Raw genomic sequence first — 72089 nt, 5'->3', positions numbered from 1 at the left:
TACACTTACATTTTTAGTCCAATAATTACTTCAGCCTCTATCCACTTGATGAAGTAATCCATGCCTATAATTAGGAATTTCATTTTGGAGCCTGGGGGAAGGGTCTCATAATTTCCAAACCCCTTTTATTGACTTTTCAACTAACTAAAGCATCATAAGAGCGGTACTTGTTTGTTACCTTGTTCATGTAGGTGATCATGCCTCCCTTCAAGATAAAACAAATGGTCATTTTGGTCAAGAAAGATGCAAGTGTGGTTCATTGATTTCAAGGATGGTTCATGTATTTATGCCACAACATCCAATCATCAAGTCATCCTCAAGATAATTCAAGCTTTAATCAATTTTTCCTCAAGGGATGCTTATTCCATCATTATTTTGACTTGGGATGCAAGAGAACTTCAAGTTGGCACAAGTTTGGTTGACCTAATTTGCAAGTATGACTCACTTTTGGTCCAAACTCCATAACTCCTTCAATTTTCAATCAATTGACAAGATTCTTTGAGACAAATTCTCCTAAGGAGTTCCTCTACAAATTTTCTTCAAGGCTCAAGCATCAGTCCAACCCCTAAGGACCTCACTTTTTGAAGGGTCTAAGTTGTCAAAATGGGCCAAAACCATGTCATGATCCCCACTTGGCAGCCATGCCATTTTCAGCTCAAGTATCCTTTTGATCCCATTCCTTTTGTTAAGATTATGTCAAAGATCATTTGTCCCAAATTTGGCTCAAAATGAACTAGGAGATCAAAAGTTATGGTGTCATGAACTTGGGCCCTAAAGATGTCCAAAATGTGCCAAGACTGCTTGACCAAATGCCTGACCTATAAGGCATGTCATGACCTCAACTTTCAACACTTTCCATTTACACCTCAGGCCTCCTTTTTATTGGTTTTTTTTGCATTGAATTCATGGCATTGAAGTGAACAAAAGGTACAAAGAAAATCACAAAACCCACGAGTGGATTCCATTTGGCCTAGCTTCAAACATGGCATGTTGAACTCTGTTTTGCCTGATGCCCAAAATTTACAATTACAGGTCATTTCTCATCTTGGGACCACTTGCACATATGCAACTTATTTCTGATGCTAAAACGCGTGCAACCCAACACAAAATGACCAGGTTTCATCGTCAAATCACACGTTTCATGCCTCACTTCACACGAGTATAATTTGCAAAAATGTCAACCCTAATTCACACGAATTCAGATCTGTTTGTCATGTGTGAGCTTCCCTTTTCATTTCCTATAAATAGAGGATCATTTTTCCTTGATTTTCAAGCTTGAATAGCCAGAAAAACCATGCCTCGCTTGAACCCCATATCACTCCAAAACCAGTTTGTGGTTTCTTGAATTCAAGCTCTTTCAACCTCAAATATTTGCCCACAAAGCTTCATCGGCATCCTCTGAAGCAAACTACATCATCACCTTGCCTTGAAACCTCTTGCATCATGCTTCCCATTTTCTTTCATTGTTGATCTTTGAAGCTTCAGCTGGAAAGGCAGCTACGAGTTAAATCCTTGAGCAAACAAGTTACCACTCTCTTCGCATTGTTCCACTTATCAAAAGCCCCCAATTACCATTCACTTATCTTTTGTATTAGTCATTTAATTTTACTTTGAACACTTAGGGTTCTTCGTGTTCTTGAGCAAAATTCTTCCTATTTAGAGCCAATCAATGGCTCTGATGCAAGGAGACATGAACGATGAAGTGTTGCGAAGCTAACTCCATGCTTGGGTGTTGCTAAAAAAACACGAGTTCATGATTGCCAAATCAAGCTGAAGGTTGAAGATGAAGTCTGGTTCACATGCCTTGGTGCCAAACATTTGAATCTAGCCAATCAGATCCTTCCACGCGCCTTTTTTGATATTTACTAGTTGTTTGCGCCCTAATTTCTTTTTCTTTTATTTTATCTTATTTCTCTTATTTCCAAATTAATTTCTTACTCATTTTTAATTAAATTTGATCCAATCTTTTTTCACAAAGTCTCTAAAAATATTTTGCATCACATACATTTTTCTGCCATTTTTTAAAATCATTTTTTCATTTATTAATATATTTTTTTTAATTTTAATTCCCTTTTCTAATTTATTTTTTCAATCAGTTTATAACTTTTTTGCATCCAACTTTTGAGATCCATTCATGTGTAATATTTAGGACTTTGTATAATTTTCTTGGCCATTTATTCATTATTTTGCTTAAGCTTTGGAATTTTCTCTTTAATTTCTCATTTTTAATCATTTTAAAACGTTTTTATTTCATTTTTAATTCAACTCTTGCCTTCCTTTTGACTTTGGTTACTTGGTTGATCAAATCTTCAACATTTAAAATCATTCATAGATGGTCACTTGGTTGATTCAATCTTCTTTAATTCAATATGTTGATAGATGGTCATTTGACCATATTTTGAACACTTAGAGTTAGTTATAGATCATCGTTTGGTGTAACATATGTTTGAGTCCTTTAACTTGTTGATAGATGATCATAATGTGATGACTTGAATTTGCTTTCTAACATCTAACACATAACATCTAACTGATAAACCTATAAAACTTTACAATTCTTGCAACTTCTATTATTGCAATTTATTCTTATGCCTCATTCATCATCTCACTTCATACATTGTTCATCTTGCCTTATTCATATTATGCTTCTTATCTTGTGTTTGATTTGTTTGACAATCTCAATGAATTAAAACATGATAAAATAGATAGACTTGATCCTTAAGAACTTTGCTTGACTTGGAGTGATTTGTGATACTTTGGATTTTGGACTTTAGACTTAGGACCCTAGACCTTTGCTTGATCTTGGACTCGTTGGCCTTTTGATCCCTTGTACCTTGCTCACTTGTTGAACTTTTTAACTTATGATCTTGTCATCTTGTTTATTATGCATTGCCTTATGCCTCTTCTTATCACATTCATCTGTTTATCTTAGCACACATTAGCATACACATGACTTTATCTTGGGCTACCAAACAATGATATTTAGGCTTAGTACACATTTGCACCCACATGGATTTATCTTGGGCTACATAACAATGAGACCATAGTCTAGTCTTTGTATGATCATGCATTGTTTTTTATCCATATCCTTCCCTTTAATGTAGCTTGATCAAATTCCATTTGATCAACTAGATCCTTTGTCTTTACACATTCCATTTGTGTTTGTCAAGTGACCATGAGTCCCTTGGTCACTTAATGGGACTTATCTATGTTACCTTGGATCTCAAGCTTCCCAACAAGTACAAGACCACAAGCACCAGTCAACGTATCAACCATTTGCCTCATCCCCACATAGCATCCACGAGGACCTGTTTCAACAACTTGTCAGACATTGGCAAGGATTGCATGCCATGAGCCTTAAGTAATAGAGAAAGGGTGAGAGGGAGCATTCATATCCTAATTTTGAATATTTTAGGTATGGGACGAATGACCCAATTGCTCAGATTATTCACCTTTATTCATAGACTTTAGTACAATTCAAGTTAATTCACTATCAAGTCTGCAACTAGCCTTATGGCTCCCCTTTCAAACTTTTCTTGGTTTAAACATCATCATGTCCTTACTTTTGGGTTAATCATCTATATAGTTAATATACCATGCTCTTGGTTAATCATTGATTCTCAGTTAAAAGACCATTTGCTTTTAGGTTGACACCTTCATGGTTATATACCTTTGTCTTTTTTTTAGGTTGACACATTCATGGTTATATACCTTTGTCTTTTTTTCTTGGGTTGACACCTTCATGGTTATACACCTCTTTCCTTGGTTAATCATTGTTTCTCAGTTAAAAGGCCATTTGTTTTTGGGTTGACACCTTTATGGTTATACACCCCTTTCTTCGTTTTGATACCACTTTCTTTTTCTCTTTAGTTTAAACACCATAATTTGAGTTAATCACCTATATGGTTAATACATATTTCCTTGGTTAATCATTGCTTCTCAGTTAAAAAACCATTTGTTTTTGGGTTGACACCATCGGGATTATACACCCCTTTGTTGGTTTTGACATCACCTTTTATCTTTCTGTTTTTGGTTATGACACCACAATTCAGGTTGACACCTTCATGGTTATTTACCTTTTGTATTTATTTTTGGGATGATACCTTCAGTGGTTACATACCTCTTTTCCTAGTTTTGACACCATTCCTGTTTTTTTCATTACCATGTTAGTCTTAGTGCTTTGATAAGATCCTTGTCATGTTAGTCCCAGTGCCTTGATAAGTTCATGTTTTCTTTCCCTTGCCTTATTTGTCCCAGTTGCTTAGGCAAGCCTTCTTTCCGGTTTAAACACCACTAATATTTCTCTCTTTCAGTCTTATTCCTCCGAACTACGAAGCTTTGACTTCCTTATTGCATTATAAGGATACGTAGGCACGAGGATGGGGATCCTTGGCGAGCATTTTTCTTTATTTTCCCACTTTTCTCTCTCTGGTTCCATGAACTACGAGACTCTGACTTTCTCATTGCATTATGATAATACGTAGGCACGGGGCCACAATCCTCCTCGAGCACTCTTTTTCTAACCCATTTTCTGTTTTGCAGGTAAATGAAGATAGCAACATCCATCCAAGCAAGAGCAATCAAAATGGTTCCCATAGAGTACCATGGATGTGAGGGGTGCTAATATCTTCCCCTTGCATAACTGACTTCCTTACCAATTTATCTTTTCCCTTGGGTTTTATCGATATTTCTCTTCCCTTTTTTGGGATAAATAAAGTTTGGGGACTTTGATGTATGTTTGATCGCACGACGCATTCAAGTATATTCTAGCTAGCTTCAATCATCTTAATTTAACTGCATCATCATTTTACCTTGGAACCTCTTGCGTCGTGCTCCCCATTTCTGCCATTGTTGACCTTCAAAGCTTCAACCGGAAAGGTAGCTACGAGTTAAATCCTAGAGCAAACAGGTTATAACTCTCTTCGCATTGTTCCATTGATCAAAAGTCATTTATTACCATTCATTTATCTTTTGTATTAGTCCTTTAATGTTACTTTGAACACTTAGGATTCTTTGCGTTCTTGAGCAAAATTCTCCCTACTTAGAGCCAATCAACGACTCTGATGCAAGGAGACATGAACAATGATATGTTGCGAAGCTAACTCCATGTCTGGGTGTTGCTAAAAACACGAGTTCATGGATCTGCAAAATCAAGCTGAAGGTTGAAGATGAAGCTTCCTTCGCACGCCTTGGTGCCAAATATTTGAATTTTTCCAATCAGAAGCTTCCACACACTTTTTTTGAATTATGTAGTAGTTGGCGCCCTAATTCTATTTTTATTTTATTTTCCTTTATGTCATTTAGTTTCCAATTAATTTATCACTCAATTTAAATTCAATTTGATCCAAAAAATTTACACAAGGTCTCTAAAATTATTTTGTATCACATACACTTTTCTCACTTTTTTTAATCACTTTTGCCTTTTTGATTATCTTGATTTCATTTCTCTTTTTAATTCCATTTTTGCATCCAACTTTTGAAATCCATTCATGAGTAATATTTGGGACTTTGTGTATTTTTCTTGGCCATTTATTCATTGGTTTGCTTATGGTTTAAAATTTTGTCTTTAATTTCTGATTTTAAATCATTTTAAACCCTTTTTACTTCATTTTTAATTCAAATTTTGTCATTCTTTTGACTTTGCTTGAGTGATTGTTTGGTTGATGAGTTCTTCAACATTTCAAATTATTGATATATGGTCCCTTGGTTGACTCAATCTTCTCTATTTCAATATGTTGATTGATGATCATTTGATTATATTTTCGACACTTTGAGTTAGTGATAATTTATCTCTTGGTGTAGCATATTTTTGATTCATTTGACTTGTTGATAGATAATCCTAATGTGATGACTTGAATTTTCCTTCTAACATTTAACACCTAACATCTAACTTTAAACCTCTAACACTTTACATTCTTGCAACTTCTATTTTGGAAATTTACTTTTATGTCTCATTCATCATCATAGCTCATACATTATTCATATTGTCCTATTCATCTTATGCTTCTTATCTTGTGTTTGGTTTGCTTGACAATCTCAATGAATGAAAACATGATAAAATTGATAGGATTGATCCTTAAGATCCATGCTTGACTTGGAGTGATGTTGAAGACTTTAAACTTAGGACTTAGACCTATGCTTGATTTGGAGTGACCTTGGACTCATTGACCTCTTGATCACTTACACTTTGTTCACCTTTTGAACTTTTGAACTTGTGATCTTGTCATCTTATTTTATTGTTCATTGCCTTATGCCTCTACTTATCACTTTAATTTATTTAGGTTAGCACACATATGGATTACTCTTGGGCTACCTAACAATGATACCTAAGTTTAGTACACTTTTTACACACGCATGACTTACTCTTGGGCTACCTAACAATGAGACCCTAGACTAGTCTTTGTATGATCATGCATTGTGTATTTTATCCATCTCCTTCCCTTTGATTTAGCTTGGTCAAATTCCATTTGATCAACTAGATCCTTTGACTTTGCATACATTCCTTTTGTATTTGTCAAGTGACCATAAGTCTCTTGGTCACTTGATGGGACTTGTCTTTGTTAGTTTGGAGCTCAAGCTTCCTAACAAGTACAATACCTTAAGCTCAAGCCAATGCATCAACCATATGCTCATCCCCACATAACATCTCTGAGAACCTATTTCAACAACTTGTTAGACAATTGACAAGGATTGCATGTCATGAGCCTTAAGAAATAGAGAATGGGTGAGTGGGAGCATTCCTATCCTCATTCTGGATATTTTGGGTATGAGACAAATGACCCTATTGCTCAGAGTATTCACCTTTATTCATAGACTTTAGTGCAATTCAAGTCAGTTCACTATCAAACCTCCAACTAGCCATGTGGCTCCCATCTCAATACTCTTTGGTTTAAACACCATTTCCTTTTTCTTTTTGGTTTAAACACCACTCTTATTCCATAATTTAGGTTAATCACTTCCATGTTTAACACCCTTTTCTTGGTTTTGACACCACTTTTATCTTTCTGTTCTTGGTTATGACACCATAATTTGGGTTAATCACCTTCATGGTTAACACCCTTTTCTTGGTTTTGACATCATTTTTATCTTTTTGTTCTTGGTTATGACACCATAATTTCGGTTAATCACATTCATGGTTAACACCCCTTTTGATTTTGACACCACTTTTATCTTTTTGTTCTTGGTTATGATAACACAATTTGGGTTAATCACCTTCATAGTTCACACCCTTTTCTTGGTTTTGACACCACTTTTATCTTTCTATTCTTGGTTATGACACCACAATTTAGGTTAATCACCTTCATGGTTAACATCCCTTTTTCTTGGTTTTGACACCATTTATCTACTTCTTTTTTGCCTTAGTTTAAAAACCGCTTCAGTCAGTTTCTAACATTTTCCGGTTTAAACATCACCCCCGATCATATCTTTCTTCCAGTCTTAGTCTTCCAAACTATGGAGCTCTGACTTCCTTAAGGCACTATGAGGATACGTAGGCACGAGGATGTTAATCCTTGGCGAGCAATTTTCTTTCTTTCCCCCTTTTTCTTTCTCTGGTTCCATGAACTACGAGACTCTGACTTTCTCATTCCACTATGAGAATACGTAGGCATGAAGACCTCAATCCTCCTCGAGCACTCCTTTCCTAACCCATTTTCTGTTTTGCAGGTACATGAAGATAACAACACTCATCCAAACAAGAGCAATTAAAATGGTTCCCATGGAGTACCAATGTTAATACCTTTCCCTTGCATAACTGGCTTCCTTATCCGTTTCTCTTTTCCCTTGCGTTTTATTGATATCTTCCCTTCCCTTTTTTGGGATAAATAAAGTTCGGTGACGACTCTGTTGTATGTTCGATCGTCCGACACGTTTAGGTATATTCTGGCTAGCTTCACGTTGTTGCATGACTTTTTGGTTCATAATCATTAACATCTACATGATTTGCATTTGATCTACTTCCTCCATTTCCACGCTCGAAGTTGGGTGGAAAATAATTCTTCTTATAACAAGTTTCTACAGTATGTCTCATCCGTCCACAATAGGTACATACTTTTCCACTTCCTCAACCTCTACCTAGAAATCCTTTACCTCTACACAAACAAGCAAGTCGGCAATGATTTGAAAAACATACTACTTTCTTACTTTCTTATGGTTTCACACAAGGACAGGCTAATCATACATTGTTCATCAAAAGCAATGAATTACCAAGTTATACTAACTATTGTTATTTAGTGAGTTACTTAGTTTATCACAAGTTTAGTTATTTAAAAATTTGCTTCGAGACTTGTTACAAATTTTAGCTAAAAGACCGAGCACTTGTTTGCGTCATTCATGAACTACAGTGGATCTCATTCTTGCTTTGAGACTTATTACAAACTCCAGCTAAACCGACAACTCACTACTGTGATAACCAAAGTGCTATATATATAGTTGCAAATCCTATTTTCCATGATCGCACAAAGCACCTTAACTTCAATTGTAATTTATTTCGTGAAAAAGTGAAGGCTAGTAGAGTGTGGTTGTTTCCTGTAGCATCTCAAAACCAAATTATTGATGTTTTAACCAAAACTTCTCATCCAGAGATATTCTATGATTTTGTACTCAAGTTTGGAATGGTTAACGTTTACCATCCTCCATCTTGCAAGGGAATCAAGTTATACTAACTATTGTTATTTAATGAGTTAGTTAATGTGTTACTAGACATTTTTAATTACTTTAAATTTTGTTTCAAATTATAACCGATCTCGAACTAAGTCTTTAACCTATATAAGTTAGTTTTGTAGTGATAACCTGAATCAATCAATGAAAATACATAATTTGTGGCTCATCAATATCCTTTCTCTAATACTTTTTACGTACAAAAGTGATCATCTAACCTAATCCTTCATGCAATATTTTCGACCATGACTCATAGAATCCCGCTCCACTTGGGAGCATGATGGATGACTCTTCACCGTTGATATAGCCAAACATAGCAAGATCTCTCTAGTGTCAAACATGTGTCCAATATGGTCGAACCCCATTTAAGTCATTTCCATGCATCTCGCATTGTCATAAGTGAATGAGTCGAGATTGTTGATGTCACGTGAACTTGAGCTACAATATTTCTATAGATTCGGTCCAATGACACTTTCTTATAACAATTTAATATATTTTTGTTTTATTATTATGTTAAAATTTTAAAGTAATAATACAAGTTGATTCTATCTCACCAAAACAAGTACAGGTTGATTTAAATGGCTAGTTGGCTGGACTTGGGATTTCTTTGCCTCCTGTCTGTATTATTCCCATTATCCATAAAGACACTGAATGCCTAGTTGTTTCCCAATATCATGTCTGTTTCTTAAAAAAAGATAAAGAATACTTCAAATATTGTATCAAAATCTATTTTTATCCTTGAAATACACGAGTTTTTCGAGTAGCTAAGAGACACATACTTGTAGATGCATTTACCTTATTCAATAGGTGCATGACATGTATTATATTACCATATATTTCATATGCTTCACCAATATAAAAATGACCCCACATAACCATTTAGAAACCACCAGCATCACATAGATTCTGCAACACAAAAACACACAAAACAACAAAAGATAATCGAAGAAAAAAACCAGACATCACTGTGTTACAGGATCAAACTTCACCACTTCACCATTTTAGTTAACTGTGATGAAAGCCTTCACAAGTTTTAGTTCAAAACCAATAAACCTTAAGCTACGGTCTTTGTCTCCCAGAGTTGATTTTCATGTTTCTGATAGACCCTTTTCCTGCTTCACTATTCCCTTCAGAAATGAACAAAAAGGGTCCATTTTTTGTGTTTTGAAAGTTGTTCAAAACAGGGGTTTTTACCCTCTTCATGCTGTGCCATCAGAACATCAGGTTTATTTTTGCCTTTTCTTCTGATTTGATTGCATTTGAATAATGGGTCTTTGTTTGTTCTGGCCTCTATGGAGTTATTTGTTTGTTTGGTTTAGTTTTGTTTCAACTTTTGGGATCTTTTTTATTTTCTTGAAATTTTGAATGGTTTATTAAATGCTTGAACTTGTTTGTACCTTTTGGTTTCATTCTATGATGCAAAACTATTCATACTTGTCTATTAGTATGCATAGATCTTGAAATTGATGCTGGCAATTTCATGTCAATGTTATACTTCTTTGTTTAGGGTTATCTGTTTGTTGTATATACATTAAGAGTCTATTTAGATTGAATTATTTGAGATTATTTACCGATGTAAACACTTGTGAAGAGTGATGGTGAGAGCTTATGGAAACAACTTTTGATATGTTTATAATTTGTTTTCGGCTTATTTCTATAAGCTCTCCGTGATAGTTTATGAAAACAACTTATAGAAATAGCTTATACATAAGCACTTATATGATAATTGCTTATGCTATAAGCACTTAACTAAGTTGTTCATTCAACCAGAGTCTAAATAAACTAAGTTGTTCTGCATAAATGTAGCAGGAGGTAGAGTTGGAAGCTGTTGAGCCTCAAGTTCAACAAAGTGAACAAACAAGTAGGTTATAACTTATAACGATCCATTAGTATTCTTTTTCTTTTGCATGTTTTCCTTTAGAAGTTAAATCCTTAAAATCGTAATTTGCGTGTAATGCAGACGAATCAAAGCTTGTACGCATCGAATTTCGACTGCTAAAAGATTGTGACTTCGGGGAACAGTTTCTAATAGTTGGAGATGATCCTATGCTTGGTTCATGGAATCCTTTAGATGCATTACTAATGACATGGTCAGATGGCCATATATGGACTCTCGAGCTGGATATGCCAGCCGGAAAATCGATCCAGTACAAGTTCATACTAAAAGGAATAGAAGATGATATTATATGGCAGCCGGGTTCAGATCGGATTATTCAAACATGGGAAACTATGAACAGAATAATTGTTTATGAGGATTGGGAGAATGCAGAACTTCAGAAAGTAATAGAGGAAGATAAGTTTTCTCAATCAAATGAAGAACCTCAAGTTCTATCAGAATTGTCAACTTTCACTGAAACACTAGATGATTCTCGAGATAAAATGGAATTCGTTGTATCCAGTGTATCTGGTATTGAAGATACGCGAATTCATGACAAGCAGAAACTGATTGATGAACAAGTACTTCAACAAATCACTGGTGATATTATATCTTCATCAATTGAGAAGCCAATGGCTATTATTGCAGAAAATATCGGTTCGTCAGATGATCGCTTGAAAAGTACAAGTCACATGACAAATAAAAGTAATGTGATTCGAAAAAGTGAAGGATCAGAAGATGGTTCTCAAAAGGATGATAAAATACGTTATAGCGGATACAATGGAAATGCTGCAGCACTAAACAATCAAGAAGGGACGATTGTGGAGGGCAGCTTAATCGATTTGAAAGGAGGTCCCGTTCTTGTACCTGGCTTAATGCAACCAACTGAAAAAGAAGCTGATCGAGGTGAAGTTGTTGAAGAAGAAAAGACCGCGATAAAGTCTTTGACTGAAACTTTTGAAACACATGATCAGATTATACCAGAGGTAACCGCTTGATGAGTGTAATGTTGTTCCCTTTTGAATTTCTTGATTCCGTTTAATTAAGAGCTCATTCGAGTTTGCAATCAACCGAGAGAATAACCGATTAGATAGTTATCCAAAGCATCGTGTTTCATTTGTATCATCATCATCATCTATGTTTTTCATCAATGAAGTTAGTTTTGTTCTTACCGTGGCTCATTTGCTTGTTTCTTACATTTATAACCAATGCATCCCAAGGCAATAAAAGGAGGAGAAAAAAGTGCTTCCAATCGGATTTTTATCATTGATTAAACATATCTTAGTCATTATAATCAAGTTGTCTAACAATTATAGTAAACAAATGGCTGAACTATATTATTGTGAAAGATGTTACCATGACATTTTGGCTATTGAATAACACAGTCCATAGTAACAAAATTTATTGTAGTCTGACAAAGGCTGGCAAGGTTCTAAGTCAAGGTCGCGGTCGCGATCTTTGATATTACGGAAAATTGCATTCAAATGTGGTTGATTAATGCAGCCTTAATTGATGTTGCGGCTCAAACCTTGGTCACAGGCCTATTTTTTGAAACCCTGCCGGCCTGTTACAATTACTTAACAAGCATTCCATCGCATTGCTAAGATTAGGTTCAAATTTGACAATACGATTGTGTTTCTGTGTGTCGAATATGATCACACATGCTGAATATTTATATGCAAATATGGTTAAACACAATAGGTAATAATCTAATTATACTTATGACTAATTGAATATCAATTATTACTAATTGATTTCTAACGGATTGTTAACACTCCCCCTCAAGCCGGATCGTATATATGGTATGATCTGAGCTTGTTACAACTATAATGCACTCGAGAACCCTTGAGGGACTTGGTGTTTATAATGCAAAAACTCTTCATCATTGACTTATATATATCTGATGTGTTTTCTTGTTATAAGTGTGTGATGATAAAATAATGAGGCTTCACTTCACCAGTTTTGTAGGATTGAATTAGGCCGGATAGTTTTTGTATTACCGTTAAATATTTAAAGCAACATGTAAACTTGTACATTTTTTAGTGTATGATATAGCTGTTAAATAGTTGATGTTAGTGTTAGTGTTAGTGTTAATGTCTTTTTAATGTTGTTTTTTCATGTGCTTCATTTGTAAATGTTCGGTTGAGTAAGGATCAAGAATCAGATGATGACACAGCAGAGGAGATAAATACAACAATCAACGATGAGCTGAGTTTCCACGAGGAGCAGTTTCATTTAGCACCAACGATGGAAGAAACGTCGAATGCAGAGCCAATTCATGGTAATGCCTTGCGAAATGATGTCGAGTGGGGCCGAGAAACTGTAAAGAAGTTTTTAACGAAATTCGGGTTACTTTGATGTCAACTTTTACAGAACCACTAGGAGGAAGTGCGTCGTTGAAAAGGGTTATGAGTTCTGTGATTGTTCTTATCTTTTTGCCTAAATTTTTATTGGCCTGGAAAAGATGGTTAAGAGCTCAAGGTGTTTCATGGTGATGATGACTTATTAGTTGTTGGATTCATGTTTTTTTTCTTGAAGATAATAATGTTGTTGTATATTATGCTGTCTTGTTACTTGGATTGTACTATTCTTTCAGTTTTGGCCACTTTTGTATAGTGATATTGAATTACATAGATTCTGCATGGATCCACTTATGGACAATTTGAGTTTACTCTTTAGTATCAAAAAGTGCTTATTTTGATAATGAAAGTTGCATAGTTATCAAAAAAGTGCTTTGGACAGTTAAAAAGACAGGAGGAGTTGTGATTTGTTGTGAAGTAAACAGCGTACAGCAATGGGAGTCGTAACGTAATTAACATCACATCTCCGCGCTAACATTGGAACTTGGATGATAAATGAATAAAATTATCACTGCATTTTCTTGGTCTAATTGTTTAATGGTTATAATTTCAATAGTATAAAATTATCACTGCATTTTCTTGGTCTAATTATCACTGCATTTTCTTGGTCTAATTGTTTAACGTTTATCTTAAAAGTTGGAGAAAATTTAAAGATCATTACTTCTTGATTACTCCCCGTACTCGAGAAGCTCATTCCGTTTTCTACATTATTCCAGAAAGGTGATACATTGATACCCGATCCTTTGTAGAAGCAAGTGTCCAAGAGAGAAATGATCTTTTTCGCGAGAGGATGGAACTATCTTTTAGTTTGTCTTCATTTTTCTCTTTGTGTTTTTCCTGACATGGAGTTGATTCGTGATATATTAAAGAGAAATAAAGCTTAGATGGAAAAGAATGTCTCCTCGTTTGAATTTCAATTCAATCTTGACAGAGACAATAGAGAGGACATTCCAGGGAGAGGGGGATATCCCACTTGTAGAGCAGGCACTGACACAGGCCCCTAACTTATACCGGCAACACCACCAAAAGGAACCACTACAAAGGTTAGGCTCTAGCGGGAACCCCAACTAAGAAGTCTGAGTTGACAATGGGTGTATCGTCCTCCAACTCAGTTCCTCTATCTCGACCAAGATGACATCTTTAGTCTCATAAATGAGTCGGAATGGTGTCTCACTGGTTGTTGAATCAGGTGTGGTTCTATAGGCCCAAAGGACATGTGGAAATTCCTCTTCCCAACTTCCCTTTATTTCTTCGAGACTTCTCTTCAATCCCTTTAGCAAAACCTCGTTCATTGTTTCTCATTTCATGTTCGTCTGGGGATTCTCAAGTGACGTAAAGTGTTTCTTGAATTTTAGATCCTACAGTAACTTCTTCAAATTCTTATCTTTAAATTGCATCCCATTATCTGTTATGATAGACCAAAACATTTCTTTTAAAGAATTTTAGTATGGTGGTTGCGTGCAATCTTGGCTAAGGATTCTGCGTCAACCCACTTTGTAAAATAATCAACTGCTAGAATCAAGAATTTTATTGTCCTAGAGCCATAGGGAAGGGACCAGGGATGTCCATGCCCCATTGTGAAAAAGACCATGGTGATGTCAATACATGTAGTCTGGATGGGGGAGCGTTGTGGATATCTTTGTGCTTCTGGAATTGCTTAAATTTCTTCATGTACTCCTTGGCGTCTTGGATCATGGATGTCCAATAATATTAAGTCATAAGTATCTTCTTGGCTAGAACCCGAACTCCTAGGCGTTTCCTATCGATCCTTTCATTCACTTTAGAAATAGTGTGCACAAATTCATCTATTTTGAGTCATTTTAGTAGAAAAGTTAACAAGTTAGCTTTTAAAGTTGTGAAAGCTTATTTGTACTTTGTGGTTCACTCGAAGTGGGTTTATTTCTTTAATAACTTATCAAATAGCAATGCGTTTGAGTCATGCCTTGATATAATGTTGTTAAATGCAGTTAGAAACCCCTTTAGTTTCGTCACCTCTTTCTTCATTGTTGATCTTGATAACTACCTCACACTTATCTTAGTTTCCTCTATGCCTCTCTCTTTCAGGTAGAATCTTGGGAATTTTAAGGCACTGACTCTGAACATACACTTCTTCTAGTTAAGTCTCATATTATACTGTTGGATCCTCTAAAACACACTGGTTAGGTATTCGTTATGCATATCCTCATGTTGGACTAAACGATCATGTCGTCCATGTAGACTTTTAATGTTTTTGCTTATCTCTTCATTCTCTCATATGTTGCTATGTATTCTTCAAGCCGAAAGGCATGACTTTGCATCAATATGTGCTCCTCCAGTCATTAATGTTGTCTTATCTCTTTCTTCCTTGTACATAAGTATTTGTTTGTAACTGAAGCATGCACCCATGAATGATAAAAACTTGTAGTCGGTCGAACTATCCACCAACTTGTCATTGATCGAGAGCGGGTAGGAATCTTTAAGGCAGACTCGATCGAGATTGGTGTAATCGATACAGATTCTCCATTTCTCTTAAGGTTTCTTGACCAACACGACATTGGATAGCCATTCAGTACCTTACTTCATATATGAAATATACCTTAAATAGGCCATGAATCGTCTTCTAGATTGCTTCGGCTTTCTCGAGAAATTGCCTCCTTCTTTGATGCACCACATAACTGATAGATGGGTTAATATTTAACTAGTGGCAAGCCACTATAGGATCAATGTAAGGCATCTCGTATGGGGAAATTACAGGGAGGTCGGCATTAGTTTTGAGGAATTCAATGAGCCATTTCTTTACCATGGTCAGTAGCTTAACTTCTTTGCGGGCTGTCCGTTCTAAATTATCATCAAGTTGGACGTCCTTAATGTTTCCATTTGGAATCGACCTTGAGGTTCTAATTTTGACTTCTATTGTTAAGCGGAGTTCATTGTATCGCGATGTTTCTTACTCTTGCACGTCAAGTTCGACCAAACAAACAATTTTATAGGTCTTCCTTTTCCTTCTCTAAAATGAGTTCAATCGTCGCGCGGCGGGGGGGGGGGGGTTCTTTAGTATGGATTTGTGACTGAGTTGGTCCCCATGCAGATCATCCGAAAAACAAATCGGTTTACCTGCGTTATTATGATATTTCATCTTCAAATGGACGGGGGAGGCCACTGCTTCGAATTTTGTGAGAAATGATATCCTAAATATTTCTTTGTAGACGCTTTCATATGGAATCACGAGGAAACGTACCTTTTTCCTAAAAGAAATTGTCAGTTCGATCATTCCACATGGAAGGGTGAATAACTCATTGAATGGTAATAGACTACTTTCTTCGTAGAAGACTTCAAATATCAATCATGTAACCTTAATCTATTGAAGATTCTAAAGTATAGAACATCACATGAGCTCCCGTCGTCAATGAGGATTCTCGATAATAAATGATTCTCCATGGTGGCGGTCACTATAACATCCCAAACTGCTTTTAACGATTATCAACTGGCCCCACAAACCAACACGGGTCTTTTTAGCATGATTTTTCCTCACTCACATGTTTTTCGGGAAACTTCTCAGAAGGTCACCCATCCAAATACTACTCCAAGCCAAGCACGCTTAACTATGGAGTTCTTATCTGATGGGCTACCGAAAAGAAGATGCATCTTATTGGTATAGGTAGTACCAACTAATCCTTATAAGTCTTCCTTCAACCATGTAATCTCATACTTGCACAGCCTCAGGATCCCTCTCATTCTGATGTGAATTCGATTTTTTCCTAGAAGCTACTAAGAGTATCTCATTGTCATGCCTCGTACACCGACAACCACTCCCTCTCCCTCGGGTGTAACATGTAACTACTCTTTGTCCTCTCCGACCTCGGGTGTTACATGCCCACCAGCTTCCGCTTGGTTCATCCCTGAACCACATCGTACTAGGAGAGGTATGACTTTGATACCATTTGTAATGCCTCATGCGGCTTTTCATGATTATCAACTGACCCCGCAAACCAACACGGGTCTTTTCAGCATGCTTTTTCCTCACTCCCTCTCCCTCGGGTGTAACATGTAACCACTCTTTGTCCTCTCCGGCCCCGGGTGTCACATGCCCACCATCTTCCGCTTGGTTTGTCCTTGAACCACATCGTACTGGGAGAGGTATGACTCTGATACCATTTGTAATGCCCCATACGGCTTTTCATGATTATCAACTGACCCCGCAAACCAACACGAGTCTTTTCAGCATGCTTTTTCCTCACTCATATGCTTTTCGGGAAACTTCCCAGAAGGCCACCCATCCAAATACTACTTCAAGCCAAGCACGCTTAACTATGGAGTTCTTATATGCTGGACTACCGAAAAGAAGATGCATCTTATTGGTATAGGTAGTACCAATTAATCCTTATAAGTCGTCCTTCAACCATGTAGTCTCATACTTGCAAAGCCTCAGGATCCCTCTCATTCTGATGTGAATTTGGTTTTTCCCTAGAAGCTATTATGAGTGTCTCACTATCATGTCTCGTACACCAACAACCACTCCCTCGCCCTCGGGTGTAACATGTAACCACTCTTTGTCCTCTCCGGCCTCGGGTGTTACAATTACTACCTGGTGGAAGTATCACATTATGAGTTCCATCTATTTTCTCCTTATCTTAAAACAATAATATATGTCTACCACCTTTCCGCCTCTCATTTTACCCTGGAGACTTTCACATTGCAGGTTCTTTCTCAAAGGATGAATCGTTATCTATTAAATCAACATAGAAGAAATGGAAAGATATTAAGGATGGGAAATTTGTTGTATTTTTAAAAATTGAATCAATCGTTATCTTCTTAAAGTGAGTTTGCTGCAATAGTTCATGATTTTTAAATCAGAGAAATCTAATCATGGATTTCGTAGGAATAAAAATTCAATTCTCACATACAAATCTAGTGTTCCATAGTGGAACTAGAAATGTGTAATAAAGTCATGGTGTGATGGAGCAAGCATTTGATATGGTGAAGAGGGGGCTTACCTGCAAGGTTAGCACTTCAATGCCCAAGTTAGTTACTAAGGTGAAAAGTGGCGTGAAAGTAAATTATAGTTAGAACATACATCAAATATTGCATGAGGCCTCTTATATATGAGAAGCGATTAGATATCCCTTTTCTTTCCTTAGTGGTATGGGGGGACCATTGGATGTCATCCAACAATGAATAATAATGTTTGGTATGGATCGAATACAAACCTAGAGGTTGTGTGTGCATTGTGCCTCTAGTACCTTATGACTTTGGACTGATGATGTGCCTTTCACTTATTTGTCCTTTGATGAGCCTGAAATAATAACGATAAAAAATAATTGAGTTGTCATGCACAAAGTTAAAGATAATAAATCATTCACAAAGAGGTGAAATGTGTAAAAACTAACTCATGATTTTCAAGATATGAACCAACTAAGTTCATCTCGTAAGCAACAGATTACAAGACACTACAAGATCATTACTTCCCTAAGAGAATAGTTTGACGAACCCGTATCAACGATCTTTTCCTCCTTATTAGGAAATATTGTTGGATTCATATCACTGATCCTTTCCATCTTATCACGCAATACTTTTGTACCTTTATCAGGGATCCTTGCCGCCTTATTAGGAAATATTGTTGGACCCTTATTAGGGATATTTGTCGCCTTATTCGGTAATTCCCTTGGACCCTTATCAAGGATCTTTGATGCCTCATTAGGCAATATTGCTGGAACTTTATCAGGGATCCTTGTATTCTTCTTAGGTATTACTGATATACCCTTATCAAGTATTTTTGCCGCCTTATTATGTAACAGTGGTGGATCTTTATCAGGGATCCTTGCTGCCCTCAATAGGCAATATTGTTGGACCTTTATCAGAGATCCTTGTCGTCTTATTAGGAAATATTGTGTAACCCTTAGTAGAGATCATTGTCGTGTTATTAGAAAATAATGATACACCTTTATCAGGGATCTTTGTCACCTTATTATGCAATACCGCAAGACCCTTATAAGGGATCCTTGTCACCTTATTAGGAAATTTTGTTAGACCTTTTCCAGGGATCCTTCTCTCCTTGATAGGCCACCCATTGGAAGCCAAACAAGGAATCATATCCACCTTAGCAAGAGATCTGGCATAAGCCCCAAGGAAGAACACGCCTCAAGACTAGGCCCAAATACTATGAAAAGTAGCTACGGTGCTAAAAGGCACCGACACTTTCATAAGTTGAAAACCCTGAAGGTTTTCTGTTTATCGTTGTCGGTGTTTCTAGTTATGGTAGTGCCTCATCATCAGTCCCATAGTAAAACCAGTAAGGAAAAAAAAGTGCAAGGTTGACGGGGAGAAACAGATGACCATAGACAAAGAATTAGGAAAATTGAAGGAAGAAGGTTTCATTACAAAAAGCAAGTATCCGATCTGGTTAGAAAATATGGTGTTAGTTCAGAAACCATCCCACAAATGGCGAATGTGTGTAGATTTCACCGATCTAAACTTGGAATTCCATAAGGATCCTTATCCATTACCAAACATCAAGAGATTGATAGACATGTCTTCAAGGTACAAAACTCTGAGTGACATGGACGCCTATTGTAGTTATAACCAGATAAAGATGGACATCATGGATGCGCTCAAGACAACCATTATGTCAAACAATTGAAATTACTGCTACAATGTTATGCCTTTCTGAATGAAGAATGTATACACCACCTATCCAAGATTGATGGATGTTGTATTCTCCAATCATATAGGTTGCATCCTAGAAGTGTACATTGATGACATGGTTGCAAAGACCCCGGGTGAAGGAAATCACTATAGTGACCTAGATGAATTCCTGAAGTCGGGAAGGAGTTATAACAGGCATATGAACCCCTTCAAATGCAATTTGGGGTTCAGGCGGATAGGTTTTTGGGATTCATGTTGACCAGAAAGGGAATAGAGTTGAACCCTAAAAAAATGTAGACAATCATTGATATGAGAAACCTCATCTCAATGAAGGGATCCAGCGGCTAACGGGGAGATTGGTTGTCTTATCCAGGTTTCTTTCCTGCGAACTCGATGAAGCCTTTCACTTTTTGTTACTCTGAAAGAGAAGGAGAAGTCTGAGCGGACAAACGAGTGGGATGAGAAATTTGCAAAGTTTTTTTTTTGCAACCCCTCTAGTACTAACACTAATAGAGGTATTGTGTCATAATAGTTGTATTTTTCAGAAAAAGACATGGCGATGAGCTTCGTATTGGTCCAATACCAAAATATAAAGAGACAACATTTGTGTTCATGATAACATCGGTGAAATCAAGGTCATGCTTCTAGGGACACCGTGTGATGGTAAAGACAAATTATCAAATCCTTCAAATTCTGAAAAGGTCCAATCAGGCGGACATGATGTTATCTTGGTCAGTAGAGTTGTCAGAATATGATATTAACCACATACCAAGAGGCGACCGTCATCACATCCCATGTTATGTAGAACTTCCTAGTAAATTTGAGGTCCATAGTAGGCGAGGAAGTTCTACACATCTGAACCTTATCAATAAATTGTGCCTCATACCTTAAGGGTAGTGGCATTGGGATAGTATTGGAAGGTCATGCAACATCCCTATAGAGAAATCCTTGAGGTTCAAGTTCAGGTTCAATAATAAAATTTGAATATGAAGCCCCCATATCAGTGTGGATCCATTATCAAACCTCACCAACACCAAGAAGCCAAGTCATAAAAAAATAGTGATATAGAACCTTATATGCATCAGTACAGAGAAATAGGAAGTCAACACCATAAACCTTACCAACGCTAAAAGTTGGATGGCCCTTATAGTGTACTACTTGACAACAAAATAACTTTCTATAGACGAGGTCTAAGCGAAGAAGATCAAAATTTTAGTTATGAAGTATACTATGATAGGAGAAAAGATGTACAAGATGGAAAAGGCCTTCATATATGCTGAGATATTTGGGCAAGGATGAGGAGACCATCATGGTTATCATTAGGGTTCATGAAGGGGTATGCAAAAGTCACATTGGTTGGTGAGCACTCGCTCACAAACTATTAAGGACATGTTACTATTGGCTAAGCCTAATAAAGGACATTGTAAAGTTCATCAAAAATGAGATAAATTCCAAAGACATTCTAACCTTCTCTATGCGCTAACCCAAGTTTTCCATTTTGTAACGTCTCTCTGGCCCTTTTACTAGTGGGGAGTGGACATCTTAGGTCCCTTCCCTTTAGCGTCAGGTTATTTGACGTTCTTGATCATGGGAGTTAACTACTTCACCAAGTGGATAAAGGTTGAAGATATACCTAAAATCACAGTAATAAGAGTGTGACGCTTCTACTATAAACACCTCATTTGTAGGTTTGTCTTATCGAGGAGTATTGTCTCAAATAACAGAATTCAGTTCATCGACTTAACAGTGGTGGAGTTTTCTAATCAAGTGGGAATTCGGACAAAGTTCATTTCATCCGTCCACCTAGAGACGAATGGACATACAAAATCAACCAACAAGGTAATCTTATGTGGGATGAAGAAAACGTTGGACGACACTAAAGGTATGTGGGCCGAACAACTGCACAAAGTATTTTTCCCCCTTTTATTCTAATTAATCTAACATTTTTCTGCTTAAGGTGTCTAATCATATTTATTCTAACATTTAATATATTTCGAAAAGTTTATGACCAGTCGTGTTGTCAGGTCTCCTAGTATTCCTCATACAATAACCTTGCATCTTTATACGCTTTGAAGTAGTATATGGTTCAACTACATTACCCCTTTATTTAGATCCCTAATAATGCCCTTTTGGAAAAAGAAACCAAAAAAAGGAAAAACTTAATACGTGTGCCTTGGGATGACAAAGTTTGAAAGGCGGGGAGAAACTTTGAGAAGCTAGAGGAGAGACTCACGTTTAAGAAGTATGGAAAAACAAGTATGAATATGAAAAGGTTCAAAATTCCTCTCTATAAAACTCAGTTATCAAGGCTTCGTAGGCTACATTGCTCGGGCATAGGTGTGCGCCACCGTTGGTTAGTCGAGACATTTACGACAAACTCACGCGTGCATATGATCAACGACTCATAATAATTGCATATTCCCAAAAATAAAGTTAGCATGTCTGAGCATAAATGTTGTGTGTGCCTCCCCAAACATTGCTTGAGGACTTTGCCTCAAGAAACGCTTGAAGAACTCGCCTTAAGAAACACTTGAGGGACTCTTCCTAAGCAATTTTTGAAAGATTTGTTACTATAGACTTCATTAAGAGTGCTGCTCATTTAAGTTAATCACCTCACCTTTCTCAGGCCTCGTGTTTGAGGAGAATGTGGACTGGAATAATTTTATTGGCCCTAGAAAGAAGCAACTCGATGGGTCCGGAAAGAAACAGCCCAAAAGGCCAAGAAAGAATCGGGTGGCTGTCACCCTGGGTCGTTCGACCCATACCCATGTTTATTAATCGATCTACTTCTCTAATATGTGGCATGCATTGTGTTCTCAAGAAAGAGTCAAAACATTACATGAATGGAAGAAATCGTTCTCGTATAATGGAGGAAATTTTGATCTCCTCTACTCCCACGAATTCATAGGAAAAATTGTTTCTTTCTCCCTTCTATTCGGCCCATGAAACCTCCGATATAAATTTCTTGCCAGGGTTTGGAATAGATATTCACTAATTTAGAAAAATCTGACATACACGTCTCTCCTTTTTATTGTACTTCACACGTACAACTTCTAATTGAGGGTTATTTAGAGACATTCTAAGAATAACCAAGTTAATAACTTACAGTAAACTTATTAACTAAATTCTATTTAACTAACTCCTAACTACTCTAGTTATCCAACAATCTATATCCTAACATATTTATCGTGCAACTAGATAGAACCACTATAAGCATTCTTCATCCACAATTATAAATTGTATAGCCAACATATATGAGACACTCAATTATGCATGACAACAATAGAGAGAGATTAACCAATAACTTATTCCTTACCACCACTTATATTTTTCACACGTGATGTATTGAGGATCTACTACCTTTAAAGCCATTACAATTGGTAATTGGTTCAAACCTAATAAGTATTAAGTTGCGGTCCCATTACAAACCTTATTAAAAACAATAAAGTTTCAAAGATTAAAAATTACTCCCTCTAATCATTATATTAAGCAAACATTCTAATTCTATTTCTAGTATATTGAATATCTTGTGTATTTGGTTTTTATATAAACCAAATAAACTAAATATTCAATAAAACATTTGTTTATAATAGTGAACAAAGGAAGTATTATTCTCTTTTGCCCTCAAATTTCATGCTTAATGAACATTTAGGAGAATTAACACTTTCTCATCAAGCAGAAAAAACCATGCTTAATTAACTGCTCCAATCCACACTAAAATCAAACTAAGCACAATGTTTACAACGAATGCCAAAAGACATTTATATATTCATATAGAGAACGATACATAAGTTACAAGAACTAAGAGGAAGAAAAGGTATCAATGATGGTAGTGTGAAGAGGATCACTCAAATGTGTAGCCCAATTGTTAAGAGGTCCTTTACCAGTAGCAGCAGCTTGAACAGCAAAACCAAGGAAAGCAACCATAGCAAGACGAGCATGTTTGATTTCAGCCAATTGAAGTGTTGCTTTCTTCTCTGGGTCTGCTGCTAAACCAAGTGGGTCAAAGAATTTTCCACCTGGGTATAGTCTCTTTTCTGAGTCAAGCTCTGCATTCCTCTGGAATTCAATGTATCCAATAACAAGAACTTCTATCCAAATCAATGTTGTGATTGAGAATGGTAGTGGTTGTCCAAGATACGTTGATCCTTCAACTAGCTCCACCTGAAAATGTAAACAAAAAATTCATAATTTATTTTTGTAAGTAGAAACCGAACTCAATAGCTAGGGTTTACTAGGGCTAGAATTCGATGGTAAAATCAATATTTATTGAATACACAAACACTAGAGTGTACCTAGGGCTAGTTCGAGCCCAAAACCTCTCGTTACGACTGAAAAAATCTCTTACCATCTCATTAAGTGTTTTAGGGTTTAGGGTTTAATATATCGGAGATTCAATTACCATATAAGGTTTAATATAGTATTATATATCATGTGTTTGTTTCATAGAACTCTATACAAAATATTAAATTTTCTAGAAAACTTCTATTTTATTTAAATGTTAGAAATCTAATTTTAGTACAATATAACACAATTTTGGTAATTTCTAGAAAAATATGCTGAAATGAATCTGTATAAATAATACTACATTAAAGAATATAAAAATAATAAACCAACAAACTCAAGAATAGAATCTAAATGCATGCATGCATCCAACAATGGCGTTGATAAACACTAAACAACACAGTGACTAACACTAAGATAAGTGATAACTAATCAACATTAGCAGTAATTAACGTGATAATTAATCAAAATTAGCAGTAATTAACACTAGACAAATATTTAACATTTCATAAGCAAACAAACCTTTCCGGCGTCTTGCCATGTAACACCGGTGAGCCATTCAACCGTAAGAGCACCAAGAGTAGCAAGCATGGCCCATCTACCGTGAATCAATTCACATTCTCTAAACCTCTGAAGTCCGAAAACTTCGGTGTAAGGTTGAAACGGCGTCGATTTAACATCCTCAAACTCCGTCCTAGTTCCGATCACATCTCCGGCGAGATTCTTCGCCAGATTCTGATCAAGAGAATCAAGGTCAAATTGCAAATACTCAGCTGGTTTCCCCAAACCAAATGGATCGAAACCGTAATCGCCGACCAAACTTCCGTCTAGATACTCCGGTGACTTTGCTCCGGGAAACCATAACGGGCGATCGGTGGTTGGAGCCGAGCGTGATGGTTTCTTTGGTGCGGCTTTCTTCTTTCCGAATGCAAATCCGAATCTGGCTTGTACTCGGCCGGAATTGGATTGAACTTCACGGAGACGAGTTCCGATGAAGGATGAAGTGGCAGCGGCGGTTGCTGTTGCGGTTGCCATTTGGTTTGTGCTAATGTGAGCTAGGGGGTGTGAATAGAAAATGGAGAGTTTGTTGTGAGTTTTTGAAATGAGGATGAGTGATAGTGTTGTATTTGATGTGGGTGGTGATGATGATGATTATGGATAATCTTTGGTTGAGGGATTTGGGGCGTTGGATTTGGGAGAGTATCCATTTGACGGTGAAGATTGGGTATGGCTTATCCTCTTGCTTATCTGGTGTGGATGACATGGATTTTAATGTGGACAAATTTGTGTCCTTGGATGAAAGTGATTGATTGGATACAATTTGTGGCTGTGGTTTAGTCATTATATATTAGATATTTGTGGCTGTGGTTTAGTCCTTATATATTATATATACTTTATTACATTGAGAACTATGTCTTAATAATCTGCTCGGGATTTCATGTTACTAATTAAGTAAAAAACGATTTTATTTTGAAATTAAATATTTTAATCTCTGTTTTAAATTTCTTAAAATATTTTTTTCTAAAGAAGGTTGTTTTAAAATTTTGTATCCATATTTTTTTTTCTCTTCCGTAACTTAGCGTCGATTTTATTACCTACGATTGAATTATCAACAATTTTAGCGACGGTTTTTGAATTAGAAACGAAAAGTGTGAATGAAAATTTTTATAAGAACTATTTTTTAAAATAAATATTTTGAGGGATAAAAAATGAGATTTGAAATATTTAGCAGGACTACAAATATATTTAACCTTTTTATTTTTACTTCTCGTAGTTGCAAAATATTCAATAGAATAGATTGTGTTACTAATATATTGGCAAAAGTCTTTGTTGTTGATATTTGAATATTTTAAAAATATTGAATTTTTCACCTCCAACCCTAAGAGTTGGGATATTTATAGTCACGGCTGGACAAAGAACCAATTCAATTCAATTACTTTGCTAAGGCGCGGGAATAGAAAGAATTGTTCTTTCCCAAAACTATGAAGAATAGTTTCTTCCCCAAGATAGAAAGAACTGTTTATTCCTTAGAAAAGTGGTAAATACTAACGCTTTCAAAGACGGTGGTCTTATACATATTAGTGTAGTTGCCACTTTAATAGCACATATTTGGGTCAGAAACCTCATACTTTAAGCAAAATGGGTCGGGTCATACGACGCATGACCCACCATATAGTGTATGCCTGATTCGTCATTTTTCCCCTTTAAGAAGTTCTTGGGCTAATTGAGTTATGATTTGTAATCTTACAGGGTCTAGTCAGAATTATCATAATCCACATTTCTTCATGCATAAGGCTTAAGGAGGACAAAGTGTTTAAACAAGGTAGACGATACTCCTTTTTCAAGCGAGGTTTAGGAAATCGAGTCCCTCTAGCAAGACTTGAAAATGTGAGTCCTTCGTCGAGACTTTAAAATGTTAGTTCCTCAGTGAGACTTAAAAAGTCCAGTCCCTCCGACGAGACTTGAAAAGGAGAGACTAAAAAGTTGAGTCCCTTAGGCGATACTTGAAAATAAGATTCCTTCGTGCAAGACTTACAAAGTTGAGTCCCTTAGGCGACTTCCTCATACGAGACTTAAAAGGTTAAGTCTCTTAAGCGAGACTTCAAAAGGTGAGTCTCTCGGGTGAGACCTTAAAAGTTGAGTCCCTAAAACGAGACTTGAAAAAGAGAGTCCCTCGAGCGAGACTTAAAAAGTTGAGTCTCTTAGACGAGATTGGAAAAGGAAACTCCCTCGAGCGAGATTTAAAAAGTTAAATCCCTCAGGCTAATTTTGAATTATTTATTTTATCTTATTTTTATTTTTCTTCTTCAACACATTCATTTGTCAATGGATCTCAATCAACAATTTTATGCAAAATGGTGGTAGTCATCATTTTATCCCAAATCAACAAAGCTACCCATACTTTGGAAATGCACCTCTTATCTCAAATCTATGCCATAACAAAAAATTTAAAACTCTCATTTTATCTCAAATCCACAAAACAACTCACACTTTAAAAATTACTCATATCATACGTCACCTTATCCATATGAATAACAATAATTTACATCTCTATCAACTAACTCCATTATTCCTCATAAGGCTCGAATAGGTAGTATAGATGTGCAATCAAATGATCAAGAACATGAGACACCGTAATTTTGCATTCAAAGTAGATTAGAAACTATTAACCTTGGTGAAGAAGTTGCATATGTACCGGTTGTGAATACTTCTAAATAAATATTCCAACAAAAAGAGGATGAAGTTTGCATGCGATCATGTCTCAGCATTTCAAAGGATTCAATTATTATGATTGAACAAAAAGGAGATAGTTTTTGGAAGAAAATTGACAAAGATTACAACAAACATTGTGAGATCAATTACAAAGAGTTAAAATCGATGACACAAAATTAACTCATTTGTTTAAAAATTTGTTGGATGCTACAAACATGTTGTGTCTGCACAACAAAGCGGGAGCTCCATGAGCAATATCATGTAAACTACATATAAAATCTATTTCCAAGATGAAGGTTAAAATTTTACATTTGAGGTTGCATGGAGACTATTGAAAGATGAACCTAAATGACTCGCAAGTTCATCGAAAGCTTCTACAAAAATAACAAAGAATTCAGTTTCAGGAGCATATTCTTCATCTTCTAATCCGTTGACACCAACAAGTTGCGAATACAATCCAGCATCACCCACTTTGTCATGTCCTTAAATCATTCAAAAGGAAGTCAAAAGGGAGGAGAAAGAAAGGTTTGTGGAAATGTCTACTACTCCCAACACCAAATATGATTATTTGAAATATTACTTTAAAAAAAATTGATTTGATGTTAGTGTTTGCACGGGGATCTGCAAAAAAGCTTGTGGAAATGTCTACTACTCCCAATATCAAATATGATCATTTGAAAGATTACTTTAAAAAAATTGATTTGATGTTAGTGTTTGCACGAGGCTATGTATGTATTGAGGATGAAAAAGTTGAGATGGAAAAAAAAGGTCGATGCAAAGATTAAGAAGGCAGAGAATATTGAGGGAAAATTGAAGTCTGAAGATCAATGATTTGTATATACTCACAAAAGATACATCAAATATGAATAGAAGACAACTACGAGTTCATGAATTCTTGTGTGACATGATTAGAGAAAAATATGGACTTAAAGGATATGATTATGTATTTTGGATTTTTTAGTGTGATTATGTATTCTTAAAATTTAATTATGTATTCTTATAACTAATTGTTATTCAAATTAGTCGTTATTCAAAGTCAAATTAGTAGTTATTCAAACTTGTTGTTACAAACTAGTCCTATAAATAGTATTAACATGCACAATAAATTTCATAGTTCTTTCCAACTACTTTCCATTCTATAGTATGTTATCATCTTTTACTCAATATCAAACTTCTTTTCACATTGATCCTTCTAATCCTTCCCACATTGCAAAAATGTTCATGGATTATATGAATCATGATATAGATGAAGAACTTGTGAGATTGTTTATGGAAGAATAAACATATAGCTCTAAAAGTACTAGACGTAAAAGAAGGAAATAGAGAGCAATCGTGAAGAGAGACATGATCGATTATTCAATGATTATTATTTTAAAACTCCAGTATACATGAATGAGCAGTTCCATCAAAGGTTCTGAATGCATAAACATGTGTTCCTTCATATTGTTGAAACTGTGTCAACATGATGGGTATTTTTAATGAAGGTTGATGCAACTGGTAGATCAAGTATTTCACCGCAACAAAAATACATTATTGTTATATGTATATTGGCATATGGAACATATTCTAATAGTATGGATGACTATCTGAGAATTGGTGAAACCACGACACTAAAATATATTGATGAGTTTATAAGGGGTGTGATTGGCATCTTTGGGGCATAACATTTATGAAGGCAAAAAACTGAAGACATTGAATGCTTAATGCTTATAGAGGAGGCCCAAAGATTTCCAAGTATGTTAGAAAACATGATTATATGCATTTGAAATGGAAATATTGTCTTGTTGCATTGAAAGGACAATACATTTGAGGCGATCATGAGAAATTAACGGTTATGCTTGAAGCAGTGGCTCCACACGACTTATAGATTTGACATGCATTCTTTGGAGTAGCGGGTTCAAACAACGATATTAATTTGTTGAACAAATCTAATATCTTCAATGATGTTCTGCAAGGGAGAACTCTTGATGTTCATTATACAATCAATCATACTGAATACAATAAGAGTAATTATCTATCAAATGAAATTTATCCTAAATGGGCCACGTTTGTGAAAAGTATCTCGATGCCACAAGGGGATAAGAGAAAATTGTTTGCCCTATATCAAAAAGGGACAATAAAGGATATTGAACGAATATTTGAAGTTCTTCGATTCCAATTTGCGATCATATGTAACCCAACACGATCTTGTCACTTAGATGTACTCTAGCACATAATCAATTTGTGATAAACAAATTCATCGACACCTTCAACAAGACTTGATATAACATATATGACAACATTATGGGCAAGAGAATAACAACAATTGAAAAATATTTTAAATATATCTTTTTCTTGTATTTTGTGCGGGTAATATATTTTAACATTTAAGTTTTTTAATGTATTTTTATATATTTTAACATTTAAGTTTTTTAATGTATTTTTTAATAAATTATTTATATCATGTATTGTGATTTTTTAATATATATTAAAAAATTGGTGGGTTAAATGTTTGCTTTTTTTTCCAGACAAAACAACGTTGTTTTGATAATTTAAAAAATTAAATACAAATACAAATAGACTTTGTTCAAAACTTACTTGAAATAATTTTCCCTCATGAAATTAAACACTGCCAATTATTTTGTTATTCTATTTATGTTACAGTTAGACTTTGTTCAAAAAAAATTTAGATTTGTATTTTATACTATTTTGTTCGGTATGATGACTATATTTAAAATTTGAATTTAGAGATTTAACTTGTGAAATTATAATATTTTAAAATTTTATAAATGTCATAGTTTTTTAAAGATGGATCATTGAGTTTGACCGGTTTAATAACTATTTAATTTATTCAATCGAGTTATCTGATTTAATAAAATTTAATCATGTGATTCGATCATTGACCCAATAGTTTAATAAATGAATCATACTCAATACACTCATCGGTTTGATGATCGTCCAATTTTAAAACATTAATTATATGAATATTTTAAAAATATAATTAAATTATTACAAAAAAATTGAAAGTGTAATATAATAAAAAAATTGAGTGAGACTTACTTAAAAGAACTCAAATAAATATAATAGGTATGGTGCTAATATCAAAACCCTAAAATCAACTATCCAACAAATACTATTTTAAGCCACTTCAACTAATATAAATATTTTAAATTTAACACATTATCTTACTTTAAAAATCAACATAAAAATTGCTAAGATAAGAGATAAATATAAAAGAAAAAAACAAAATCTTCGAAAATTGTGCATTATTTTTATTGAAAGTTGATAATCAATTTTTTTTATTATTTTTTCAATACAGATTTTTTATTTTTAAATTTCTTAAACACAAGTTAACATTATCATGTTAATTTTTTTTTTAAAATGTATTTGTGGCATATGGAACACTTATGAGACTAAAATATTTGATCTTAAATAGATCTTTATTAAAAAACGTTCAAGTCATTATCGATCATAAAATTTTATAAATGTCATAGTTTTTTAAAGATGGATCATTGAATTTGACCGGTTTAATAACTATTTAATTTATTCAATCGAGTTATCTGATTTAATAGAATTTAATCATGTGATTCGATCATTGACCCAATAATTTAATAAATGAATCATACTCAATACATTCATCGGCTTGATGACCGTCCAATTCTAAAACATTAATTATATGAATATTTTAAAAATATAATTAAATTATTACAAAAAAAATTGAAAGTGTAATATAATAAAAAAATTGAGTGAGACTTACTTAAAAAAACTCAAATAAATATAATAGATATGGTGCTAATATCAAAACCCTAAAATCAACTATCCAACAAATACTATTTTAAGCCACTTCAACTAATATAAATATTTTAAATTTAACACATTATCTTACTTTAAAAATCAACATAAAAATTGCTAAGATAAGAGATAAATATACAAAAAAAAATCTTTGAAAATTGTGCATTATTCTTATTGAAAGTTGATAATCAATTTCTTTTATTCTATTTTCAATACAAATTTTTTATTTTTAAATTTCTTAAACACAAGTTAACATTATCATATTAATTTTTATAAAAATGTATTTGTGGCGTAGGGAACACTGTGAGACTAAAATATTTGATCTTAAATAGATTTATTAAAACACGTAAGTCACTATCGATCATAAATGCAAAGCTAAAGTAATGTATATTTTAGATTGATCTCTTGTTCTTCTTTATTTCCTAATTTAGAGTTTCTGTTTCTTTACTATATTATTGTGTACTGATTGTGTTGTTTTACTTTTTCTATGTCATTTTTATATTACGAATCCATTTATCAAGAGATTCAAAATTGGAGAGAAGACATTTTTGTTGCACACAATATTGCATTTAATTTTTTACATTGCAAATCACGACTTTCATACATACATATATATGTTAAACCTATTCAACTTTAAAATAGAAGCATTTAACTTACTGATGCCATTGAATCAAATGTGAGTATGGTTATAAATGTGAAATTTTGATTTTGGTTTAAAGATAGGTTGAACATAAAAGATCATCAGACAAAATCACTGGGTCATATAGTGGTTACTTTGTACCCACGGTAAAGGTGGTGCAGGTAGATTAATCCATTCAATATCTTTTGGATCAAAACCATGCACAACTCAGTAGAGACCAAAAACGTAATTTAACAAAATAAAAGGAAGACAAATTTTCATTCAAATTTCAAATGTTGAATAAACATTGCAGTTTGTATACTGTATAAACCAACAAAACGACCCAGGTATCGCTATTACGATCGAGAATCAATGGGGGAAAAACATATGAAATGCAACTATGTAGATAGATAACTACAGAAAACACAGTCTATGCATTGTTTATCTCTCAAAAGAATATTTTCAAACTATTTTCTAAGATCTAATGGTTATCATGTATTGTTTCCAAGAGAAAATTGTTTGACAAATAAATAAAACATTCATAATTTTTTAACAGTTTCTGATCCTACTGAAAGATAGGAAGATCGTGCAGTGGTGGTTGCTTAAAACTTGTACTGACTTGTGTGACTTGTTCTGGAACAATGCTACTTGAGGCCTCTTTTCCAACCAAACTTTCCATCTTTAAGAAATAACTATGCCTGCAAAAATACAACTTTTGAAATTAACTTCATATGTCATACTGCAACATTGTAAGATTCAAAAGCCAAAAACAAATCATATCTACCATCGAGTATCAGCAGTCAATTCCGGATGAAAAGCAGTCGCCAGTATGTTCCCTTGTCTCACAGCAACTATGACTTTGCTGCCTTCTTCAGCATTCTCCTGTCATTCCATAAACAATAAGAAACATGTTAGGTGTTGGGGGAAATGGCATCTCCAAATATGTAGACGGGTTCCGGGTTTGATCCAGGCTGCTAACAAATTTCTCCTCTTCCTAACAAATTAACCACTAACATTTTCTTATATAAAAAATTAACGGCAATAGGAACCCATAGTTTTTACGGATTTGGATCATCTACTACCCCTACCTCTAGTAGAAAATGACAAGTGAGTGAATGGTGAGGGGATTGGTACGTGTGGAAGAGAGGAACTACGAGACAATAGAGAGACTGACAACCAGAGAGAGCTCTGCTCGGAGTATCCAAGTCCAAGCTTCAATCTTGTCAAGCTAAGAACTAAAATAGCATAAATGTTCAATCTCGCCAAGAAGAAGTGGAAGTTCTAACCTCGAAGGGTTGGCTTAGTGGTGAAAGCTTGGATCCTAAGAGAGTTCTCCTCTCAAGGTCTCAAGTTCAAATCTCGCTAGGTACAAACAATTTATGTGTTGGGCCAAGTTCATATAAAGCTTTGCTCTGACTTTAAACAGAGCCCCGCAAGTGGACAGTGGCATTCGTCCCCACAAGTGGGCCCCCTTATCGCTAGTACGGATACCAAAATTTCAAAAAGAAAAAGAAAGGTATATCATTTATAACACTAATTTGTAAATCACCTAACCCATACAAAAGTGCCCCTTAAGCAAATAAGTTTATAATAAACAGTACATGTGGTGGCTACTGAGTTCTAGACTCCAGCAAATTCAGGTGTACGCTCAAATCCAATCTCGTAGGATCAAGAAACATACTATATCATATGTACTACATTGGAAAGACAGTTTGCCAATTCTTCATTAACGGAACTAAATATCTTTCGACAGAAAACATAGGAATTATTAGCAGAACAAACACTAGCAGCAAGCCATGTATGCCACAGGGCCTCAAGTGGGGGCACCATGACTAGCCTAGTCATCACTCTATCTAACATGTCCCCGCAGTGTAACCCAGTGATATGGATTGATTGGGACACGGTAGGAGTATGAAGGAGGTGTAGAGTTTGACTCTTGCTACTAACAAATTCTATCTCCCCCTAACAAATCAATCACTAACAATTTCCTAAAAACTCACTCCATCTGAATTTCTTTACTAGTATTTATTACTGCACTTCAACAACAAAATTCAAAATTATTGTCACTGTGCAAATCCTATAGCTACAAGTACATGATGACATTCATTTATTTTAACAGTCAAAACATGGATTAGCCTTTACTTAGGATGCCAGAAAAAGCTATAAACAACTAAGCCTAATAATACAGTATATCAGAAGTTCATTAGGTATATGAAGATGAGACCAACATATAAGCTTGGAAAATTACATCCAATAAGGTAATGGTAACATTATTATGGGCTTCTGATTCTGATCTGATCTGATCCCTTACATTCTAGCATGTTTTTATTATTCCTATTATCGGACAAACCATTTAAATTCTAATAGCTCTGAAACAAATCACTATTCACAGCCTAAAATTTGAATTAACAAACAATCCAATCTATAAATAAAATATGGCAAATGCTAACATGTGTCCTTAAGTAGGGAACATGTCACTAAACTAAAGTAAATATACAAATATTGTCTTGGAAATTGTGTAATCAATTCTTTAAATGTTCAAAGATTGTTTTTTCAAGACAAAATTTCTATATTTTTATTCCTTAACATGTGCCCTTAGAGTAAATGTTAGCAAGACCCATACAATATAAGTCAGTGAAATATATATTGTTTAGTCAAACTGAGAAATAACAAAAAACACGAGAAGTTAGAAAGTACAACCACCATCCTCTACTGATCTTACATTCATAAAGGAGCAGCTAAAAGTGTTCTATAGAGTATAGACAGTGTCAATAACTAACCTTTTTGCCTTCAACAGAGGAATCGGAACTCAGTACTTTGTCAGAAGGTACAGGATAATCAGCTAGGACTTGAACACCTGGCCCTACATTAAGAATTCCCGGGGCACGAATAAAAACTCCACGAAATGTTTCAGGACCACCTTCCTTGGACACAAGCTCTGGTACTAGAAGCTCTGTCTCAAAGCTTTGAATCTGAATAAGCATGTTTTTTGTTTTAAAAAAAAACTGACCAAAATTATATTCTTTAACCAATTTTCACTTAGAACAGTACTATTATATTTACATCCAAACAAGAAATCTGTGAATATTAGTAGTAGCTATAATGGATAAAATGCTAAATGTTTTACAAAAAGATATGGTTGTTTTGACAAAAACCACTGCAGCCAAGGATCGTAAACTTGAAGTAACTATTTTAGGTTGACATGCTTCTAGATAATAAGAAAACTGAATTAAGTACAGAACAAGTAGTGTAAGGGAGGAAGAGAAGAGAGTGAAGAAAAGCTTCAGAAAAACTATATTATTAGACTTTGTACAAGTCAGTCACCTTATAGCATCTACAATGGTAGTTCCTCTAAGTGGTTCTCCCTGTTACACATCACTCATTTATAACTTTTTAATATTAATACTTAATACGCACCCACTTCCTCTAATCTAACAACTCAAAAATAATTATAAAATGGGCTCTACTAATAACTTTATACCACTATATTTCAACAACACTCATTCATTTTAAATTTTTAATACAGACTTATTAACAAGGAAAGAGATCCTAATTGATAAGATCTTTACTAACATGGAAAGAGATAATGGACTTGATCAATTAAAGGATCATGCTAAATATAATCAAATCAATCAATTAAAGGATCCGATGATTAAAGTAAAAAGCAAAAGTTAAAGTAAAAAGAATAAGAGAAAAGGAAATAAAATAAAATAAAATTACAATAAAATAAACTGATTGTGTTCTCTGATATTGCTACTCCATAAAAGCAGATACATCAAATCCATGCATTACCTGGCTGCCAAAGAAATTTCTGTGTACAGTACAATCAAGTCCACCAACAAGTTCTTGTCCACCAGTCTTCTGTCCTGAAATGATGTTTGTCATTTGAAGTTTTTAAACAATCATTAGATGTTTTGTGTGACAGGGAAAATAAGACTAAAATATTTGATATTATAGCCGCAATTGCAGTCACAATGCAAACATGGGAATTCCAAAAATCATTGATATTATGACCGCAATTATGATTGCTGGCCATAATTTAAAACCTTGGAGAGAAACAACCCACCTGTAGCTTTATTTGCCAGGAAAATAAGTCCTGCACAGGTTCCCCAAACTGGCTTTCCCATTTGCACAAACTCTCGCAAAGCTGGAAACTGATAAATTGAAACATTCAGAATAGTTTATCATCATCAATGACATAATTGTGACTTGATTCCATGAGCATAAAAGTACGGCGTTAGTATAAAATTTCAATAATTAAGTACAGACACTGCAAACATAGTTTATACATACATTTGGTGATATTTAACCTTTTGTCGTACATGCTGAAACTACCACCATAGTTCAATATGGCGCATGTCAATTCGATAAAATATGAAATCAGTGTTGCCTATGGCGGAGAGCCAAAATACCGCCATACCAGCAGACTGTGGCGGCGGCCGATATTTACCATTGCGGCAAGTCCGAAAAACTCCATATATATCCGCCATGGCGGCGCTATTTGATAACACTGAATGAAATACCTATCAAAAATATTTTTACACCTGTCTATGTAGTTATTAAATTCTAATCAAATTAGCTCCTAAAAAACATAATAGTACCCATATTAGAGTGGACTTGGTTTTCAATTGAGAGTCTCCAACTGGTCTTGAAATTTACTCAAGCTTAAGTTTAAAAACTTCAATTCAAACATATGTTTAGTTTCTGTAAAATTAAATTAACATAAGGTTCGTCTAAACCGGCCAGGCTTCCATTCTTCATTTGAATGAATTAGAATAGCAAATATGATTCTAAAGTAGACCGATAAATAAAATAAACACACGAACAGAAACAATTGATGATAAAGAACAATTAACAGTGTCTATGTCTACGTCTCCGACAACAAAGTAGCCACAGTAGTTTTTCAATTGTGCAATTTTTAGAGTTACAGAATACAATCCAGTGTTTAAATACTACACAATGATACGCCAGTATTGTCGATGGTGGCCATAACATCCACTTTACGATGCCGTTATAGCAGATTATGGCGGAAAAACCTGCAATATTGGCCGATATTTACCATTGCGGCGAGTCCAAAAACCGCCATGGCGGATATTTGATAACACTGTGATACACTCAAACGATGAATATGAGTCATGCTCAAGAAAATGAAAACTAATTTCACTGACAGATTACAAATTGACAAAATGTGTTGCAGACTAAATGCATATTCAAGACAACGAAAGCAATCCCCATCATTTTTCCTTTATTCACTAAACTATTTAATATCCTTCATATAAAATTAGTGAATGAGAAATTATTATACATTAAACTAACACTATAAACCTATCAAACACGGACACCTTTAGGCGTGTAGCCGTGTCGCGAACATATGACACACGTACGACACAGGTTGGAAAAATAAAAAAAGTGTCACTGAAAATAGATTTTTTTTCTTTGCTTCGACACCCATATAACACTCATACAAGTGTTCCAAAAAATTGTTTTTTTCTTTACTTCAACAACCTTATACAACGCACCTTATACTTTTTTTTAAACAATTCTCACACATCTAAAAGTAGCACCGACCTCTCAGAAGGGATTTGAAATGTCTCTTGAAGTTTAACAAACAAGCTCTTATCACTTTAGGTGACAACAGTTCATAAACTCTTGATATACTAAATTGATTATTTACGCCATAAAATATACTACATAGAGAGCTCAAAAAAACTGAAACAAAAATTTAAAAAGAGAGGGAAGAGATACCAGGTTGAAAGCCTCGGCGAGTTTAGCCATAGTGGTGCTTTCACCACCGGGGATGATTAAGGAATTAACAGTGAGAAGCTGTTCAGGTTTTCGAATTTCAACACCTTTAACACCTAACCTTTTGAGAGCTGAAACACAAACAGAAAACGTTGAAGGTGAGTCAGTGAATGAGAAAATTGGAAAACAAAAAAGATAGAGAGATAAAGTGATTATGCCTGCTATGTGTTCGTTGAAAGAACCCTGTAAAGCGAGAACACCAACGACGGCCATGTTGTGTGTGTGGAGTGTGGAGAGTGAATTCAAATAAACAGAACGCTGAGCGGAGTGTATTTTTAAGTTTGGTTTGGTCCTCTCGTTTTGGTTTGAGTATGCGTGGTGTGGTGTTAGGGTGTTTGTATTTTGTACTCCGAGTGGGAGTGGGAATAAGCACTTTTATATTTTATAGGCGGTTGGGCTTCCTCGTAAAAAGGTGAAAAAATAATTCTAATGTCATATGATAAAATAATTTTATTATTTTATTAATTATTTTTCGGTTGCTGAACCAAGAGTTATAGGTGAATAGATGTTTCAGAAGCTTTACAATAGATTTGAGTTTGCGATTTAATGGAGGGGTAGATTATCACTCCAACACTTTTACGAAAGAGAAGAAATGAAAAGAGAATGAAAATTGAATTTTAAATTATGTATATGTAATCGACGCATTTTTTATATATAAGGAAGATGTTATATTCTTCTATTTCTTATATGTGTATTTCAAATTCATTGAAATATATTTGAAATTTGAATAGAAATGAAAAGAAGTGAAAATTAAATTTTAAATTGGATTTAATTGAAATACATTACCAGTGTAAAGGAATTTTACACTGTCAGTTAATCATAAACGTTGGATATTAAGATAAATTTGACTTTTATTTTAAAAGTCTATACAATAATGAAAACGAATGATGATGATGAATCGACGGTATAAATCTTTTTACACTGAGAGTATATAATGATTAATCTCTTTTAAATTATGTATATGTAACCGACGCATTTTTTATATATAATAAAGATGTTATATTCTTCTATTTTTTAGATGTGTATTTCAAAGTCATTGAAATATATTTGAAATTTGATATATATATATATATATATATATATATATATATATATATATATATATATATATATATATATATATATTATATATATATATATATATATATATATATATATATATTACTTTTGATATTTCTTAATTCTTAGGTTTAAATGCACTTTTGGTTTTTCTAATTTGATCATTTTAAATCATTGGTTCCCCTGTTACAAAAATAGTTATTTTGATCACCTTTGCATTTTTGTGGTCCTCCTCCACTTTTGTGCATAGGTGGCAGTGATGATTAGGATTTAAAAATTATTTTTAATTATATGAAATTATTGACTAGAAGAATTTGTTTTTTAATAATTGTTGGTCCTCCTCCACTTTTGTGCATAGGTGCATTTTTGTGGTCCTCCTCCAAAGTAGTTGTTGTTATCTCATGAATCAAGTGAAGCGGGTGCAGACCTGCAATTCTGGTTGCATCCAATACAGCTCTTGTCTGAAGATCAGTAAAATAAATTGGAATTCCAATGCAGCAATCAACAACAGCCACATTTAGATTTTTCTGGGCAATCTCTTTAAGAATCATCACTTTTGTGCATAGGTGGCAGTGATGATTAGGATTTAAAAATTATTTTTAATTACATGAAATTATTGACTAGAATAATTTGTTTTTTAATAATTGTTGGTCCTCCTCCACTTTTGTGCATAGGTGCATTTTTGTGGTCCTCCTCCAAAGTAATTGTTGTTATCTCATGAATCAAGTGAAGCGGGTGCAGACCTGCAATTCTGGTTGCATCCAATACAACTCTTGTCTGAAGATCAATAAAATAAATTGGAATTCCAATGTAGCAATCAACAACAACCACATTCAGATTTTTCTAGGCAATCTCTTTAAGATTTGACAGCATCATCGCAAAGACTTGGGTGGTTGTATATGCTCTAGCTTCACCAAGATACCGCACATGAATTAACGGGTACCCATCAGGTCCTTCAATGACAGCAAAAGGCAATGACTTCATATCACTTGGCACTTCTGGATCAGCAAATTTCTTACCGATCAACCTCTTCATCTGGGAGATAGAATTTTTCGTGTTCATCATAGTAGAAGCAGCCCCAGTTATCCCAATGAACCGCTATTTATCACCGAAATACACAATAGCAGGAGTTTTACGCTTGGACTCATCGTTAAGCACAACATCAATCCCCCTCTTTTAGCATTGGAGACTGCAAAGAGGAAGTTTGTTTTTTGAATCTTGGTATTGTATAAGCTAATATTTGAAAAATAATATTTTACACATCATGAAATTGAAATCAGAATATAGAAGTAAGACAAATATCACATGTTTCAGCATGGAATTATAGTGGTGTTGGTAGTATAGTCCCACATTGGTTTTTCTTAGTATAGGATGAAGGTTTATAAAGCTTGAACATGTGAAAATCATGACATAAGTATCTTGAGATGAAAGTGGACATTTGTTAATTGACTATGTGCTTCAATGAAATGAGCTTTAAGTCCTAAGTGCTTATCAAAATTTTAATCAATAAATCTATTAAATAACAATTTATTAAATTATTAATTATACAAAAAATTATTAAAAAATAAATTATCCTAGTCAATAATTCCACGAAATTAAAAATAATTTTAAAAAATCCTAATCATCATTGCCACCTATGCAAAAGTGGAGGGGGCCATAACAATCTAAAGATCATCAAAATTAAAGGATCAAATTGTAATAGGGGTCAATTATTTAAAAATGACCAAACTAAAGGGACCAAAAGTGCATTTAAGTCTAACTCTTATTAGGATTTTTGTTTATTATCCTATTGAATTGTTTGTTTTTTAATTATTGGGTCTAGTTTTATGTCTCCCCGATTTTTTACATTCTTTATTTTTATTTTTATCTACTTACTTTGTTGTAGATACATTTGCATTCAATTGCTTAAAAAGATTTATAAGAATATAAAAATATGTATATATTTTAATTCGGTAATAATGTTATTGATTCTTTTAAGATTTTGATTAAAAAAATTATATTATTTTGATTAGTAGGTTTTAAAATACATTTTCCATATATTTTTTATATCGACGTTTTTCATAACCTGGTCTTTTATGAGTTTGTTTGTGAAAATATACTTATAGATAGATAGATAGATAGATAGATAGATAGATTATATGTATAACATCTTAAACCTCGAAACTTATTTAAAGAGTTTTACACGATAATTTAAGGTGTCACCAAAAACAACCCTTGAGAATATATCAAATCATTTGAAACTACGTAGCGGACAAATATTTCAAAGCAACATCATAAATAAAGTAATAAACTTCAAAACAGCAAAATCAATATCAACATAAAATATAACAAATTTGTATCCTTAATGTTACACAATCAGAGCATTAAAAACCACTAATGTATGATAAAGCGATAAATAAAAGTGAATAGTAGGTTTAACAAACCATCTTCCACACACAACAATAATAATGGCTCTTGAGTATCTACAAGATGTCCATGGTGGACAACATGAAACAAATAGGATGAGAAACAACATTCAATATAAATAGTGTAAACAATGCTAAAGTAGAGAACATACAACATTACACTCATTCAATACACAGTCAACAACATCATAGTCTCACACTCATTCATAATGTAACACCTTAATCTCCAACTCGACATTTAATAAAATAATTCATATAAAAATCCATGATTAGAGTGACACACATGCTTTATCATAGCATAAAGCATCAAATACGAAATAGTCATGTGAAACTAAACAACGGAAGTAAACAAGTTTGACATAAAAGTCTCAACAACCAAGACTCCAACATAAATAAAGCATAACACAAATAGCGAATGACATCACATCCCCAGTGATACATATCAAAGCGACTTCTCTGAGACTCAATGGTAAAATCTAAAGAGGTATCGGCGCAATCCTCTAACTAATCGACTACTCCTGTACCTGATTGTATGTACTCCTAAAGAGTGTTAAATTGTAATTCCTTGTGTCGAAGCAGGTTGCTCGATAGAACAAGGAAGTGTCGAACCACCTGATTGAGTCGTGTTAGTGTCGAAGTGTCGAAGTGTCGAAGCATGTTGCTTCACATAGGATTTCAACTTATGCCTATTTTAGCAGTGTTAGCTATTTTAGGCTTTTATAGTTTGGGGTTTTGCCTTGAGGTCCAAGTTAACCTAAATCTATAAATAGAAGGAGTAACCCTTATTTTTGTAAAGAGGTGAATAGATCATTCATAACATTGTATTCACAGTAATTTGCAGTTGTAAAGTGAATAAGAAGTTTTCCACAGTTTGTGGACAGAGAGAAACTCTGCAGAATTTAATTCTTCTTCTCCTTCGTCATTCTTTACACTCTTTCTTTCTCCATTGTTCTTTCTTTTCATTTCTATTGTATGGGTGATAAAAATATTATTCATCAAGATTGATTGAAATTCTCCATAGATTTTTGGGGATTTCCAACATCTGGTATCAAGACCTCCGGTTGAAACGATTTGTGGAAAGAAAATCACCATGGCAACGAATCATCCAAATGGGTATTTTCCAGCAAATCTTCTGATTCTCAAGAACAACAATTATGAGAATTGGTGCAAGCAGATAAAGGTTGTGTTATGTTATCAAGATCTTTGGGATCTTGTAATGGAAGGAGTAACGACGCTTGCAGAAGACGCGACAAATCAAGAAAAGGTTGCACATAAAGAATTGAAGAATAAAGATTATAAAGCTCTCTTTATAATCCATCAATGTGTTGATGAGATAACTTTGAAAAGGTTAGTGATGCAAAGTCAACGAAAGAAGCATGGGAAATTATAGAGAAATAGTTTGGAGGCGCGGAGAAGGTGAAAGAGGTGAGGTTACAAAATCACAAAATAATGTATGAATTGCTTCAGATGGAATACAATGAAAGCATAACTGATTTCTTCACCAAGGTTACGAAACTAGTGAATCAAATCAAGGTATATAAAGAAGTGTTGACATCAAGATCTGTTGTTGGAAATATCTTGAGGTCATTGGCTCCAAAGTTCGACCATGTGGTAGTAGACATAGAAGAGTCGAAAGATTTGTCAAAATTGACAAAGGAAGAGCTTCAAGGGATGCTTGAATCTCATTAACAAAGAATGGCTGAAAGAGCTGCAGGAAAGTCGAAGAGTGATATGGCTTTGTAGGCTCAATCAGCAAAAGAAAGAAAAGGCAAAGGAAGCTGGAATGGCACCAAAGATAAAGGAGGTTACAACAATTCGACTGGTCGAAATCAACAAGAAGGAAATTGGTCGAATCAAAGAAAATCCTGGAACCAAGGCAACCAAAGAGGTGGTGTTGCAGGTCGAGGAAGAGGTGGTGGTCAAAAGTCAGACAAGAGTCACATTCAGTGTTACAATTGTCAAAGGTGTGGTCACTATTCCAGTGATTGTCCAAAAAAGCAGAAGAATCAAGAAACTTATGCAAAGCTGACGAAACATGAAGAAGAAAAGACGTTGCTGATGTTTACAATAAGAGATGAAGAGAGATTCAAGGACCAGTGGTACTTGGATTCAAGATGCTCATCACACATGTTTGGAAGAAAAGATTGGTTTGTCAACATAAATCCCTCAACGAAGAACATGGTGAAATTTTCAAATGACAACACTCTAGCAGCTGAAGGTGTTGGTGATATTCTGATTATGAGGAAAGATGGCAAGAGGTTAGTAATTTCAAATGTGTTGTGCATACCAGGCATGAAGAGTAATTTGCTCAACGTAGGGTAGTTAGTCAAAAAGAACTACAAGGTGTCGATCAAAGACAAGATGATGAGAGTTCTCAACTCAAATGGAAGGTTGATCTTGAAGGCTCCAATGTCTCAGAATAGAACCTTCAAGATTGAGCTTAATGTGATGGAGCATAAGTGCCCTGCAACAGCAGCCAACAGAGATGAATGAATATGGCATTATAGACTTGGTCATCTCAATTTCAAAGACATCATAGATTTGAATAGAAGAAATATGGTTTTAGGATTACCAGAAATCGACATTCCAAACGAAGTGTGTGAAGAATGCATGCAGGCGAAGCAACATAAGAACAACTTTAGTAAGGATGCAAGAAGCAGATCGAAGGCAATTCTTGAAGTCATATACTCTGATGTATGTGCTCCTCTCCAGGTGTATTCGATTGGAGGTAACAAATACTTTTTTACATTCATAGATGATTTCAGTCGAAAACTGTGGTCTTACCTAATCAAGAAGAAAAGTGAAGTGATCGAGGTATTTGCCAAGTTTAATTCTATGGTCGAAAGACAGAGCGGTCGAAAGAACAAGATTTTGAGAACTGATGGTGGTGGATAATATGTGTCGAACTGTGTTGCATAGGTACAGGTACGTATCCAGTACCCGATACGGGTACTGGTACGGAGTACGACATTTTTAGAAAAACTAAGATACGGGTACGTCAGTATAACTTTTTTAAATACAATTATAAAAATAACAAAGGAGTTATATTTTTTTAAATAACAACAAAACATTAAAATTACAAAACAATTTGCTTTAAAAAAGCTAATATCTGCGCAATAACATAAATAAATCACATTTAAAAAGTATTCATAAATCAATATTTTTCTCTCCAATATCATTAAAAAGAGCATCTTCTAGTTCAGGTTCATCGAGAGAAAGACTAACAACTTCAAAAATACCAACTACATCAAATAGATCTCATTCATCTCCACAAATATCTCACATTTTTGTTGCTCCTTTATTATAAACTGTAACATGAGAAGACAGAGATTATGAACAAAAACTAAATCCTCGTCCCTCTTTGGATTGAGCCTGTTCCTTTTCAATGAGTGAATAAATCTAATTGTGCTCCAATTTCTCTCCAAGAAGATGAAAAACTTGTGAAAGAATTTTTTTATTTATAAATAGAATATTTAGCCTAATTTTTACTTAACTAAAAAAGCTCAAATTATACCATCCGAAAAAAATTAAAAAAAGTTGGGTACGTGGTACTGTCATACCCCAATTTTGTCCGGGCATTTTAAATTTTCATAAATTCAATTTTCAGTTTACAACATATGTACAGCATAATATGCATTTTATCATTAATAATACTTGAAATATCAGTCAGGATAAACTTATTAAAAATACAGACAAATCGGTTGAATCTTTTCTCAAGTACGGACAAAATCAGCAAATAAAAATTTCGAAATTAAAATTGCAGACGCCAGTATTATTAATCTACGATTCACGTAGTTTAACCTGGTGTGCTCGTTGTATTTTTCAGTGGCTGCTTCAGTTGCATTTTGGCCCGCCTGAGCCTTTTAAACGGTGAAAATTTATTTCAACATTTGAAGAAACGCTGTATTTTTTCAATAAGTATATTTTGTGCTGATAATTTTAATGTGTCTGATTTAATTTTTCGAGCAAATTTTCATCTGACTCTTATTTATAATCAATCATTTTATTTCTTTGTTCTAGTATTAAAATTAGAGTTTGTTTTATTATTATTATCATTTAAATAAAATTACTGTTTATGAATTTTTAATAAATATTTTAATATTGGATTCCTATCTCTCACACGCCACTCATCACACACGTCTCTCCCTACCTATCTACACGCCACCTTCACTTTCTCTTTTCTGTCACTCTCATAAATCACTCTCCATCATCTCTCTCACTCCCTCACGCTACCTCACACTCTAAAAGGACTCTCACCCACAATAGATCTCACACACAGTAAAACAAAAAAAGAAAAAAGAAAGCAGAAAAAGGTCACACAGGGAAAGATCTCTCACTCACCTCACATTTTCTTCCTCACTAGACACCAAAACCTCCTTCCATTTCCGAAGACAACCTCCTTCCGCCGCTCACCGTAACACCCTCCACTCACCGTCACCGCTCCTCAACTTTCAACGCCGTCACCTACCGGCAACCTCCGCCGTTCTCACAAACACGGTTTCGTCCATACTCCCACCGTCGACGTCACGGATCTAACAACAACACCGACCAAACTTCATCCATTACCGGCGAAATCGTCCGCCGCCACGACACACATACCTCCGTCGCCGCCGACTCGCCGACTGCGCCGATATCAGTCATCCCCACCACCGCGAACCTCTGGCCGTCGCCGCGAAGCTCCGCTCGCTTTTTCCAACGAACTCACCATATTGCCGACGTGGTTCGATAGGGGTAACGATTTAAAAATAAGTGCTATTGCAATATTGATTCTCTGTTTTAGTTCTGCTACCATTTCGATTTATGTATGTTGGGTTGTGTATTGATTGCTTCATTTCAAGTTCGATTTGAGTGTGTCTACATTTGTTGGTTTATTTTTCTAGTGAAGCATTCAATGATAAGCATGTGTGATTGTGGTTGCAAGATTGCTGAGAATTTATGGCCAGTGCAAATATGACCATTGTTTCGAATAAGTTTTTTTGTTGTTGCTGAAAGTTTATGGCAGATGTTAATGATAGCAACTTTTTTTTTTCTGTCATGGTTTTAATTATTTATGTTTAAAGGTTTTGATTTTTTTACTTGGGACATGCTAGAATTATATTGTAATTTAGTTAACACTCAAGTAGAGAATACTAGTAACTTGTTTATAGCATGAACAAAGAATCCAATCATTTATTTTTTTTAAGTTTTAATGCATCTAAATTACAATTGAACTAGCCTTTTCTATGAACACAGTAAAAAATGCAATGATGAGTTTGTTTTGATGTGGTACTTTACTGCATTACAAAATCGAATTCTAAGCCATGGACTCGACAAATTCATGTCGGCATGCCGCCTGCCACTCTTTTTTTTTTTCTAGGCACATGAATTTTAGATGGTAATTCTTTTCCTATTTTTTTTATCTATTATGTTTTAATAGTAATTTTTTTTTCTCTATTTTTATTTTCTACTAGTAAGTTATTTTCCTTTATTAGTAATCATGATAATAACTTGTTTTTTAGTAATGAATTGTTCGGGTAGCGGTTTCATATAACCATGTTGCAGTTAGTTTTTATTTCCTAATCTCACCATCATTAAAGGAAAAATTTATTTAGTTTATCCTCTTTTGCTTTATATTTTTAAATCCATTTTTATAATTATATGAATATAGTTTAGGTGTTTGCTTGTTTCTCTTTACATTAGGCCCATATACCATTTGGCACTTCTTATATTTCATACATGACTTGTAAATGATGTGAATAATTATGAGTTGGTGTTGTTGCTTAATTTCTATTGCGATAAATTGGATTTCGATTCGTGGATTCGGTATATCGATATGCCGCCAAAATTTCAATATATCAATGAAATATTTTCACCGTGCTATGATTTTGCGTATGACATTAATCATGTTGTCATTTCGTAAAAACCGGTTCTGAGCACATCATCGTCAATTTATACCAAGTATATTAACATTGTTACTTTTTTTTTTCTATCTCTTTAATTAAATTAGTCAATTAATTAAATTTTGATTAATTAGTTGATTTTAATTAGTTAACTTTAATTAACTTGATTATTTAAATTCAATTAAATAATTTTGATAATTAATCTTAATTAATGAATTTAACCAAATTTTAATAAATTAATATTGTTAACTAGAAATTGATTGATTCCTTTCTCTATCACAATTTTGCATCATTTCTAAACCATCACCAATACAATTTCATCATCAATTCAAACCAATTTCAAAACAAAACCAAACAATTATTGATTCAATATCAATCCCACATCTCCATACCCTTGTAAGTCGATCGCTTTTAAGCATCGTCATCAACCTCGCATAGCTTACTCTTGGGCTTTCTTACAATGAGACCTATTCGGTTATTAATTAATCGAGTAGAAGAATAATACACTAAAATAAAATTCATTTCATTCATAAACACAAATTAAAACCTTGATCCGATGTTGAGTATTTTCATTAAAAATTAAATTAACGTATCCAACCAAATTATTTTCATAATAATGAAATGAAAAAGGGACGGTTTTGAGTTTTCAACTCCTCTCCTCGATTATTTGAATACGAGTTTTCTTACTCGGTTAGTCAAATAGTCGTTATTTCTAATTCATTTAAGCACAAACAAATCAATTCCTTTTATAACAAGAAATCAAAAGGGAGATAACTTTGAGTCTTCAATTTTTCTCCTCGACTATTTGAATATGAGTTCTCTTACTCGGTCAGTCAAACTATTGTCATTTCTTTACAAACCTTAAACCAAGATTAAATCAAATTATTTTCATAATGAGTTAAATGAAAAAGGAGATGACTTTGAGTTTTCAACTTCTCTCCTCAATTGTTTGAATACGAGTTCTCTTACCCGGTCGGTCGAACAATTGTCATTTTTTCGCAACTTAATAAATCAATCAAAGCTATACGAAAAAGGAGATGGTCTTGAGTTTTTAATTCCTCTTCTCAAATGCTTGGATATAAGTTGTATTACTTAGCCATTCGAGCACTTGTCGTTTATTCTAAAAACATCAACCATATACAACCTTATTTTCATAAATATTCAGATGAAACAGAAAGTGGTCTAGAGTCTTCTATTCTCTTTCCCGATTATTAGGATACGAGTTCTCTTACTCGATTATCCGAGTATTTGTCATCCATTCAAAACACCCTAATTATTATCGAATCCTTTCTAATTAAGGATGAAAAAGAAAGTGGTCTAGAGTCTTCTATTCCCTTTCCCGACTGTTAGGATACGAGTTGTCTTACTCGACTATCCGAGTAATCGTCATCCAACCAAAAACATCTCAACCAATCAAAACACCCAACATACTAATCCAACTTGTCACTTCCGTATGACCAAAACTCTTTTAAAAAAGAACACTATTTAATCCTTTCTAATGCGCATAACAAACCAATGCTTAAGCCTCCGCCGAGAGTAGACAAGCCAACGTTTAGCCTTTAGAACGCGATCTAAATAGTTGTTCACTAAAAAACACCAACCAATCGTAGTTCCCCGAACTACGAATGCTCTGATTTCCTTATTTAAGGATACGTAGGCAGGAGATTGCTGTATCTTCGCGAGCACACTAATAAAAAACCTCCCTTTTCCCTTTCTGAGGTTCCCATTAATTTCTATAACCCAAAGATAACAAACAAACATAAATTAACACTCGAAACGCACATTTGAACTAAAAGGTTCCCGTTGAGTACAACGGACGTAAGGGGTGCTAATACCTTCCCCTTACGTAATCCACTCCCGAACCCGAATATGGTTGCGACGACCATTATTCCACTTCCTAAAGGTTTTATCGATATTTTCCTATTCCTTCATTGGGATAAATAAAGTTCGGTGGCGACTCTGTTCGAACACTAATATTTTCCGCGACCATCGCGAGGAATCATATTTTTCGAGATGCGACAGTTGCCCGAACTACGAATGCTCTGATTTCCTTATTTAAGGATACGTAGGCAGGAGATTGTTGTATCTTCGCGAGCACACTAATAAAAAACCTCCCCTTTCTCCTTTCTGAGGTTCTCATCCATTTCTATTTTAATAATTTTATAACTTAAAGATAACAAACAAACATGAATTAACACTCGAAACACAAATTAGAACTAAAAGGTTCCCGTTGAGTACAACGGACGTAAGGGGTGCTAATACCTTCCCCTTACGTAATCCACTCCCGAACCCGAATATGGTTCCGATGACCATTATTCTATTTCCTAAAGGTTTTATCGATATTTCCCTATCCCTTCATTGGGATAAATAAAGTTCGATGGCGACTCTGTTCGAACGTAATTTTTTCCGCGACCATCGCGAGGAATCGTATTTTTCGAGATGCGACAGGTACCAAATGTGTACCAGATAGTATACCAACTTAAAAAAAAACAAAAAAAAATTGCTACAACTTCGGTGCGTACCGTACGCATACCGTACGAGTACCTGTACCCGTTACGTACTCGGTATCGGTACTTTATCTAAAATAGAGTACCTGTGCTTCACAGGTGTCGAAAGACTTCGATGCATTATGTGTGAAAGAAAGGATTGTGCATGAGGTGGTGCCACCCTACACTCCACAACAGAATGGAGTCACAGAAAGGAAGAATATAGCCATTATGAATATGGTTAGAAGTATGTTGAAAGGCAAACATCTACCCAAAGAATTGTGGGGAGAAGTTGTGTCAATTGCGACATATGTCCTGAACAAATGTCCGACAAAGAAGCTAGAGGGAATCACACCAGTAGAATGTTGGTCTGATGACAAGCCTAGTTTGAGTCATCTGAGGGTGTTTGGATTTATAGCACATAGACATGTGTCAGATCAGTTGAGAAGAAAATTTGATGACAAGTCAAATCAGGTGATCCTGACAGGATATCATTCGACTGGAGGATACAAGTTGTTCGACCCATTGAATAAGCAAGTGGTGATCAGTAAGGACGTGATCATAGATGAGCTTAAGGAGTGAGATTGGACTGAGAATGTCAAGAAAGATTCAGTGAGAATCTTTTGTGATGAACCGACTAGTGAAGTCGAAAGAGAAGTTCGACAGGAAGAAGTCAGAGGTGAAGCAAGCATAAGCAGACCTCAAAGAACAAGACACATGCCTGAAAGGTTGCAAGAATGTGTGATTACATCAGATGATATGGTTAATGAAGAAGGTGAGATGGTAGATTATGCTTTCTATGCAGATGTCGAACCTGTCAATGCAATTGAGGCATTGAAAGATTCGAAGTGGGTGAAAGCAATGGAAGAAGAACTAAAGTCAATTGAAGTCAACAACACTTGGTCACTTGTCGAATTGCCCCAAGACAAGAAGGCAATCTATGTGAAGTGGGTATACAAGGTGAAGTTGAATCCCAGAGGATAAGTGACTCGACACAAGGTGAGACTTGTGGCGAAAGGATTTATTCAAAAAGAAGGAATCGATTTCAATGAGGTTTTTGCACCTATTGCTAGGATCGAAACAATCAGATTGGTTATTGGTCTAGCAAACATGAATAACTGGCAGATGTTCCAGATGGATGTGAAATGTGCATTCCTTAATGGCCCCTTAGAAGAAGAAGTTTATGTTGCACAGCCAGTTGGGTTTGTGAAACATGGCGAAGAAAGAAAAGTGTACAATCTGCATAAAGCCCTGTACGGACTTAAACAAGCTCCAAGAGCTTGGAACAAGAAGATAAATGTTTTTCTAAGGGAGAAGGAATTTGTGAAGTGCACAAGTGAACATGGAGTATATGTAAGAAGAAACAAGAGTTAATTGCTTATATTATGTCTCTATGTCGATGACTTGTTGTAACAGGTAGCTGCAAGAAGGAGATCGAAGACTTCAAAGGTGATCTCAACAAGGAATTCGAAATGTCAGATCTAGGTGACATTTCATATTTCTTTGGCATCGAATTCTACAAAAGTGGTAGAGGTTTGATAATGCATCAAAGAAGGTATACAAACGAAATACTCAAGAGATTTGAGATGAAAGATTGCAACCCAACTTCGACTCCAGCTGAGCCCAGATTACAAATGTCAAAAGATTCAGATGAAGATGATGTCGACCCAACCCAATATAGAAGACTTATTGGGTCACTTCGATACCTTTGTCATACAACGCCTGACTTAGCATACAGTGTAGGTATGGTGAGTAGGTTCATGCAGAAGCCAAAGGTATCACATCTAGCAGCGACAAAGAGGATACTAAGGTATCTGAAAGAAACTCTCGACTATGAAATTTTATTTCCTGCAGCTGATGAAGGAAAATAATGCAAATTAGTGGGATACACTGACTCAAGTTGGTGTAGTGATGTTGAGGATCGAAAATCCACAGTTGGCTATGTGTTTATGCTAGGTGGTGCACCAGTTGCTTGAAGTTCGAGAAAAGAGCCAGTAGTGGCATTATCGTCGTGTGAAGAAGAATACATAGTTGCTTCTCTTTGTGCATTCCAAGCAACGTGGATGGTGATTTTGGTCGAAGAAATAACAGCGAAGAGTCATTGAGCAATTACCATGAAGATCGACAGCATGTCAGCTATCAATCTGGCGAAGAATCCGATAGCACATGGTCGAAGCAAGCACATCGAGATGAGGTTCTATTATCTTCGAGAGCAGGTAGCATATGGGAAGATGGATGTGGAACACTACAAAACTGAGAATCAGATTGCAGACATCATGACGAAGGGAGTGCAGGTCGAAGTGTTCAAAAGACTAAGAGCTATGATGAATGTAGATAGCTTAGACACAATGAATTAGGTGGTATGTTGAATTATAATTCATTGTGTCTAAGCAGGTTGCTCGACAGAACAAGGAAGTGTTGAACCACCTAGTGTGATTGAGTTGTGTTAGTGTCGAAGTGTCGAAGCATGTTGCTTCACATATGATTTCGACTTAGGCCTATTTTAATAGTGTTAGCTATTTTGGGTTTTGGCTTGAGGTCCAATTTAACCTAAATCAATAAATAGAGGGAGTAACCATTATTTTTGTTAAGAAGTGAATATAACATTCATAACATTATATTCACAGTATTTTGCAGTTGCAAAGTGAATAAGAAGTTTTCCACAGTTTGTGGGCAGAGAGAAACTCTGTAGAATTTAATTCTTCTTCTCCTTCATCGTTCTTTACACTCTTTCTTTCTCTATTTTTCTTTCTTTTCATTCCTGTTGTATGAGTGATAACAATATTGTTCATCAAGATTGATTGAAATTCTCCATAGATTTTGGAGAATTTCCAACAAAGAGCACACACGTCGCAACAATAAACAGGGAGTGAGAATATATCTAACAAATGTTAAAAGTTAAATTCAACAAACAGGATAGTAATAACGAATTATAAATCATCTTAATCACACTCAAACACAGTCAAAATAAATAACAATGCAATGCTAATGCCACCAAATCCTTCTCAAATGTATGTGGTATCAAAATTACTGGGATCAGAGGTATGTTACTCAAATTCCCATGTCTCCGGTTTCTCTCTAGACCATGTCTCTCTCTGGACGTGAGACCGTCATAGTTCCTCTCTGAACCAGGTCATCCATAGAACAAAGTCCTACCTATCCCCAAAACAAATGAATGCATGATAACTATCATTCTTAAAACATACTAAAAAATGTTTCACTCTTCAACCTATAATTCTCCATACTAAGGTCATCACTGTAATCCCTCTAAATTACTATACTCGAAATCTCCAATAAAGACATCATTGTAATCCCTTTATACTTTGTTATCATCAAAATTCAAGGAATGTAGATATACAACCAAACTTGTTCCAACAAACTTCTCATTTTTAATAATGACAAATACTACAATTTTGATGAACAATTTTGACTTAACAAATAATCAGCTAAATATCATAATTAAGTTTGTAAGCTCCCCCTTAACTTTAGACATTCAAAAGCTTTTCTTAGTTTAAGTTCACAGAATGAGGTTTGCAAGGTCGCCTTGAGTTTAAGACTTTGATAAAATTTGATTCTCAATCAGCACAATAGTCTCATAATTTATTAACAAATTGTTAAAATATTTGGGATTTATCTTGGGATAAAAATGAATCAAAATCATATTGTTTCTTCCCGCTTGTCATCAATAAAAAAGATATAAAACTGAAGAATAATAAGGATGATTGAAAAGGAAAAGAAATACTTCATTAATCATTAAAACAGGATATGATACGAATAAAATTTAAGAAGGGGGTGATAATCAGGCTAAAATGGCCGACAATATTTCCTAAATCTCATTGTTTGTCAGAGTTTGGGCCTTAAGAACTTCTTATTTATCCAACTTTGACCTTACTTCCTTATTTTCTTTCTCGAGTTCATCTAGAGATTTCATAATTTCAAAAGAGACAACCGATTGCACAAGGTGCAGGTAGCTTTAGAAATTTAGTTTTGACCTCTGATTCATCAACTGCTTGCTTGATTTCCATAATGGGATTCATAGTTGTAGAGAATCAAGCTGAAAAATTCTTGAGCACCACACCATAAGATGGTTCTTTGAAGAATTTGGTGTAATAGACGGCTCAGACTCTGTATTGGTGTCAAATTGCATCACTCTCAGTAAAATTTACACACTTAGTGATTAGCCTGCTTCATAAAGTGGAGTCTTTCAACTATCTATGCTTCCACTTTTTGCCAATACTTCAACATAGAAAAATTTGGGTGAAGCATTCTCATAAATGTTTGTTATGAGAAATGCTTGTTTACAAAAACTCCTACCCCTTAGGAAGAGTTCCTTAACATAGTGCTAAGAGTTAAATTAGAGAAAAACCACAGCAAAACCCACTGAATCATAAATAGCTTAGAGCCAAATATTCTAGCTAACGAAATCTATTGGAGTTAAAATATCATTCGACTAAAGAGCCATCAAGTATTTACATTTGAAATCTATTGTAGAAATAAAAAAAATTTAGGTAACTTGAGAATGTACACTAATTTAAAGCCTATTTTAACTTTCCTCATTGATTTGAAGTCATATATGATCTCCAAAATTCACTAAATGGAAATCAAAAGCTTCGAGGATAAGACATGAATATTTGATCTGGTAAAATCAGAGGCAACTTTTCAATGTACATAAATAGCCTTTTTAGATTCTCCTTGTTGATTGATTCCAAATCATTTATCTCCCTGCTGCTCACGTAGATCCAAAGCTCACCAGAGTTTACTCTTTTAAGACTGTCGCGGCAGAAAGGGCAAGATTGAGATCGTTTGTGCCTAAAACAAACAGCAAAAACATGATTGTTAGAAGTAAAAACAATGTCAGTAGAATGGCTTTTCCAAATAATCAATCACATTTTAGAAACATCTCAGATATAAATCAGAATCCTAATATTCTTTCATGTTAAGTTGTATCCTAATAATTCTAGATAATTGAAATCTTAAATAGTTTTAAGAACTGTTTAGATTGATTTATTTGAGTTCATCTACTAACATAAATACTTGTGAAAGTGTTAGAGAGAGCTTAATTAAACAGCTTCCATAAGTTGTTATCAGCTTATTTCTATAAACTCTCCTAGATAAATTATGAAAGCAACTAATAGTTTATATAGAAACAATTTAACTTTATTTATATTTTGTTATAGAAATAGTAACTTCATAAACACTTACAGGATAAGTGCTCATTCTATAAGCGCTTAAGTAGTTTATTCAAACAGTTCTCAATCACCAACTCAAACATGCACTATCTATGAAGCACAGACACTGACAAGAACACCAATAGTGACACATCGACACCAGTAAAACGTTCACAAGTGTCGGTGTCATTGTCGACACCGACACGCCTTTTTCAGAGGTGTCGTTGCTACAGAGTACACTATGTTTGGGGAGATAATATATTAATATTGATACCCTTAACTACTTACAGTTGCTTACCAGTCATTGTAGCATTTCATACACAAAGAATGGTTGCAATTTGGCAACATAACTTTGTTGTTCATCTCCATACAAATAGGACATTCTTCTTCTCTCTCTAGATCAATTTCAGATAGCTTTCCTTTTCTAATCACATTTTTCGGTTTGTACTTTGTTGTGCATAGATCTTTTTGTTTCCTTTCTTCTACCTCAGTGATTCCTCCCTTGAGTTGTAATAAAGACGGAAAGATCACACCTGATAGTAAAAGGCATATCATATTTGAATTTCAAGTCATCACTTTTATAAAGGAACGCGGAAATCATACAAAGACATGGCATTGATTCAAAATTGTCGAGAAGAAATTGTTCTCGAGAAGACTTGGTGCGAACCTACGGCTCATAGTAAAATTGATTTATTTTTATTATTAACCACTCAATTAGTCGGTAGGCACCCGTGTCAAGGTATTCACCCGGCTTAGATCTTTTGGGTCTGCTATGAGACTAATCCTCGATTCTTCGTGGTGACATCTGACGTTTAACACAATTTACCTCCGAGATGGGAAGCTCGAGCAATCAAACTCAAGTTCTTTTATAGCAAAAATTGACCATTTTAATTCAAAATGACTAATCTCTTACCATAAAACTCCTTTAGACTAGCTTTTCTTTCATAAGTGGTGCTTGTCTTCCCTTCATTACATGCCTGCAACAATTCCAACATTTTATTACAAACTTGACGGTAAAATGATCGCATTAGTCCACACTATGGTTACATCTATTTACAGTACTCTCCGTGTCATATCTCAAGTGGTTGAGCTGAGACAATCGAAGGAGTATGAGAAAGCTCCGAGTTCAAATCCTAGACACCGACAACTAACATTTGTCTTTCCGGAAAAACAAAAAAGTGTATTCAGAATAGAGGGGTTGCGAATGTACCTCGTAGATGAGAATTCGAAGCAATCCTAGGAATCCAGCAAGATGGCAATCAGTCCACTGAACCAGAAAAAGAAGAAATTGAGCAGCTGGGCTATAAGACAATCTCATTTGAAAGCAGACTCCGTCTTTGTCTCTTGGATAATCAGAAGCTCTGTGTCAATGAATAGGTTAAAAATCTGGCAAAAAAATTTTTCATATTTTATTCATGAATTTTCAAAACTTGAAATAAAACATTTACTTGTAACAGGTTCATTTACTTTAAACTAGAATTTCAAAGACATAACATGTGCACTCAAATTATAAATAACCAAGCAAAAGAACCTTCATTCCCAAGTAAACTTGTGTCATGTTGATGTTCCGCAACAACTACAAATCTTATGTATTAATGTTCAAACAAAAATTGAAAGCTAGAACATTGAGATTAAAGTAAAGCTAAAATTGAAAGTTATCCAGTCATGTACACAAAGCATGTTTTATGAGTTTACTTTTTTTTTAAAAAGATAAAAGTGAAAAAAGACAAACCCTTGAATTTAACACATCATAGTACCCACCCTAAGTAGTAAAACAGAAAGTGAGACGTAGGAACGGGATACCAATGCTAACACTTCTTATTTGGAGGCACTATGTCGGTTAGCTACAGTTCAACCGTGACAACAATAATGGACCCTATTTAGACAAGGTTTAACTACGACAAATCTATTATGACATCCAATTTAGCAACAAACTAAGGGTGAAAATTTTGAGGGCGTTGCGTTGTAGCTCATCTTACACACTCTCAAAGACGGCCATGAAGAACGGTGTTCTATATCAATAAAGCCCTAAAACGGCACAGACTCGAACTCCAGACACTAACATGTGTTGGTGTCGGACACTTAAACCTTAAAAGAATTACGATGTTTAAGCTTTTTAAGGAACACAACACACATTTATCTTCATAAAAAACAAAAAACACAATCAAAATTTCAGAAATCATAACACTATAAACAGGACAATTAACATTCCATAGTTAATCAATCATAAAAATCTGTAACAACAAAAATTCCCCTCTATCAAAACAACGAAATTGAAACTTATAAACTACAAATTAAGAAAGGGAAATTTACAGAGTATTGGCAAATTGAATGTCAGCTTCAAGAGCTTTAAGAGAATCCTTGAAGGACTTTCGCATCTCTCTCATCACCATAATCACGTTTCCTTCTTCTTTTTCCACTTCACTTTTTCAAAAACCCTAAAACTCAATAAATCATCTCTCTCGTGAAGAAATTCACCTCATTCAAAAGCTTAACCGATTCTTGTTTTTATCTTGCGAAAAAAAATCAAAGGAAAAGAGAATTTCGAGAGAGTGAAAAAACTGATAATAAAAAAAGAATGTGAAAGGGTTTTGTGGGTTTTTGGCTTGAAGCACACGTAACCCCTTTATGCTTTTTTTTTTATTGTTAGTTTATTTATTACCTTATCTATAATTTATATATATACGATTTTATATAGTTTTGTGTAATGGAGTAGTAGTAAATATTAAATTCAAGTGGATTAGGTTTTAAAGTAACCTTGTTTTGGTAACTGGTTTTAAAAAGTATAACTTACACGGAAACAAATGTATTCAAAAGTGAAGATTAATTTAAACTTCCAAAAAAACAAAAAAAGAATACTTGAAGTTTGTAAAAAATTATTTGAAATAATTTATTCTTTATTTTATTTTATACTTTATTTATTAATAAAGAAATAGAAGAAATGTTTTTTTTTAAAAGTTTAAAATAAAGAATCAGAAATAAAAAAATTATGGAGTGGTTGTGATATGAAATAGAAATAAAAAATTATCTTTATTTTTTAATTAATAAAAAAATTATGATCGATTATATATAATTAGTGTTATGGTTATTTAATTTTTTCAAAAAAAGACTAAAAGAAATTTGTATTAATAAAATGAGATCTTTCTTAATAAAAATTAGATATGACGAAAAGAAAAGAAAAACTGAATTCATTACAATCAATTTTAAAAAATAAAAAATATTTTGCAATAAATAAAATATTGGATGGGTGTTGATGATGGTGGTTGGAGGTGACATGGTTAATTTTATTTTTCATGTCAATGTTTATTTTTTATATATGAACTCGAACCTTTATTTTGACAATATTATTAAATTACATTACATATTTTGAAGTCTATCAAAAGTTAAGAATTTTTTTTTTAGTATGATCTGAATTCGTGACAGTTTAATCATTTATTGTTTCATGATTTTGATATTTTTTTATGTAATTTCTATTGGCTAGTACTCTTGAGATGAATTTTTTTATACGGTCCTTCTTTAGATATGTTTTTTTTGCTTAACTGATAATTTAAAATTATTATTAATTTATTTAATTTGTTAAAAAAAATTGAAAGTGTAAATTAGTTATAAATATATAACATAACTGTAAAAAAATCTAATCAAAATTGAAATCGTGCCAAAAATAAATAAACAATTTCAATCAAATATTGTATAATCAATTAAAACTATTTAATAGAGATTTGTTTGTATTCCATTATCTTGTTTTCTTCTCAATTTTAGAAGATTATTTTAAAAAGAACGATTCACAATGGTAAAAAAGAAGATAAAAAAAAGGATGACATCAATTAAAAATAAAAAGACAATAATAGTCTCATTTTTATTTTATTATATAGTAATATTGAGAAATAATTGTACGAGAGATTTTTAATTTATTTAAAATTTAATTTGTTTTTTAATTGGATTAATGAGATGATTGTGATTAAGAAGAAGAGAGAAAAATTTATTTTTATTTCTTATTTAATAAAAAAATTATGATTGACTTTGTAAAATTATTTCTTATGAAGTGTTTGTTTCTTGAATACAAATGTTATTCCTGAAAATGTAATATTGAAATTCGCATATTTCTTTATTTGTTTTAAATTTTGATAATGTATGTAAAAGGATATTTTTTATTCTTAGGAATATGTTTTGTTCATAAATTTTTTCATTTTTATTTTCATGTCAAAGGATGAGAATATTACATTTCTGATAATAATATTCCTAAAAATGATATTCTCGAAATTATAATTTTAATCCATCAAACAAACACATCTTTAGGATTGTTTTCACCTAGGAATTTTCTTAATAATATCTATTTTGTTACGTCATATCTATTATTTTATAAAAAAATTGAAAAAAAAACATATATTTTTGCTATGCAAATTAAAATTTTCATGTTCTATTATACTTTTAATAATTATTTTAAATTTATCAAATTATTAAAATTAAAAAACTAAATAAAACTATAAAATAAACTTTGACCTCAAGGTGGATTGAAACAGTGACTAAAAGGAAGCATGATTTATACTTGAATAAATCCACATGTTTTATATTTCTATTTTAGTTTTGTATAATTTGAAAATTGAATTGTTTTATTCTTAAATATGATCAATTATATGAGTCAAAATTTTCTTTAATATTTTATCTTTTTATTCAATTCATTAACTTTGATATATTTTTAAAAATATTTTTTTTATAATTTGTGAGGTCTTCATCTATCTTTAAGTTTGGCTCATTTCTATTTATTCTTCAAAATTAAAGTAAATACTAATTAATACATATGGTATGGGTCCATCGTAATAACTCCTGATCGACTACTCTAAAAGAGCCATAATCCTTCCAGAATCTTCTCAGCATGTGAGAATTATAGTGTAAGCAAAAATAGAGGATCTAAGGTCCCGATGAAACTAACGGTTCCACTCATATCAAATAACAAGTTTGTTCCACTCATATCAAATAACAAGTTTGTTATTTCCTCTCTCTCTCTCTCTCTCTCTCTCTAATAATATATATATATATATATATATTATAATATATATATATATATATATATATATATATATATATATATATATTATATATATAATATATAATATATATATATATATATATAATATATAATATATATATATATAGAAGAGAGAAGAGAGAGAGAGAGAGAGAGAGAGAGAGAGAGAGAGAGAGAGAGAGAGAGAGAGAGAGAGAGAGAGAGAGAGAGAGAGAGAGAGAGAGAGAGAGAGAGAGAGAGAAGAGAGAGAGAGAGAGAGAGAGAGAGTCATTTTAGGTATTCAGTTTTAATTTCAATTTCAATTCATTATTCTCCCTCACATACTCACTTGAGCGTTAAATTTCTCGCCTTATAGGTCATCCCCCTCTCTGTCGCATCGGAAGCTTAGATCTGCCATTATATGTGATTTTCACTCCATTTCTACTTCCAGTACGAAACAGTGGCGTCGTCTGTGGGAATCGACTTCTAATTCCTGCATTTTCCATGCTTTCATGTTCGTTATTTGATTTGTCAATTTGAAACCTTCTCAAGTCATCGATTCGAGAGCACTCAAAATAGAACACGAAGATTTGTCTTGTTCAATCCAATCAAGCATTATTTCAACACCGATTTCCTGAATTTCCAGATCTTTGATTCCTATGCTTCCAAGTATATAGGAAATGTTCCTTTTCCTCTAAGAAAGCCTCCATAAGGGAACACCGTTCAAGAAGTTGTATCTAGGAGGACTCAAACCGTCGTCCCTAAGTTGACCACGATGAAAAAGGATGAAGCTCCTAAGTTAAAAAATCAACAAAGCAACAAGAAGCACCAAAGTCCTCCCCAGCCCCGAGGGAGATCGAGGCAATCGCGTTCCTCCCCCATATCAAGTAGAAAATCGGCCATCAAAGAATCAGATGAAGCATCATTGGTGCTTTAGGAATTTGGACAACAAAATACCCAAATCCATAGAGAAACCTCTCAATCTAGGCGAGTATAATGGAAAGGGAGATTCGAACGAGCAAGTACAACTAGGCATTGATCGGATGCACTACATTAGCACTGACAAAGCCTCTAAATGCAACTTGTTCGCATTAACACGAGTTGGGCAAGCTACGGTTCAATGATCAGTCGGACGGATGTATTAAATCATCGACGGATTTCAATGATTACCAACCGGAAAAAGGAAATTTATGATTGTAATTGCTTTAAACAAGATCATTCAATGGAAAAAGGAGAGCTTGTGGTCTTATATCGACCGATTTACACAAATTGTTGTTGAGGTAGAGGGATCTAAAGAAGGCCTTAAGCGTTAGATCTTCGAGAATGGCCTTATGCGGGAACATCCCTATAGATTGAAGATAGGAAGGAAGAAAGTATGAATAAATCATGATATGTTAAGCATGACTCAGTCTTACATGATCCTGGAGGAAAAACCGGATACACGATTCGATAATCCCGCTTCCTTCGACAAATACTCTAGTTGTCCGGCTGGGAAGGAGTCCCACCGTCAGATGGATGAATCTAACGAGTGAATGCATGGATGGTACGACAAGTACACACCAGTGAATGCATCTCAAGAGAATATCTATCAAGACTGTGCCAACGCAGAATTCCATAATAGAGGGATTAGCCCCCCTTCTCCTATTTGAGAGTCATCCTGGACCGATAAGTCGAAATAGTATTGCTTCCATAAGGGATATAGCCACAACACTGGCGAATGCATCAATCTAAAGGATACCATTGAAGGGTTTATCAAGCGAGGTTGGTTGGACGAGTACGTGAAAGAGGGCAAAAGAGAAAGGGAAAAGTCGCATAAGGTTAAATCTCCCTAAAATTTTGTCGACGTCAGAACTAGTGGTGAAGACAAAGAGTCCATCAAGGGGATATTCTTGTATATCTCTTCCATTACTAAAGGAGCTCCCCGAGCAAATATTCCCTACACGGAAACCATGAAGATAAAAATTGTTGAGATGTTGGTTGTCCATAAAAAGGACGTGAGTGTGCCAGTGAAAACCCCTGAACAACCTATGATAGGGTTCTGGAACTCTGATAAGGTGGGAGGAACCCCTAACAATATCTTCCCATTGGTGATTACTACTGCAAGCGGGCAGTTTGACATATCACAAATCATGATCGATAACAGAAGCTCTTACAATATCATGTGTTCAGAGCATTTTGAGAAGATGGCTCTGGAAAGACGAAGCTTATGGTCGTATGAAGGTTCAAACTTGTAAGAATTCAATGGGGCGACCACCTGTCCATGGGGGTGCGTTGAACTAATGATATAAGTAGACGAGTGGCAGGACACACAAACAGTCAGTTCGTAATTTCTCGTCGTCCTATGCAGAAGCGTCTACAATTGCATTCTACAGAGATTATGTGGTGCCTTGTTTTACATGTGATATGCCTTTGACAAGAATAATAACTTTTGATAATTAGAACTAGTCCTTAATAACAAGTCGAGCATAAGCAGTTAAGCGGTTAAACATGCAAACCTAAGTATTAGAGATTTATAGACTTGACTATCTGATGATGGCAATCAAATGGAATATAACCCAAGCCTCATCTCAAGTGAACTAAAGCAAGTGTCCACAAGGAAGAAAGCATCTGAAAAAATCTTGATTAGTCTGAGTGAACACCTTGTAAATCAAAAGGGTGTTCTTGTAAAGGTGCATGGCTAAATCATAAACACACACACGAAAACATGTTTTTAAACTGATTTTTCTCAAGAAAATATTTTCAAAAATGTATTGAAGTCGTGTCAGATAAGTTGGAAGTTGTCAGAATAGCTTTGGGCAAACTTTTGTCTTTGCCAATCGATTGTTACATTAACCTAATCGATTGGCTAAATTCAAAATTGAGTCCTAAGCGATTAGGACAACATCTTAATGATGTGCAACGGCTAAATATCTTTTCTTTCCTTTTTAAACTTAATAATTGATTATTTTTAGGGTATTTAATCGACTGGCAAGTCTTAAAAAGCTTTAAATTCATTTCCTTTTTTGTGTTAACCTCTAGTATATAAATAGAGGGCTCTTCCCTAATTTTAAATCATCCAGAACCGAGTTTCATTTCACACTTTTCACTCTCTCTCTAAAATTTTCTTATGTTTACTTTCTCATACTAAAAGTTTAGCCTAAGTGCTTTTTCGAGAAAGTCCTTTTTGCAAGTTAGGAAAATTGTAAATTATGGAAGGGTGGAATTGTAAAATTCACTAAGGGAACTTTTTTTACACCTTGGTTGAATATTATCCACTTAGGGAATTTATTATTTGGGTTCGAAGTTAAACACGTAAAAATATTTGGTTTGGAGATTGTGTGATTCAGTCTCCATTTAGGTTTAAGCTCAGCCCGATATTAAAAGTTTGATAGGTTCAAGATTAGCCTGTGGTAGAATCTCCCAGATTCTTGGTTAACCCGTGATAAAACCAAGGTTAGGTTCGTGAGAAAATCCCGATATTAAAATCTCTACATGGTTCGATATTATACCATGGTAAAGTCTTTATTAAGAAGCTTGAAGACTAACAACTGCAAGATTCTTCATTTGTGGAAAGAGCACTAACAACTTCAAACCACCGTTTGGAAGGAATATACATCATTTCACTCCTAAGTTTATTGTTTGGTTAGAAGTTATTCTTAAAATTCATTTTTCCTTGTATAATGTGTTTCGTGAGTATAACCTACTAAAAGCTCTCAAGTCTATTGTCAAAGGGGTTTCGTGACCGAACCTATATAGCTCTCAGTGTTCTCTCTTTTCCCTCATCTCCTTACTTTCCTCACTTTATATTATGATAATTTATATTTCGGGTGCTTAAAAATTTTCAAAATGATTTTAAAATTTTGATTTTAAATCCAAAAGTTTTTCAAACCCATGTTTTTATGAACATAATTCACAATCTTTCGGCCTCAGGAGGAAGATGGATTCCAACAAGAGTTTCGTTCTAAACACACCCCACTTTTCAATAATAGTATATTTGATATTTGTAAAGCTAGGTTTATAAACTTTCTTCAAAGTATTAGCTATGAATTATGGGAAACAAAATTTTGTGGGTCGTTTATCCCTACTCATTAAGTAAACGATGAAGTAGTAGATAAATCTTATTCCCTTTAGACAAAAGAGGAAATAAGAAAGTTTAAGATAGATTTTAAAACCAAGAACTTTATAACAATCTCTCTAGATGATAGTAAACTTTATTATGATCATCATTTTAAAACCTCCAATGGAATGTAAGATACTCTTGAAATGATATATGGAGTATCTCCAAGTTTCGAGCAACAGAAGATGAACACTTGAGGCGAAGAAGATAAAGATATTGCTTTGAAATGTTTTTCAAAATTAGAAATGTTTGAAATAATATTATAAATTTATTAACTAACCAATATCTAAGAGTTAAGAATTGGAAATTTAATCCAATTTGTAAATCAAAAGATGGGAGCCTTCATGAATTTCAGGAAAAATCAAGAAAGAAGGAAATTTTAGAGAAATTGAACGAATTAGTTCAATTACTCAAAGACGAAGAAGTAAAAACTAAAGAATCATAAAATTTATCATAGTCCTATCATACAACTCTGATGGAATCCTTCGAAAGAACATACACAGTAGTTGAATGATCTTTAGAAAATTCAACATCAAACAAAGGAACCTCTTGGTCAAGAAACGGTAAAGAAGAAGAAGAAGTTTCTTCAATATTTTAACGAAAAAGAGGAAAAGAAACATTAAACTCGAGGATAAATATGAAAGAATATTATTCCAACAAAACAGATGAAGTTTTCTTAAAGGCATTCTACGAGGAAAATACTATTTCAGGTGTTAAACCATCTTATGCACGACTATTTAAAATGAGTAGTCAATTAGTGAAAGAAAATGACAAACTAAGAGAACACACCTTAAGTATTGAGGAGTTTGTAATATACCTTTAAGGAATTAATAAATTATTCTAGGAAGAAATAACCAAGCTTAGAAAGTAAAGAGAAACGTGTGAAATTTGTGTTTCTCTGAAGAAAGAAGTTAATGATTTGCATGAAATCCTAGAAAAGTTTATCCAAGGGAAAGAGGAGCTTGACTTGATTTTATCAAGTCAAATATATTCCATAAACAAAAATGGACTGGGATTTAAAAAGTATAGAAAACCAATAGACCATAAGGAAAAGAAGCGTGCCGTTTATAAATGCATACACTGTGTCGCGCCACAAAAAATACCTGAGTGCGTCGCACACTTAAAATACAATAGAGTCGCATTAAATATTATTTATTCTAAGAGAAAGGGAAAATATCAACAAAACCTCAGGGGAAGAGAAAAAGGTTAAGGAATTCAGTTATGCAAGGGGAAGGTATTAGCATCCCTCATATTTGTTGTACTCAACAGAAACCATTTTGATTGTTCTTTACGTGGATGAGTGTTATTATCTAAATATTACTTATGATTGGTTTTAATAAAGGGGAAAACTAAGTCTATTAATTAATTTGCTCGCCAAGGATTCAAATCCTCATGCCTACGTATTCTCATAATGTAATGAGAAAATTAGAGATTCGTAGTTCGTGGGAAAAAATAAGTATTTGTTGGTTGTTTTAAGGAACAATGTTATAATTGTATCCTAGAAGTGCTTTGATTTTAGTTGATTATGATCCTTGTTCTGATGCTATTATTTTTTTGTTTGATTACTAAGGAACGGATTATAACAGTTATTTTAGGAAAATAGAATAGTTGTTTTGAAAAGAGTTTGTGAATTAATTGGAAAAGATTTTTGAAATGGTGAAGGTATTGTTTGGATGTTGTTTGGATGTTGTTTAGACCAAGATTGTGTTGTTTGAACATATAGAGTGGTGTCTGAACCAGAGGTGTGTTATTTAACCAATAGATGGTGATTAAACAATGTAGATTTATAGGGTTTTGCCTATATCAGGGGATCAAAACCTATAAAGGGGGTTTGCCTAAGCATTGGGTCTGGCAAGGCAAACATGCAAGAGAAGGATTTTTCTAAGCACTGGGTCTGACAAGGCAAACATGCAAGAGAAGGATTTTTCCGTCCAAATGGTAGTGTCTAATTCAACACTTCTACTTTTATTTCCTTTTTTTTAATTTCCAATATGTACCAATCTAAGAAAGAGAGAGAGCTACTAAAATTGCTCTACCCCAAATTTTGTAATGCTCAGTTCTTTTTTATTAATGAATTATATTTGTGTCTGTTTATTTTCAATTAAGTTACTTCCTTACCATTGAAAATAAAAAACAGTCATAGTGAAAAATAAATAAAGTGATCGAGATTGGAGTGACTAAGTTGAGTGATAACTGATGAAGAGAAGGGACTCCACTGCTAGTACTCAACCTTCAAATATCTAAGCAAGTGAGGTTTGAGCCAAAATATTTTCACTGTTTACTTATTTCTTTTTCTGAGTGTATCCATGCAATTGTAATATCTAGAACTTGCATTTTTTTGTTTTAATTAGTTGATCTGATAAACACACGTGGAAACAATTGTTTGTGAAAACTTTGCATCCTTGTAAACCACCTTTGCATTATGATTGATATCCCTTGTTAACCAATTTGAGTCTTAGCCTTTCCTTCGGTGACTTAGCCTATTATAAATATTTGACTTGAAAGATAAAATATTTCCATCCCTTTTGAAGTTAGGTAGATAGAAATTATTTTCAGTATAAGCTAATCACTAAGTTTGGGGTTACTCTTGAAAGTTAGCGAGTTTAAGTTTGGGGTTGGGGGTACTCGAGGACTTGGTGAAAGAAAAAGAAGAAGAAAAAAAGGAAAAAAAATATGTAAAAAACATGGCATTTAAAAAAATGATTAGAAAGAAAAGAAAAGGACCACAAATTTGAAAAATCTCTAGTACCCAATATGAAAGAAAGAATGATATGAAAGGAAGAAGATAACATAATGACAAATATGTACCTAACTTAAAGGTTTAAGCCGATTATCCAAAAAAAATCCTACCCTAACATAAGCCAAGATACAAGCTTAAAAGTCCTCAAATGTGTGTGTTTAAATATGATCTGACCGATTTTGCATGACTAATAAATTTATTGATTTTTTACTCTTGTATGTTGATTGAGTGGACACCCTTGCAATTGAGTGCATAATGGTGAGTTGAGAGATATGTTGAGTACTGGTGTTGGAAGAACTAATATGAATTATTTAAAGCAAAGTCGGGAACAAATATCTCGATCAGCAAAAGCAAGTGACATTCACATGGTAAGGGTTGTAATTTATTTATGACAAAGTTCAGTGTGCAGACAAGTTACTTAAGGACAAGCAAAAGTTCAAGTTTTGGGGTTGTGACGATGAGCTTTCGGTGCATATCATTTAGCAATAAAAACTCACTAATTATGATAAGAAACAAGCAAGTTATAGGCAAAAGAGTGGGGAAAAAAAGCTTGAAAAGGCATTTTTAGGGAAGAAAAACACTTACTGAGAAAATTGGTGAAAAAAGGAACAAAACATGTTGATTCACCAATGGAAATAATGTGCCCGAGCTGAGCTATAGTGTGCCCGCGTTGAGATCATGATTGCGCAATACGCCTACATTGGAAGCCAGCGCACCTACGCTGCAGCTTTTCCCTGACACATTTTTGACTGTTTGATAAGGAAAAAAAGGGGATCGATTCTGGAGAGAGAGAGAGAGAGAGAGAGAGAGAGAGAGAGATGAGAGATGACATATTAGAGCTATTTTTGATATTTTTGAAGCCAATGAAGCCATTGGAGAGCTATTTATTTTGTGGTTCTTCATGTTCTTTGAATCTACACTTATGGTGTTGAATTATTTCAAAAGCTAGATTTCTCTTAGGTTAGGTCTTATTTGATGATGAATCTGCTTTTACTTGATTGAGACATATAATCGGTGATGTTAATGTAATTGTTCTGACTCGTTGTTATTATTCAGTTATTAATTATGCTCATTGCCTTTTGTTTGTTACGATATTCAAATTTATCTTGATAAGTAGTGACTACTAACCTTATCGCTATTTATTTGACATACTGTAATTTTTGAGTTCACTAATTGACTATGGATAGTATGATTAGGAATTATGACTTATTAATTAATGTGATGCGTTGCATGTTTTAACAGTATATTTAATGTGATGGATCATGAAATTAACACTTAGGCTAGTGAGCTACATGCCAAGGGATTATGTGTAGTGGTAGAGTTAATATGTCATGTAAGTCTTAGTCATTGCATGTTTGTTAATGTGTGTTTCATCAATTAAGTAGAAATAGGGAATTCTAACAATAACACATGATTACCTTTCTCTTAATTGTTATAAAAACTGATCTCTTTCGCTTTTGACCAAAACAATCTAAAAAAACCATTTATTATTTTAACCATATCACACAACGTACCTTGTTTTAAGTTTGCAATCCTTGTGGAGACAAATTTGTTTTTATTACTTTGATAGCAACACTAGTATACTTGCTAGTAAATTGTCCACCAAGAATCTATCAAGTGCTTAAGCGAGACCAAAGAGCAGGAAAAGTGATGGAGATCAACATGGAATCCTTAATCGGCACATCTCATAAATATGGATATACATCATCCAAAAAATGGATAGGCAAACAAAAAGCAAAAATGGAAATAAAACGGCGACTAGCCCGCATGGTTATGTTTTCTTTCCTATTTGTAATAAATGTTATGTTTATATAATCACTCTTCTCGTATACAGAAGTACTTCTCAATTATAAATGAAATGTGACAAGTTCTGAAATATTGATTTCTTCGTGATTATGCATAGTGACAGTGTGTCCGGGGCACGATCGAGGACTGCCGCAAATAAATCCAAGGGTGTTGTTGCAAACGCCTCGTGTGTGAGACTATAACAATCAATTCCTCATAACTCAAAGCACACACAAATAAATTCAAGAGTGTTATCACAAACACCTCGTGTGTGTGACTATAGAAATCAATTCCCCACAGTCAAGGGTGTTATCATAAACGTCTCGCACACGTGACTTCAGCAATCGATTCCCCACAATGCAAAGCACACATAAAGAAATTAATGGATGTGTTACAAATGCCTCACACGTATGACTATAATATCAATTTCCAACAGTTAATGGTGATAACATAAACACCTCATGCATGTGACTATAGCAATCAATTATCCATATTCAGGGTTGCTTCTGCAAATACCTCGCACATACACATATACTAATCAATTCCCCACAGGAAATAACAGTTTACAACCCTCTGGTAGCTAGCCCTTCTAGAGACTGCAATGGTTTGTCCACACTTATACCTTGAACCAGGTTTTCACTAGGGTGGGGGAAGGGGAACTGACCTTTGGCCAAGAACGACCCCAGTGACGTCCAATAAACTTCAAAGGAAGACCTCGTAAGTTTGAACTGTCCGACACTCTACACTCATGATCACACTACACAAATACACCTCATGCAGGTAAAATAACACTTCATTACAAAAATATATGCATATATTTTCCATTACAAAGGTACTTTACATACAATACACAAAAAAAGAGCAACATGGATACCCTAGCAAGAAGAGGATATCCCCATCTTTGAGTATTTGATATGGTCGAACCCGCTCCCTTAAAATATGCAAAGGATGGTGAAAATCTTCACTTGTTGCAAGTCATTTTTAAAAAACTGCAAAACTGCATGAAGGATGGTGGTCATAAAGTCAGGCAAAAGTTGAGTTAGATAAGCATTTTCAAGGCATATAGACTCTAACTCCCTCTGAGCTTCAAAAAGAAATATTTAAGCAGATGATAAATTTCCTCGAGCTAAAACTAGAGCTTGGTTCTTCCTCGCCATGATCCTTACCAGACGGGTCACCTAGTTAGTAAGAGAGCTAGGGAGACCAATGGGAAGTAAAACATCACTTACCCTAGTAAGATAAGTGGAAGTTTCATGTATTTATTGCATATGTGTATCCCATTGGATCGTTAAGCTACAAACACTTAATCCATATGATGTTTCTCCTTGTGTTACTGGTCAAACCAAAGAGTGTCCCAACGGTCAGTTCCACCGAGGCCAAAGTAACAGAAGTGCATCAAGTATATCGCGATAGAGTCACCAGTTCTTCATCTAGGGCACTCTTGGACATATTAGCCAAACACGAGCAATCCTCCTCTGAAGAAGTTGTCTGACATTCTCTAGAGGAGCGCGGGCCTGACCCCGTCAGTAATAGAAGGGTCAAAAGACCCAAAGAACTTTGTGGATTCTGAAGAGCATTCAAAGCAGCAACACTCCTAGAGAGATCCGAAGTAGCAGAAGGGTCAGTTACAGTCCCTCTTAGCCATATTCCCACCTTACCTCTGTCTTTGAATTTTCACTACATCATTAGCTAGCAAGGCAAAAACAATCCTTAGAAAAACAAACGCGCCATGAATAAGCAGACTGAAAGAAAAAACGCCAAATGCCTAGACTTACCAAAAATAATCTTCCTTGCTACTAACATTCACCAACAGACGAGTATCGATTAGGCGTTTTCGGCGTCTTCGATCAGCCTCATCCTAAAGAATGTTGCCCCCCTGAGATAACCTAGGTCATTGATAAAGCTCATCAGCCGCTTTTCCTAGTACATGTCTTCGTAAGAAAGGTTCTCATCTTTCTATAACTACACCTCATTTCCCATGAGGAAATGACTTTCGGTCTAGTACTTGGGGAACAACTCAGTACATTTACCCTTCACATCGTTCCCAATAACACAAACTGTTACGTGTGCCTCTGGCTGGATAGGAGTAACTTGAAAGAAACTATCTTCAAAAGGTTGCAACTTAGAAAGAGACCTGAAGCCCTAGACGGTCAACACAAATGAAATTAATCCTCTACCCCACATACGAGTTTCATGACCATGATGAACTTTAAAAAGATGAAAGAAAAGGGCCACAGAAGGATTCTCTTTCAAGTATTCAGATCAATTCTAAAAGACTTTCACAAACGGTTAACTCAGATGATGAAACTGCGACTGAACCTCTACCACATGCTTAATAAATCCCATCTCAAAGTCATTAAAAGGTAGTCGAAGGTTCAGAACCGAGAAGAGACAATTGTAAAAGGGAATGACGCAATCGTCGTATTCGTTGCATACGCAGTCATTTTCATAAGGGGTCAAGACTTAATCCGAAGATGGACCCGCCTCAAGAAAGATACCATCCCTGACAAATCAGAATGGTGGAAGAATAATCAGAGTCCACCCACTAAGATTGAATGTTCTTCTGGGATTTTTGAGCACTCTTCTGTGACTGTTTACCCATGATGTACTAATTTCACCAATGACCCTAGTTAGCTAGTAGTCTATATGCGCACTTGTTACGTTCTCTATATTTATATATGAGTGAAGAATTTACGAAGACGTGAGTTCTTGCAAGTATTCTATTTCATCTGGAGTTCTCAAGGTATTAGAGATTCATTTATGAGCCGTCTGTGTTGATTTTCATCCACCCTCAATTTGGGTTTTTCCAAATGATGGCAATAATTCTACGAGTCCTTCTATATCTACCCTCAATTTGCAATATGTCTAAAATGTCAAGCTCTATCTTGTGTGGTATCCATCCCTTAGAGAGGGAGAACCTCATCTTAATATTTTCTAATATTGTTCCACAATCGACCGGACCCTACATGTGGAGTTATTGAACTGGTTATCGTTTTTGGCTAGCCAAATGTGAGGGACCGCATGCGACCAAGCAACCAAAGTCATATATTTGAGTTTGGTATGCCATCCTAGATTAGTCATCTGTAGGAGATCCTCAACAAATTTTGGTAAATTTTTTTCCCAAATCAGGAAATAATTTCTTTCTTAATAGACATCACAAGTTAGCACTCAAACATGATGTTAATTGAAGTCTATGTGTGCTTATTACACAAGCCACACATCGCGGTCAAATTGCACCCTCACTTCTGCAAGGTTACTCACTATAAAGTTTTTTGTGAAAAAGTTTCCACCATGTGAAGAAATCTGAGGGATGAATAAAGTCTAGCCAAATCATGTCCGCCAATTCCAAGAAAATCTGGGGATCCACTAGAAATTTGTGTGCCTCTTTCACCGACAAGATACCATTGCTTGTGTACTTCTAGACTAAGAGATCACAAAGATTATTGCATGTAGGTATATAAATCTGAGTCATACCGAGAGCAATATTTTAATAAGCATTTGATATATAATTAGGTATGATAACCATTTAACATCATTAACTAGGTCATTAGCTCTAGTACACAACCTAGTTCGCGTATGTAACATGTTGTCATTCCAAAAGTTTATCTTGTCCTCTTGCTTATAACCTATCTAATGCCTTTCAACATTGTATCATAATGTTGGTTAATACGTATCCAAATGGAATAATTGATATGATATTTCTTTGGGGGATTATTAGTAAAAAAATCTAGCTTTACAAACCTTAGCTCATTCCTCATTGGACGAAATAAACCTCTAGGCAAGGCTCATATTCAGTGTGTCATTCATCTACTTAGCCGATCTAATACTCAATCCACTCTGCTCCACAGGTTTGTAAAACATCTTTCTAAACAATCGTACAAATTTTTCGAATAAGGATATCACCATTCCCAATAAAGTTGCAAAACCAATTATCTAAGTAGGACAACACCTTGGCCAGCCATCGATAAATATAAATGAATATACCAACATGCTTTGTACTATCGACTTTGTAAATTGAACTCTTCCCACAATAAACAACAATGACCCCTTCCAAGAGGCAAGTTTAGTTCTAATTTTGTAAAATATTCTTTGGAAGTGAATGAGTCTTGGTTTCCCTTTGAAAATCGGGAACCCCAAGTAAGAAAGCAAGATTTGCCTCGTTGAAAGTTCAATCAGATATCACTTACATAAAATTTATTCTTCTCTCTGTTAATGACCTGCTCAGATACTGCACAATAATCATTGATTTTTTTCAAAATGCAATT

General features: G+C 34.4%; 4 protein-coding genes across 5 annotated transcripts; 1 reads left to right on the top strand and 3 right to left on the bottom strand.

Moving 5' to 3' along the window:
- Positions 1–9433: 9433 nt before the first annotated feature.
- On the top strand, positions 9434–13192 carry LOC127105164 (uncharacterized). 2 transcript variants are annotated; one of them, XM_051042322.1, is made up of 4 exons: positions 9434–9879; positions 10465–10516; positions 10616–11517; positions 12683–13192. In XM_051042322.1, the coding sequence occupies exons 1-4, from the start codon at positions 9670–9672 to the stop codon at positions 12887–12889; spliced, it is 1371 nt and encodes a 456-aa protein (XP_050898279.1). In that variant the 5' UTR covers positions 9434–9669; the 3' UTR covers positions 12890–13192. The 2 variants fall into 2 exon arrangements, with proteins under 2 accessions (XP_050898279.1, XP_050898278.1); XM_051042321.1 differs by having other exon boundaries at positions 9435–9879; positions 10462–10516.
- Positions 13193–23183: 9991 nt separating this feature from the next.
- Positions 23184–25007, bottom strand: LOC127105163 (chlorophyll a-b binding protein CP29.2, chloroplastic). Its single transcript, XM_051042320.1, has 2 exons — positions 24319–25007; positions 23184–23676 (listed from the first exon to the last, which is right to left on the bottom strand). Exons 1-2 carry the CDS (start codon positions 24829–24831, stop codon positions 23314–23316), a joined length of 876 nt encoding a protein of 291 aa, XP_050898277.1. The 5' UTR covers positions 24832–25007; the 3' UTR covers positions 23184–23313.
- Positions 25008–31659: 6652 nt separating this feature from the next.
- LOC127105091 (probable pyridoxal 5'-phosphate synthase subunit PDX2) lies at positions 31660–37568 on the bottom strand. Its single transcript, XM_051042257.1, has 7 exons — positions 37360–37568; positions 37145–37272; positions 35466–35553; positions 35192–35265; positions 34180–34371; positions 32184–32281; positions 31660–32097 (listed from the first exon to the last, which is right to left on the bottom strand). The coding sequence occupies exons 1-7, from the start codon at positions 37412–37414 to the stop codon at positions 31965–31967; spliced, it is 768 nt and encodes a 255-aa protein (XP_050898214.1). The 5' UTR covers positions 37415–37568; the 3' UTR covers positions 31660–31964.
- A 15843-nt stretch (positions 37569–53411) lies between these two features.
- On the bottom strand, positions 53412–56806 carry LOC127107472 (E3 ubiquitin-protein ligase AIRP2). Its single transcript, XM_051044756.1, has 5 exons — positions 56512–56806; positions 55409–55559; positions 55112–55175; positions 54497–54731; positions 53412–53839 (listed from the first exon to the last, which is right to left on the bottom strand). Exons 1-5 carry the CDS (start codon positions 56589–56591, stop codon positions 53632–53634), a joined length of 738 nt encoding a protein of 245 aa, XP_050900713.1. The 5' UTR covers positions 56592–56806; the 3' UTR covers positions 53412–53631.
- Between the last annotated feature and the right edge of the window lie 15283 nt (positions 56807–72089).

The sequence above is a fragment of the Lathyrus oleraceus genome, chromosome 7 (assembly GCF_024323335.1).
Source record: "Lathyrus oleraceus cultivar Zhongwan6 chromosome 7, CAAS_Psat_ZW6_1.0, whole genome shotgun sequence".
In the NCBI taxonomy this organism is placed as follows: Eukaryota; Viridiplantae; Streptophyta; class Magnoliopsida; order Fabales; family Fabaceae; genus Lathyrus; species Lathyrus oleraceus.
This window is presented reverse-complemented; position numbering and strand designations above follow the sequence as displayed.

Bases quoted from the DNA above. Each gene is read 5' to 3' on its own strand.
- LOC127105164 (XM_051042321.1), top strand. From the start codon at position 9,670: ATGAAAGCCTTCACAAGTTTTAGTTCAAAACCAATAAACCTTAAGCTA. The intron at 9,880-10,461 runs GTTTATTTTTGC...GCATAAATGTAG, and splicing joins CTGTGCCATCAGAACATCAG to CAGGAGGTAGAGTTGGAAGC. The intron at 11,518-12,682 runs GTAACCGCTTGA...CGGTTGAGTAAG, and splicing joins ATGATCAGATTATACCAGAG to GATCAAGAATCAGATGATGA.
- LOC127105163 (XM_051042320.1), bottom strand. From the start codon at position 24,831: ATGGCAACCGCAACAGCAACCGCCGCTGCCACTTCATCCTTCATCGGA. The intron at 23,677-24,318 runs GTTTGTTTGCTT...TTACATTTTCAG, and splicing joins CATGGCAAGACGCCGGAAAG to GTGGAGCTAGTTGAAGGATC.
- LOC127105091 (XM_051042257.1), bottom strand. From the start codon at position 37,414: ATGGCCGTCGTTGGTGTTCTCGCTTTACAGGGTTCTTTCAACGAACAC. The intron at 35,554-37,144 runs GTATCTCTTCCC...TCAATTTATCAG, and splicing joins TCGCCGAGGCTTTCAACCTG to TTTCCAGCTTTGCGAGAGTT. The intron at 35,266-35,465 runs GTGGGTTGTTTC...ACATCATTTCAG, and splicing joins CCTGGCAAATAAAGCTACAG to GACAGAAGACTGGTGGACAA.
- LOC127107472 (XM_051044756.1), bottom strand. From the start codon at position 56,591: ATGGTGATGAGAGAGATGCGAAAGTCCTTCAAGGATTCTCTTAAAGCT. The intron at 55,560-56,511 runs GTAAATTTCCCT...TCATTGACACAG, and splicing joins ATTCAATTTGCCAATACTCT to AGCTTCTGATTATCCAAGAG. The intron at 55,176-55,408 runs GTACATTCGCAA...GAATTGTTGCAG, and splicing joins TTCGAATTCTCATCTACGAG to GCATGTAATGAAGGGAAGAC.